Source organism: Punica granatum, chromosome 1, assembly GCF_007655135.1.
Source record: "Punica granatum isolate Tunisia-2019 chromosome 1, ASM765513v2, whole genome shotgun sequence".
Taxonomy (NCBI): Eukaryota; Viridiplantae; Streptophyta; class Magnoliopsida; order Myrtales; family Lythraceae; genus Punica; species Punica granatum.
In genome coordinates this window covers 44484913-44557001 of record NC_045127.1, presented here as the reverse complement: position 1 = coordinate 44557001, position 72089 = coordinate 44484913, and the positions used below count along the sequence as shown (strand labels likewise).

At 44.1% G+C, this 72089-nt stretch overlaps 1 protein-coding gene and 1 pseudogene across 1 annotated transcript in view; both read left to right on the top strand.

The window, feature by feature from the left end:
• LOC116191540 ((+)-neomenthol dehydrogenase-like) overlaps nucleotides 1–33521 on the top strand; it is a 33583-nt gene extending 62 nt beyond the window's left edge. Inside the window, exons 1-8 of the mRNA XM_031520267.1 lie at nucleotides 1–274; nucleotides 503–758; nucleotides 1015–1092; nucleotides 1246–1422; nucleotides 2216–2437; nucleotides 32074–32361; nucleotides 32457–32633; nucleotides 33129–33521. The exon at nucleotides 1–274 is cut by the window's left edge and continues 62 nt beyond it. Of these exons, the coding sequence (XP_031376127.1) occupies nucleotides 240–274; nucleotides 503–758; nucleotides 1015–1092; nucleotides 1246–1422; nucleotides 2216–2437; nucleotides 32074–32361; nucleotides 32457–32633; nucleotides 33129–33506 (1611 nt within the window). The 5' untranslated portion in view covers nucleotides 1–239 and the 3' untranslated portion in view covers nucleotides 33507–33521. The remainder of the gene's footprint in view (nucleotides 275–502; nucleotides 759–1014; nucleotides 1093–1245; nucleotides 1423–2215; nucleotides 2438–32073; nucleotides 32362–32456; nucleotides 32634–33128) is intronic.
• A 6324-nt stretch (nucleotides 33522–39845) lies between these two features.
• LOC116191588 lies at nucleotides 39846–42619 on the top strand (annotated as a pseudogene).
• Nucleotides 42620–72089: the final 29470 nt, after the last annotated feature.

Here is a 72089-nt window from a genome sequence, read left to right as displayed (position 1 = left end):
CTCTTGTCACTGATTCCCATCATGCGTTTCATGTTCTTTCCGTGATACATGTGAATCCAACAAGAATAGCAAAGCGTATCCGAATGACTATATAGATAAAGAATAAACCTATAAACTTCTCTTCACATTTATGTACAACTTGTTCTCATCAAACTTCCACTAAATATTTAGACAGAAAAAAAGAGTTCAAGGGCATACCCACACAGTTCAGTGCTCTTGTCATTTGGAACCCCTTTTCCATGGCAGAAGCATCCACATTTCTCGATACCAGGAGGTATCTTCATCTTCCAGCTTTTCCCTTAGCAATAATTGGCAATGGGTTCTGGCATGTCTTGAAACCTCGTACTTGGTGATCCTAGTTTCATAGCATAGATAAATAACCAACGTGGGAGTTACAGAGATGCGACCATCCATGTTGTCATGCTAGAAACTGCCGGCAGGTAGATTCTTTCATTAGTCTTTGACATATATATCTAAGAGGGATTTCTTGCTCTTCTCAAAGGCATGCTGTGGTAACGGGAGCAAACAAAGGAATCGGGTTAGAGATTTGCAGGCAGTTGGCCTCAAAAGGGGTGACGGTGGTCTTAACTTCAAGCGACGAGAAGAGGGGTCTCGAGGCTGTTTGCAAACTGAAAGAAGAAGGCTCTGCCGCTCCCTCCGGTGAAGTAGTTTTTCATCAGCTTGATGTTACCGACTCCGCAAGCATAGATTCACTGGTTGAGTTTGTCAGTACCCGGTTCGGAAAGCTGGACATTCTGGTACAGAAGGGGGTTCCAATTTCCCATGAATTACGTACTTCATATTCTTTCTTGTGTTTTTCAAGATCCCTCTCGTCAACTGGAAATTGTAACTTCTCTGTATCACCACCAACTGACCCCAAATAACAAGCATAAACAAGTGATTAAACTCCGGGGTCGTTCCATTCTTTCATCCAAATGTGGCGTGATCCCTTATCTGAGCTCCTTTTTTGATGCCTCTCTTCTGTGACTAATAGAAGATGGAAAACTATTGCAGGTGAACAATGCCGGGATAAATGGAATCATTTTAGATTTTCAAGCCTTTACAAGTGCTGTTGAGCGTGTTGGTGGTTGGGTAAGTCTTCATCCTATCTGGGACGGCTTTTGGCTTTTGGCTTGGGTAAATCAAGTTTGTATGATACTGAACCACTTATGACTTGAGAATCGGATGATACCTCAAAGTCCTATTCTTGATAGAGCCGGAAATCTGTTTGTCCTTTTGATATAGCCAACTGATGAAGAGGAGTGGAAAATGATGGCAACCCAAAATTACAAATTGGCCATAGAATGTCTCGAAACAAACTACTTTGGCGCGAAAAGAGTGACTGAAGCTCTCCTTCCCCTGCTTCAACAGTCGAGTTCTGCAAGGATCGTCAATGTCTCTTCAGACTTGGGATTTTTGCAGGTAACTGTAGTAATATTCTGGACTTTCCAATTATTTCCAGAAGTAAAACATGCTTGAGCTTTGGCTTTCCTATTTTGCGTACTCATGATTCGACTTATCTTTTGGATTTTGGACATTGAACTGCTTTTCCTCGTATCTGGAAATCGAGAGAACTCAATGAACTGTTCCTAGACTGTCATTTTCCTAAACCTTTCTTAATCAGAAGCACGTCATGAAATGGCTACTCAAAATCTCTCATTTTTACCATCATGGGTTGGTTCAAGTGATTTGGTACTTGTTCCCCTTAAGCAGGGTCTCGCGTCTGAGTTGTATGAACGGAGAAAATCCATATTGAGGAAGGTTTACCCCTTAGTAGACCGAACCGGCTCGAACTGGATTAGTTGAGGCTCGATGGGCTTTCGGATACCAGAGTACACACCAGAAAAAAAAAATCTCATCTTTAGGAAGTTTCAGTAGTTTTCTCTGTTGTTGCATTCTCAAAAAAATTAACATCTGGAAACTGGAAAGATAATTAGACAATGTAATCCAATAACGTTATAGGAACTTACTTCTGCTTCATTGAGAAAAATGAAAAAAAAAAAAAGGATTTGAAGCAGGTTTTACAACATGGAAACGTGAACCTGGAACACTATTCCTCAATCAGAGCTGTGTATCACTACATTTCCCCGGACTTTTTCCTAAAATTTCGGCTATCAACCCTGTCAATTTTCAGAATATTCCCGGAGAATCAATCAAGGATGCCCTGGGAGACATCGAGAACCTCACAGGAAATCAGATAGAGGAGATCCTGAAGAAATTCCTGGAAGATTTCCAGCGGGGTCAATTAGCAGCCAAAGGCTGGCCCGAGACTATCTCCGCATACAAGCTGTCCAAAGCAGCTATGAATGCTTACACGAGGCTCCTAGCAAAAGAGTTCCCAACCTTCCTTGTGAACAGTGTTTGCCCGGGCTTTGTCAAGACCGATATGACCGGCAACAATGGACTTTTAAGTGCACCTCAAGGAGCAGAGGGCCCGGTTCACCTGGCTCTTCTCCCAGAAATGGGGCCCTCTGGCCTCTGCTTCTTCAGGAAAGAAGTCTGTTCTTTCTGAGAAACAAAGCTTGTCTGATTGAATATCTGGCAATAAGACCAAATATCATGAGCCAAAAGAGGAATGGATCAATACAACAATCCGTTGATATTGATGTAATATACATGCAACCTGTTCTGTGCACTTTCACAAACTTTCAGTAAGATCTTTGTCAGGCTTCTCAGTATCATCAGATTCACATGATTTTCGATAATCATTGATACCTCCCTAAAACCATGAAGTTATAACTAGATGTTAAATCGATGATGAATGTATATTGGCCTGGGAGAGGGGAGACTGATCGAAAAGAATGGGGATATGAAAATTCATAAATGTGTTATCTGGATGCGTTCAAGTCATGGTTCGGGGATGTGAAAAGAACGAGGTTTGGGTAGCTTAACACCCGGTCAAGGAAAGTTTAAGGGACGGACTCTCCTCTCACCTGCTGCTTGTAGCTTTTCCCGACATCCAAGGTTGTCCACTTATTTTGCAAATCACAGTATCGTTCTCCTCAAGACAATTAACAGACGAAAACGACAAAAGAACCCTAATATATCTCAAGCCATTTGAGGGAAAATATCTTGAATAGAAAGGTAACCATTTGCTTGACCAAAATGCATCCATTTGGAAAAGTCTGATGTATCCTACAGAACTTTCAAATTAGTCAACTCACTGGAATCATCTGGTATTCAAGCACGAATTTTGACAACGTCGCCTTTTGCTACATTATTGGAAAAACAATTAAGCATGCCAGCATGTTGGAAGCCTCAAAATGTAAAATCCAAAAGATGTATGCTGATTCATTAACAAGAAGGATTAAGCGGCTTCACAACCGTGTGAACAAGGGCTCCGACATCACACCAGAAAATGGCCTGCAAATGTGCTGGGCGATCTCAGACTCTCCAATGTTTTGCTGCATTGAACCACACGTAATGCTTTGTAACTGATCAGTTTAGGAGCCAGTACTAAAGCTTTGGTGTCCGCTAGGCACTCGCGCCAGGCATATCAATATGAGAAGCTAAAAAATGATTATAACTTTCAATAAGCTTGCCCGGATCAGCTCAGCCTATTAGGGATAAAGGGAGGTAGAAATAGAACTTTCTATTGGGAATTGGTGTATGCCCTAGATGAATATTTTGTTATTGTGTGGGTTGCGCTAAATATTAATTTTACACAATAATGTCCCTGAAATGGTATGTATAGGTATCAAGTGTGACTTAATTGTGAGATCCTATCAATGATGAACACTATTCCTAAATGTCCATAGTCAAAGTATTATCGTTAATTATGATAACGATAATGCGGTTAGACTAGTTCAGGTGTTGATTGATCATCAAGTCTTATAGGTCATGGATATGGAGATATCGAGTCATACCACAGGTATACATTAGGAGTAATGTGTACTGGAATGACCTGCTATGAGACTGCTACATAGGTCAATATGTGACTATCATTAGCAGGTTTCATAGTGACTATGGTGCTATGGTCCTTTGACTTGAGGTCATCATGGTTTCCTACATGTAATGTCGTATACTTTGATATTGTTAAAAACCACCGTAACAGGCTGGTTATAAAAACAGTTATTGGGTATACAACAGAGCATGGAGAGGAAGGTGAGTGACCAAGATAGAATTTGTTCCTCCTACGTGATGGGAGTGATATCTTACGGCCACTTGGTGGGTAGAGTCTAAAAGTGTATGCATACCCAAATGAGTTGATATAGAGATATCGAGCTCATTTGTTCCGATAGATTTACCTGATAAACCAAAAAAGAGAGATTGAGCCATACAAGGATAACAACGATCATGCCTTGGGCTCAGTAGAGATATAGAGAACAAAGGGATTATACTGCACGGTAACATAGGTCACAAGGTTCATTGAGAACTCGACTTTCCGAGTACTTGAGTAACAGTGATGCATTGTTAGATGCCGCTCACTGTTTATAATATTGAAATAGAGATTTTGATATTACTGTCAACGTAATCGAGAACCTACAGGGTCACACACTACGACCTAATTGATGGGATGATTTTGAAACACTGAAACTATCTAATGAAGATTAAACGAGTTAAGGTGTAACCGATTAATCGGATATTTAATGAGATTAAATTTACCGATTAATTAGACCCGATTTATTAGATTAAATGGACCTCATTCAATACACAAATCGACAAGAAAATGGGGCCCAAAATATGCACCATTTGGCCTTCCCATACATAGCCTCCTATTGCCCAATACATGGTGACCAGTGGGCTCCATGTAGCCTTGCACATGGCATGTGGGAAGCCTATTTGAGGCTTGTCCCACATCGGCCATGGATGGGAAATTGGTTTCCCATAATACATATAAATAAGGCCCAGAGGGATGGGTACGTTGCCATGAGTATATTTGCATACATATATATACATCTGTGTGTGTGCATCTATATGTGAGATTTCGGTTTGGAAAGTCCAAATTTGAAAAGGTCCATTACTGTAATAATTTTAAGTGTCGAACTGGTGTTTCCTTCAAGAGTTGGCCGCTAGCACCGCTGATTTAGAAGATTCGTCGATGAAATCGGTATGAATATTGGTAGAGGTGTCACGCGTCAACGAAATCGGTGAATATCGATAGAGGTGTCACGCGTCAACGAAATCGGTGTGGATATCAGTAGAGGTGTCATGCATGGGGCGCTCAGTCGACGATTTAAAAGATTCCAGGTACACTTTATCTACTCCTATTCTTCTAGTAGGTCTTGCGATCTAGTTTCACGGTAGAAAATTTTGACTTTTCTACTTTTTTGTAGACCCCGTGAAATTAACAATTAGTATCAGAGCTTAGCTAGTTAGAATTTGAGTAGATAGAAGCATGAAATAGGATTTTGTACTTGTTGAATGCATGCCTGTTAGACCTAGACCAGGCGACAGTTGTGTTAGTATAATAGTTATACGTGCATGACTGATATTGATGTGTTGGTATAATAGTTATACATTGGGACTGTTATGTACTAGTTACATAATAGTATATGGTGAGACCGATTTCAATATTGATAAAATCCCTCAACAATATTAAGTCCACAGCCTTCCACCATGTAACGCTATCAAGACCAAGATCGATGAGTATGTAGACCTTGCTCTCGTAGGATGCCTTCATCTATCCTGGTAAAGCGTGGTGTTTATCGGTGAGTCTGACTTAACTGAGCAAACTTAATAGGATTTGGAGTTCAAGGAGTTGGGCATCGATTTACAAAGTAGATTGGAATAAGGAGTTATTCACCCAATTAACCAAGAGTTGCATATGATGCAATTGGAAATAAGGGTTTATACCTAAATAGCCAATTCTGGGCGAATCAGCCATCGCTGACTTAGAACTTGGTGAAATATAGATCTTGGACCATTATGAGAATGAGATTCTCCAAATCAGTGGTAAGGGTCATTGATTTGATAAAAATAGCGGGAACAATATATAATAAAATCCTCATTAAATATTGTTATGTCATAATAATTATTATATATATTTCTGTGGTAGTTTCCATGGCAGTAAATACTACTAGTGCCTTCTGTTTGCGATCAATCCTTGAGAAGGAAAAACTGTCAGGAAATAATTTCCTGGATTGGTACCGCAATTTGAGAATTATTCTCACTCAGGAGAAAAAGTTATATGTCTTGGAACGATCTCTTCTTGTGCCACCGACTTACAATGCCACCCCGAGCTGAGAGAGATGCTTATAGGAAGAATCAAGATGATGCCCTGAACGTCGGATGTCTCATGCTGGCCACCATAGATCCCGAGCTTCAAAAGCAGCACAAGAACATGGCGGCTTACGATATGATCGTACATCTCAAGCAGCTCTATCAAGAGTAGCCCCGACATGAGCGGCTCGACGTATCAAAGGCTCTTTTTCAAGCAAGGTTGATTGAGGGTAGCCCTTTAGGTCCTCATGTACTTAAGATAATTAGGTACAAGGAGACTCTGGAAAGACCGAGATTTCCTCTAGGTCAAGAGTTGGCCATAGACTTAATCCTGCAGTCGCTGCGTGGCAGTTCAATCAATTTGTTGTGAACTATAATATGAGCGAGTTCAACAAACCATTGCCTAAACTACTTAGCATGTTGAGAATAGCTGGGCGGGACATCAGCAAGGGAACGCCTGTTTAGATGGTCCAAGGGACCAAAAATAGAGGCAAAGGCAAGAAGAAATGCAAGAAGCCTAAGGGTGCATCCAAATGTGACTCAGGGGCATTGAAGCCCAAGGCCAAGGTGGAAAAGGATGATTACTGCTTCCACTGTGGCAACAGTGGCCACTGGAAGTGGAATTATAAGGTATACTTGGAGGAGTTGAAGAAGAAGAAGGGAAGTGTGACTTCCACTTTAAGTATCTATGTTATAGATATCAATGTATCTACTGCTTCTATATATTGGGTATTAGATACCGAGTGGACCTACGAATTGGAAGTGGGGCAAGGGTTGTTGCATTAGCTGTAGGGACTTATCAAATGTCTTTGCCACTAAGTTTGTACTAGATCTTGACGACTGTTATTATATGTCTGCTATTAGTAGAAACATAATAGCTGTTTCTTGTTTGGACAAGAAGAGATTTTGTTTCACTATGAAAAACAAGTGTTGTTCTATGTACATGGATGATGTATTTTTACGGTAGTGCACATTTAAGTAATGGTCTGTATGCTCCTGATCTAGATACGCCCATTTATAACGTGAAAACCAAGCGGCTCAAGTCTAATGATTCAAACCCAACTTACCTCTAGCATTGTCGTTTAGGTCATATTAGTGAGAGTTGCATCTCCAGACTCTATAAGGGTGAATTACTGGACTCGTTTGATTTCGATTTGATCGAGGCATGTGAACCTTGCTTAATTGAGAAAATGACTAAGGCCTCATTTACAGGAAAGGGTGAGCGAGCTAATGGTTTTATGGCTCTCATACATACCAATATATGTGGACTAGTGAACAAGCTTTCTAGAGGTGAGTATCTCTACTTCGTTGCCTTTACTAATGATTTAAGTAGATTGGATATGTGTATTTGACAAAACACAAATCCAAATCCTTTGAAAAGTTCAAAGAATTTAAGAATGAAGTGGAGAATCAGTTGGGTAAGAGCATTAAAGTTATTCAATCAGATTGAGGAGGTGAATATTTGAGTTATGAGTTTGCTTCCTATCTTAGACAGTGTGGGATTCTATCCAACTTGACACCACCCAGAACACCACAATAGAATGGTGTAGTTGAGATGAGGAATGTAACTTTATTAGATATGGTTCGATCTTTGATGAGTCATGTGGACTTACCGGACTCCTTCTTGGGATATGCTCTACAGACAGCTGCTTTAATATTGAACCATGCTCTATCAAAATCAGTTGAAAAGACACCATATGAGATGTAGTATGGGAGACATCCCAATATGTCTTTTTTAAAAATATGGGGTTGCGAAGCTTATGTGAAGAGATTGTCTTTGGATAAGTTTGGCCCTAAATCGGATAAATGTTACTTTGTGGGGTATCCTAAGGAAACTCGAGGATATCATTTCTATAATCTCACCGAGGGCAAAGTGTTTGTTGCTTGAACTGTCATATTCCTTGAGAAAGAGTTTCTCTTCAAAGGAACTAGTGGGAAGAAATTAGAACTTGGGGAAGTTCTACCACAAAATGACTTTGACCAGTCGACGGGTGAGGTTGCAGAACAAGTACCGCAAGGTGTTGTGGCACAATCTTCTGCACTGGTGATATAAAAGCCTCGTAGGTCTTGTAGAATACGTCATGAACTCGAGAGATATGGATTTCTCGTTGTGCGCACCCGAATTTCGTCTCGTCGGGGCACGCATGCGCTTGCCTATGCAACGCGGCTTGGGAGTGTCCACCTTCCCGGGGACGCGCGACGGACGCACGTGAGAAGGAGTCGCCACTTGCCATTTTACGACCCGAAGGTCGAGGGCCGGCAAGTTACCCAGGTCTAGGGGTACGGGGTACACCTAAAATGTTAAGGCAATGGTCTGTACGGAACCGAAAATTCCGAATTCGGGGGTTCTATTACGTGTGGGTCTATATCCCACACGCCCTTTCAGTACTCTAGCTTGTCTAAACTTGCCATTTTAATTTAATTACCGCTTAATTAAGTTCCGCTCATCTTATGCGTTTTGACATCGTAAATTCGAAGAAACACTCTGACCGTTCACTCTCCGACCGGGATTTTACATGAATATATGTATAATATAAAACCTTACATTGTTCTCTCAAATAAATAAAAGACAAGCTACAATGACTAAATCACGGTCAGTTCGCATTCGGCCATGATTTCACTCATGCTCACCGTATAGTTTTGGCAAAGACCGAAAATTAAATTAAATGCACACTCGGTGTATGGGGGTATTGGATCCCGTGATCGACGGTTATGGGCGTTGGACCCAGTGTGAATCGAGTCCTAAGGGATCAGGCTCGATCCGCATAACAATCAAGTGCAAAAGATGTAACAAGCAAGCTCAAATAAACAATCAATGGGGTTTTGTTATCGCCGAATTTACGTGAGTTAACATATTATTAACCGAGGTATCTTGACATACAAATCCTATCTTAAAACAAACAAAAGGGTGATGGATAGGGTATGTAGCATTCGGCATTATTTTAATGGACCCGACAGACGTGATGTCCATAGTCAAGTCTCGAATGTGTGGGTTGTTTTTAGATTTTTCTGTATCGTGACAATACGGCTTTTACAGATTAAGAGTATTTTCACCTAAAACCCAAAACTTAACCCTCTATTTGACTATTGCCCATGTTTGATTCAAGCCGAGTTTGAGATTAATCTGCTTTTCCATGTTTTAACCCGTTCTAAACACAAACCTATACTAGAGTGACGGCGGGACAAGAACCGATAGTCATCCCCCTTGAATCGAAAAATATGTGTGTGTATGAAAAATCAAGATTACGTAGCACGTATCTCGATACTTTTGAAATTGTGAATTTAAAAAAAGGGAGTGACTAACAGTTCTTGAACTGTCGACGCGATTACAAATTATTAATCGGTTCGTACAATTCATTTAAAAGAGTAAAGTGATTTAATTTAGTCAAATTTAACGTTTCGATTATCCCGTATGTAGAATCTTAGGTTAATTAGAAATTTGCCGAATGCTTTAGTCTACAGATTTCGAGTCGTCGAGATAGCCATTAGTTGACCACCGATAAACTCTAATTTCTGACATTATTACATTGTATACATATAATTACAAAAATAAAATATTTAAATGGGGCACATACAATGTTGGTGGGTGATCCAAGTAGGAAAGGGTCGAATATTTTTAGAAAATGTCCAGGGGACTGAATTGAACGATTTCAAAAGAGCAAGGACTGATTTGAAAATTCTAAAAAATTAGGGACTGATTTGAAAATTCTAAAAAAAAATTGGGGACTGATTTGAAAATTCTAAAAAAATAGGGCCTGTGTAAAAAATTACTGAAACTGCCCTAGGACTTATTTGAAATGACTTTGAAAATCTGGACTAATCTGAAAAACAAAAAATGGCCCCAGGACTAAACTGAAACAACTTGGAAAGTTCTTTGGGATTCTTGAAAAATTTTGGGAATTCCAGAACTGATTGGAAAATAGTAAAATGATTGGAATTTGATTGAAAAGAATTTTTGAAGTTCGGGGCAGATCTGAAAAGGGTGAAAATGGTCCCGGGACTAAACTGAAATAATTTGAAAAGTTCTTTGGGATTCTTGGAAAAATTCTGAAAAATCCAAGGACTGATTGGAAAATAATAAAATGACCAGGACTTGATTGAAAATAATTTTGAAATTCGGGGCAGATCTTAAAAAAAATAAAATGCGTCCTCTGGAAAGCAGTAAATGAGGACACGAAGTCCAAAAAGCAGTAAATGAGGACACGAAGTCCAAAAAGCAGTAGATGCGGATACGAAGTCCGGAATGCAGTGAATGCGAACACGAAGTCTGGAAAGCAGTAAATGAGGACACGAAGTTCGAAGAACAGTGAATGCAGACACGAAGTCTGAAATGCAGTAGATGCGGACACGAAGTCCGGAATGCATTGAATGCAGACACGAAGTCTGGAAAGCAGTAAATGAGGACACGAAGTCCGAAGAACAGTGAATGCGGACACGAAGTTCGAAAAGCAGTAGATGCGGACACGAAGTCCGGAATGCAGTGAATGCGGACACGAAGTCCGGAAAGCAGTAAATGAGGACACGAAGTCCGAAAAGCAGTAGATGCGGACACGAAGTCCGGAATGCAGTGAATGCGGACACGAAGTCCGGAAAGGAGTAAATGAGAACATGAAGTCCGAAAAGCAGTAGATGCGGACACGAAGTCCGGAGTGCAGTGAATGCGGATACGAAGTCCGGAAAGCAGTAAATGAGGACACGAAGTCCGAAGAACAGTAAATGCGGACACGAAGTCCGAAATGTAGTAGATGCAAACACGAAGTCCGGAATGCAATGAATGCAGACACGAAGTTTGGAAAGCAGTAAATGCAAGAGTAAGAATCACTGTTATGGGATAGTGTAGGGCTATCTGTTCGGTGTTAAGTCGGTATTGTACTGAAATAATGCAGTGATAACCGCGCCCTGTCGTTGGTCGTGCGCCTATGGGTTTGCTTGGCGAAGTTGACGTGTGCTCCTTTTCGGGCCCTTCACCCGGATAGGGACTGCGACTTGTCGAACGAGAGAGACATACGCCCGCTCGGGGGGACGCCTTCCCGGGACCTGTACACTCAGACCTGTATGCAGGAAAACGATAACCAACGGTCGTTGTCAGTCATGCAAAACTTGCTGAAATTGTGATATGTAAAGAAATCTATGTAATGATATTCCGAGAATTTAAATTCAGTGGCCGTTTGAGGGGTGGCTGCGTCCCCGAGTATGACATGTATTTGACTTAAAGGAATGGCCTTTGCAAGGCGGGCATGACCCGCAGAGTTTTTGTATGAAGGTAAAAGGAAGGATCTTTGGGGATCCTCTAAATCAAGGATACGACGATTCGAACTCATTTCGAGGCATGTCTTGAGCCCGAAGAGTCGAAGAGAGTTTGCTTGCGTTGAAAACCGCTAAACCACTACTTGCCATAGCTCCACACGAGGTGTCGCAGCTCTTGCGTGGTTGAACCGACAATTTCCCCTAATTTTTGCCAAGGCCACAAGACGCGTGACGACCTAGCGGGGTATTTTATTTTCATTTTTCCCTCGTAAATGCTCACCTTTTGCTGCAACCGCCTAGGATAGGGTTCGATCGCACCTCTCGGTTCCTTTAACTTTTGCCTAGACCGTCCTTTATGGGTTTTCAGCATAGCAAGGATATAATTCATGATCTCCTTTTGCCGCGCCTCCCCTTTGCGGGATTTTAAGCCGTGCCCCTCGTTCCCTAACTTTTGCCTAGGTCGCCTCGAGGAGGTTTTCGACCTAGCGGGAAAATTATTCCTTTTCTCTCAGAGGTGCCCTTATATGGAAGGATTTGATGGAGACGGCATAAATACTGATAACAAAAAATGCGCTGAAGTGAAACGGGCGCGGAGCCTGAAGAATACAGAAGAGGACAAGTGTTGGAAGTGTGAGTTGTAGCTTGCAGGCACATGCAAAGGCTGTAGAATGACGAAACATCCAATCAGGGATAGTACTTCTTAAGGGCATCGGCGTTGACTGGGAGGGCATTTTCGGTCTCGTCCATGTCGCTTAAGATAATTGCCCCTCCAGAGAAGACTTCCTTGACGACAAAGGGGCCGTCGTACTTGCATGCAAACTTGCCCCGAGAATCAGGTGTAATATGTAGGACTTTCCGGAGGACGAGGTCACCGGGTTTGAACTTGCAGTGGCGGACTCTCGCATTGAACGCTCAGGCCATTCTCTGTTGGTAGCGTTGGCCGTGACAAAGTGTTGTTAGCCGTTTCTCGTCGATGAGATTGAGCTGTTCACAACGTTGCTTCGCCCATTCTGCTTCTTCAAGTTCGGTCTCGGCGAGGACCCTCATGGAAGGAATCTCCACTTCGATCTGGAGAACGGCCTCCATGCCGTAGACCAAAGAATACGGAGTTGCCCCGGTTGAAGAGCGGATAGATGTTCGGTATGCCAAGAGCGCGAAAGGGAGCATCTCGTGCCAATCTTTGTAAGTCACCGTCATTTTCTCGATGATCTTCTTGATATTTTTGTTTGCAGCCTCCACTATACCGTTCATTTGGGGACCGTATGGAGTGGAGTTGCGATGATGCACTTTGAATCGCTCACAGAACTCGTCGATGATCCTGTTATTCAAGTTCTTGGCATTGTCGGTGATGATCGTCTCGGGGACTCCGTATCGGGCGATGATGTCACGCTTGAGAAATGTGCCACGGCATTTGCGGTGACTGAAGCAAGTGTTACAGCCTCGATCCACTTAGTGAAGTAGTCGATTGCCACCAAAATGAACAGATGTCCGTTGGACGCTTTGGGATTGATAGGACCGATCACATTGATACCCCACATTCAAAAGGGCCATGGGGCTGCCATCGGGCGCAACTCGTTAGGCGGTGCTTTGATCTGGTCGGCGTATACCTGGCACAAGTGGCAATGCTTAACGTGTTTGATGCAATCAGCTTCCATCGTGGACCAAAAGTAACCCAAACGCATGAGTTTCTTGGCCAGCATAAGCCCGCTCATGTAGGGTCCGCAGCTCCCCTCGTGTATCTCTCCCATGAGACGTTGTGCCTCGACTTCATCAACACACCGGAGTAGTGTGGCATCGAAAAACGGCGATAGAGAGTTTCTCCACTCAGGAAATAATGTGCTGCGAGTCGCCGAAGTGTTTTTCGATCACGACGGTTAGCCATTGTAGGGTATTGACCAGTTTGCAAGAAATGCTTAATGTCTTCGTATCATGGCTGCTCATCGCTCGCAGTGAGCAGGGCCTTTGGCGATCTCGATCTTGAGTGGTTCAATGAGGTTTTCTTTCGTGATGCTCACCATGGATGCGAGCGTCGCCAGTGCATCTGCAAATTGGTTCTTGATGTGAGGTGTGTATGTGAATGAGATTTTCTCGAAGTTCTCCGCTAACTCCTCAAGATACTCGTGATATGGCACTAGCTTTTCGTCATTCGTCTTCCATTGCCCCAGAGTCTGGAAGATTGTAAGCATAGAATCTCCGAACACTTCCAGTTCCTTCACCTTGAAGTCGATCGCCGCTTGCAGGCCAATGATGCATGCCTCATATTCGGCCACGTTATTAGTGCAAGGGAAATCAACCTTTGCTACAATCGGATAGTAGCGTCCGTCGAGGGATATCAGTACTGCACCAATGCCGGACCCAGTGAAATTTACTGCGCCGTCGAAATACATCTTCCATGCGAATTTGTTCTCCTCACTATCCACTTGGAGGATCCCTTCGTCCAGAAAATTAGAGTTGATCGGCGTATCGTCTTCGATTAGGAACTCTGCCAAGTGATCCGCAATTGCTTGCCCCTTAACTGATGTGCGGGGCACATATTCAATGTCGTACTCCGTCAGCTGGCATCGCCACTTTGAAATGTTCTTCATGGAAGATGGACTATCGAGCAAGTACTTCAGGGGATCCGCTTTTGACAATAAGCGGATAGTGTGGTAGAGCGTGTATTGTCGAAGTCTCTGCATAACCCATACTAGCGCGCAACATATCTTCCCAATATCCGGGTAGTTAGACTCCCATTCGGTAAACTTCTTACTCAAATAATAAATGGCGTGTTCTGCGCGCGTGGACTCGCCTTCCTGCCCTAACATGCATCCCAGGGATTGCCGGCGCACTGTCAAGTAAAGGATCAGCGGACAATTTGGTGTCGGCGTAACTAGCACTGGTAGCTGAGCCAAATATGCCTTGATAGTATTGAAGGCCTTCTGACATTCCTCGTCCCACTCAATTGCCGCATTTTTAAGGAGCAGACGAAAGAGTGGTTGACATTTGTCTGTCAGGTTTGCGATAAATCTTGCAATGTAGTTCAGTCGTCCCAAGAAACCTCGTACTTCGCGGGTCGTCGATGGCGAACGTAGCTCCCTGATTGCCTTCACCTTGTCCGGATCAACCTCAATGCCTCGCTCACTGACCATAAATCCTAACAGTTTCCCTGACTTAGCGCCGAATGTGCACTTCGTTTGGTTGAGTCTGAGCTTATACTTCTTGAGGCGGTCAAAAAGGCGCCTTAAATTAACCAGGTGGTCCTCTCCTTCTTTGGATTTGGCAATCATGTCGTCAATGTAGACCTCGATCTCTTTGTGCATCATGTCGTGGAATAGCGTGACCATCGCCCTCTGATATGTTGCCCCAGCATTTTTTTTAGGTCGAAGGGCATGACTCGGTAACAGAAAGTGCCCCACATTGTGATGAACGTCGTCTTGATCTTGTCCTCTTCGGCCATCCGAATCTGTTTGTATCCGGAGAAGCCATCCATGATGGAGAACAATGTGTGGCATGCTGTGTTGTCGACTAAGACGTCAATGTGAGGCAGGGGGAAGTTATCTTTGGGGCTGACTTTGTTGAGGTCTCGGTAGTTGACGCAGACTCTAACTCTTCCATCCTTCGTCTCCACAGGCACGATATTCGCTACCCATTCAGAATAATTGCAAACCTCCAGGAACTCTGCGTTGATTTGTTTAATAAGCTCCTCTTTGATGCGGAGGAGAAGGCCGGCACGTTGCCGCCGTAAGTGTTGTCGCTTGGGTGGAAACCTCTCTGTATCAAGCGGTAGGAAATGCTTGACTATCGAAGGATCTAAGCCCGGCATGTCGGCGTAGGACCAAGCAAAGACCTCTTGGTAGTCCGTTAGAAATTCGATCATCCTGGCTCATTGTGTAGGGGCGATACCCGTCCTGATCTTTAGGATGCAAGGTTCTTCTTCGGTACCCACGTTGATCTTTTCTGTCGGCTCCACGGAAGTGAGTTAGCGGTTCTCAAGGCGGCGCAAACTCTCTTTTATTTCGGGCACTCGACCATCCTCGTCGAGTCCTTCCCCGAAGTATATGGGTCGGGACTCTTCAAGGAGTTCCTCGGATGGGTTCGAATCGACGCGTCGAAGACTCAGATTCGAGTGGAGCCTGGCGATTTAAATAAATTGTCTTAGAAAATTTAAAGTGCTGCGAATAAGTGAGAGAGATAAAGAAAGTAGACGCGAGAATTCTGAAAATGCATGTAGGGATTTTATTAATGATGAGGGCGCAATGCCATAACAAGAATCCCTCTTCCGTCGTGTGGCTTATGGCTATGCCGACATGCAAGAAATATCAAAACATAGATGGCCTTACACATCGGCGATTACAGCCGAGTAACGCGGGACTGAGGTCCAGTTGTTGAGTTTCTCATTTTCCTGCGCGAGGCGGATGTAAGCCCCTGGAGTAGTCTCCTCGGTGATGGCACATATTGTGGGCAGGTCAACAGGCTCGCTATCTGAATCCGAGGAGAGACCGTCAAGAGTACCTCCGACGATGTGTGGAGGCCCAGGAAAAAAGTAGGAGAGCGGATGAACCGGGATGCCCCTGTTGATCTTCCCATAACGTGCAGCGAGACGGTGAAGGTGCTTGCCCCTGCGAGCCTCAATAATCTCGTGACAGGAATGGCGAAAACCGAGTCCCCTCCTGTTCTTGTACTCTTCGACCTCGATGGGGCGGTTGATCCCTTGCCCATGTGCTCCAAGTCCGGTGCCGGGGATGTAATTGTGGCACAGCAAAATCTTCCCCACCATGCGGTCAGCGCGGGTTGGATCGATCTCTCCGTAGTCCCGAATGACGGAGATGGTTTCAAATGAATGGAAGGGGAGGTTTTGATCGTCCCCGATACTGATGTAGGAGACAGCCGTCTCCTTGTAAATGGCGTAGTCTTCCTCACCCTTGACTATGATAAGTCGATCTTCTGCGATGAATTTGATCCTTTAGTGTAGGGACGAAGGAACGGCGCCAGCCGCATGGATCCACGGTCTCCCGAGCAACAAGCTGAAAGCATTCGAAATGTCTAGGACTTGGATCGTAACAGCGAATGAGCAGGGACCCACCTCGATCACCAGGTTGATCTCTCCATTTACTTCCTTCCGCGAGCCGTCGAAGGCTCGAACCGCAGTCTTGCTCGGACGGATGCGGTTAAAGTCCACGTTCATCTGCTTCAGCGTGGAAACCGGGCAAACATTGAGTGCCGAGCCATTGTCGATCATGACCCGACCGATGATAAAGTTATTGCACTTGCAGACGATGTGTAGTGCCCGCGAGTGTGCCCACCCTTTGGAGGGAAGTTCGTCATCCGAGAATGAAATGTTGTTGGAGAAGATTGAGGCAACGGTCTCTGCAATGAGATCAGGAGCCGTCTCCTTAAGGACTTGTGCCGCTGTCAGGACCTTCAGAAGTGCTTCTCGACGTGGCTCTAAACCCAAGAGGAGGGCGAGTAGTGAAATGTGGGCTGGTGATTTGCCCATTTGTTCAACGACCTTGTACTCGCTTGCCTTGATAATCTTCATGAATGCCTCGGCCTCCTCTTCAGTCACCTTCTTCTGGGGAATAGACGAGCCTTCCGGGGCGACTCCGGGCACTGCCGGGGCTTTCCCTTTGTTTGCGGCCTTCGGATTTTCGTAGACTCGACCCGAGCGCGTCACGTCTATGACGCTAAATTGACGCTCGAGGTTCCCAACACTTCCTTCGTAGGTCCACGGGACCTGGCTATCTTGATATGGCTCTTGGCGGGGACTTCTATCACGAATGGGGCGGGCGTGGTATCGAACCCTGCATACCCTACACCGGTTTCCGTAGGAACATATTCGATTATGAACGGGGCCGGTGCCTCCTGTCCGGTCTCGTACTCCCCTATAGCGCAAACACCGATCATGTTAATGCTGGGTCCTGAGCTCGACCCATGATCGAGAAGAAGATTTGATTGCACGTTCGGGGGTTTGACGGCGTTGAACGTGAGTTGCTTGTCTTCAATCATCTGTTGGATCCTCTCCCGTAGCTTCCAACAATTGTCGGTGGTGTGACCGGGTGCGCCCTGATGGTACTCGCAGCGCCGACTCTAATCTTGGATGGTTGGGTCGAAATCAGGGTTAGGTGCTATCGATCGGATCTTGTTACCTGCGAGGAGTTGCCGGTATATGTGGGAGAGCGGAGCCGGCAGAGGTGTGAACTGTTTACGCCGCGTTTGTGTTGCGATGCCCTGTTGGTCCGCGGGGCAGAAGCCCGTTGCACCGGCTGAGGAGTTCTCGAAACCGGGGGCCTACTTTGTTGAATCGGAGGAGGAGCAGGGGCATAATTATGGGCATATTGCTGCGGGACCGGCGACGGAAAGGAAGCCGGCGGGGCGGAATAGTAAACTTGCTGCGCTGGGAGTTGTTGTTGATAATGCATCGAAGGTGGGGCATACGCTTGAGTGGCCGGTGGTGCTGGCGTGTAGCTTACGAAATATTGCTGGGGGGCCTGGCGCCCTGAGTTGACAGCATTGACGGACGTGTCTTTCCCTCTCCTACTTCCCGTTGTCCCAGTGGCGGCCCTTTTCGAGGACTCTCCTTCTTTTTTCTCCGTCGGACCTTCTATCTTGCCGAGCTTAATGCCGATGTCGAGCTTCTTTCCGGCGTCGATAAGGTTGGAGAATGAAGACGTGTGGGCTAACAAGTGCAAGTAGTAGGCCCCCTTAAGAGTGGAGTGGAATAATTGGATCTGCTGTGTCTCACTGATCGGAGGGACATGCTTCGCCGCTCTAGCCCTCCACTTCACTGCATAGGCCTCGAAGCCCTGGTCCTCGGTCATCTCCATCGTGCTGAGCTCCAGCAGAGTCGAGGGCGTCTCCGCACAGTACCTGTACTGGTCGATGAATTTGCTTGAGAGGTCCGCCCACGTGGGGATATCCGCAGCTTTCAGTGACATGTACCAATCAAGAGCCGCTCCTGCTAAACTATCCTGGAACGTATGGATGACGAACTCTTCGTAGTCCCAGTACTGCAGCATTTTTCCCCGGTAGTGACGGAGATGGTGACGAGGGTCGGTCGTGCCGTAGTACCTCTGGAATTCAGGCACCTTAATCTTTGGGGGTAGCTGCATACCTGGGAAAAGACTCCAATCGCCGTCGCCGGCATCGAGGCGGGGGTCGCCTGATTGTAGGGCTCGGATATTCTCTTTCAACTTCTTCAATCTCTGTTCCTGTTCAGTCCCCGTTTCCGGGAGAAAATTTGTGGGTGGAGCTCTAGGGGCCGCGTGGCTCGGCGTGCCCGGTTCAGAGTAAGCGATATTTATGGGAGGTGGAGCTTGGTAAGAAAAGCCGATATGGGGTTGTGGAGCTTGGTACGGGGGAGGTTCAACAGTGTAAGCAAGAGCCTGGGCAATTGTAGGCAGGAATATGATCGGCGGTGGGATAGCGGAAGTCGGAGCTGGGATCGACGCAGAGACCGAAACTGGGACTGGCGTGGAGATCGGTGGGGGTACGAGCTTAGGCGGTTCCAACATTGTCGCTGAAGGGATAGGAGTGACCGTCGGGAGATTAGCCGGGTGCGAGAAAGAAGGTGATGCTGGAAGATTGTTAACCGGATGGGCCGCCGGCGCGTTCACTATCGTTGGGGCAGACGTATCTCCGTTATCAGGAATCAAGGTCGGCTGGGCCCATGGGCTAGGATCGACCGTTGGCCCATACCCAAGAGGTGGGGTGAAGCTCGAAGAAGCGCGATTTGGGCCTTTGAGTAGGGCCATGAGCTCGGCCATATTGGTAGCCATGGTGGCAGCCAGTTGATTGACCGTGCTCTCGAGTACTGCAATACGTGCACGATTATCAGCTGTAGAAGATGGCTGCCCTCCTGAATATGCCGGGTGTAGGCCCGAAGATGCAGGTGGCGGAAGATGAGTCGGGGAAGCTCCCCGATGTGCTGGTGACACGCCTGCAGGGGACATATGTGGTGGTGGCGCATGCATAGTCGGTGCTTAAGAATGAATTGAAGTGGGCGGCGTATCCTCCTCAAAGACAGCTAGTTGATTTTCCTCTGCCATTCTTTGCTGGAAACGAGTGAGATATCGGTGAGGTGCCGCCAGTTGTTAACACCTGGATTCCATAAGTGCGTGAGTAAAGATTCTCTTTAAAATGGATAAAGCATTGAATAAAAGAGGGAATGCATGAAATGCATGAATTTTGAAAACTAATGCTGTCATTTGCATTGACTCTGAACGATCCAAAATATAATGCAAATTTTTAAAAAAATAGTCCTAAATCGATCTTCCATCGCGCCCAGGGAACAAGCAACCATCGCCATGGAAAGCCCTAGTTCGAGGGTCTGGCCGGGGTGTCTATCCTAGGGTGTATATGGACCCCCGCGGGCCCTTTTCCTGGACCTCTCCAAAGCGGCGTTTACTCGTGTCAATTCTTGATCGCACCTCTGTAGCTCGGCACGGGTCTGGGTGAGCTCTCTTTGTAGTTGGCGCTGATCAACAAGCTGCTCGTCGTTCTCTACGACTTCTCGACGAAGATGATCTCTTTCGGCTCTGATATGAGTGAGCTCGGCTTGGATGGCCATATTTGAAGTGGGAGTTGCGCCGGGTGACCCGCCATCTTCGACTCGTGGAGAGTTGACGAGATCCTAGTATGCTGCTAGACCCCATCGGTAGAAGCGAATGATGTATTCTTCTGTAGCTTGGAAATCCCGCTCATCAAGGGTCAGATGCTCGGGGAAGTATGAACGCTCGGTAATCACAGTTCGCCACGCATCCAGGACCTGTTTGACGTTACTTTGGAGATCTGCGGGTGTCTGATCCTCCCGCCAAGTATGTTCAAATCTAGTTCGCGCCATATCCTCGGGGACCGTCTGTAAGCCACCGAGCTACCTCACTACTCGCGCCGGAAAATAAGTGGTGGACCCCGCATGACTCATGAGTGGGACTCCATAAAAATTAGGACACCTAAGGGCCATGGGTCAGGGTGGCATCCACGCGGCACGCCACTTGAAGCCCCTAGGTGCTATTTCACGAAAAGTTTTGATCAACTCAGAGACCTTGCGTTCTTCCACACACAGGAGGGGTAACAATCGAGAAATAATTGACTCCGGACCATTAAAATACATAATCGAGCGCACCAGATGCAGAGGGTTTACGTGACTTTAGAGCCAAATTTGTAAAAACATAGGGGATCCTCTTATCCTTCGATCGCATGTTCTCAAGACGCGGTCGAGGGACCGGATGGTCTCAGCCACGAGGGCTACCTCATAACCACGCCCTCCGACCACTTGGAAGACAACGCTGGCCAAGGCTGCATCGATGAGACTATGCGAGCGAGGGAATAAGAGGGTCCCAAAGATTAGCAATAGAACAGCATGACATAAATCCTTTCGAAGAAAATCCCCCTGGACTCTGTGCGCTCGGGACTCAATAAAAAAGAGGAGTTTCTCGATTGCAATCTCCGTGCTGCCGGAGTATGCGAGTTCAGCATTCAAACGAGTCGTAGGAACCCCGAGTAGGCGTGAGACTAGGGTTGGTCGGGCGGTGTGGAAATTGGGTTCTACAATGCCGTGGATAACTGCGGCTCGACCAATGAGTGTTCGGTACTCCTCGATGGTTGGCGTGAGCTCGGTACCCTGTATGTCGAAGACGGCGCGACTTGGATTCCAGAATGCGATGGCGGCTTCGAGGAAATTCCAATCAACGTGCCGAGTAGCCAGCAAAGGGATATCCCTACGAACGCAGAGATGTAACGGCAGTCGACTGGGCGTAATGCTCTCCATATACAAGTAATCTCCTCGAGCGGTGGTGTGACTCTGTCGAGGCGCGGGCAGGAGACCAGACGTGACATCCCTTACCAAGATGAAAGGAAAATCGACTTAAGACTAGTCAATACAAATGACACCCTAATGTTGAAATTGGATGATGCATGCATGTAGAAAATAAAATGCCCAAGGCTTAATGAATAGTATACATCGCACATCTCTCTCAAGAAAAGATTCAAATTGGCGCGCAGGCCGACTCAAAGACTGTTGTTGGAGTCCGGTTGAAGGATGGCGTGGAGCTCCTACAGAATGCATGGTTTTAGTACTACAGGGATCGTGCTACGTAAGGATGGGAGCTCCCGACTCAAGAGTGTCAATTCCTTGAAATCGGACGGGGATCTTTGGGGGCCTAATCGACGGTCCAACCGTGCGACGTACCCTTACTCGGAACCCCTATCTAACCTGTGTTTCCTAAAATCGGTCGTGGGACGCGACCCGTAGGTACCTGAATCTAGTATGATATGCAATGTGCGTGCGAGAAATAAAAGTGCGTAAAGTAGATAAGCGGGAAATTACGGAAAGCGGTAAACAAACAAGCAAGCAAAGCAAGCGAGAACGAGCCTGAACCCTCTAAGTGTCCCCAATGGAGTCGCCAAACTGTGCGCACCCGAATTTCGTCTCGTCGGGGCACGCATGCGCGCGCCTATGCAACGCGGCTTGGGAGTGTCCACCTTCCCCGGGATGCGCAACGGACGCACGTGAGGAGTCGCTACTTGCCATTTTACGACCCGAAGGTCGAGGGCCGGCAAGTTACCCAGGTCTAGGGGTACAGGGTACACCTAAAATGTTAAGGCAATGGTCTGTACGGAGCCGAAAATTTCAAATTCGGAGGTTCTATTACGTGTGGGCCTATATCCCACACACCCTTTCGGTATTCTGGCTTGTCTAAGCTTGCCATTTTAATTTAATTACTGCTTAATTAAGTTCCGCTCATCTTATGCATTTTGACATCGTAAATTCGAAGAAACACTCTGACCGTCCACTCTCCGATCGGGATTTTACATGAATATATGTATAATATAAAACCTTACATTGTTCTCTCAAATAAATAAAAAACAAGCTACTATGACTAAATCCCGATCAGTTTGCATTCGGCCATGATTTCACTCATGCTCACCGTATAGTTTTGGAAAAGATCGAAAATTAAATTAAACGTGCACTAGGTGTATATTGGATCCCGTGATCGACGGTTATGGGCGTTGGACCAAAGTGTGAATCGAGTCCTAAGGGATCAGGCTCGATCCGCATAACAATCAAGTGCAAAAGATATAACAAGCAAGCTCAAATAAACAATCAATGGGGTTTTGTTATCGCCGAATTTACGTGAATTAACTGATTATTAACCGAGGTATCTTGACATACAAATCCTACCTTAAAACAAACAAAAGGGTGATGGATAGGGTATGTAGCATTCGGCATTATTTTAACGGACCCGACAGTCGTGATGTTCATAGTTAAGTCTCGAATGTGTGGGTTGTTTTTAGATTATTCTGTATCGTAACAATACGGTTTTTACAGATTAAGAGTATTTTCACCTAAAACACAAAACTTAACCCTCTATTAGACTTTTGCCCATGTTTGATTTAAGCCGACTTTGAGATTAATCTGTTTTTCCATGTTTTAACCCGTTCTAAACACAAACCTATACTAGAGTGACGGCAGGACAAGAACCGATAGTCATCCCCCTTGAATCGAAAAATATGTGTGTGTATGAAAAATAAAGATTACGTAGTACGTATCTCGATACTTTTGAAATTGTGAATTTAAAAAAAGGGAGTGACTAATAGTTCTTGAACTGTCGATGCGATTACAGATTATAAATCGGTTCGTACAATTCATTTAAAAGAGTCAAGTGATTTAATTTAGCCAAATTTAACGTCCCGATTATCCCGTATGTAGAATATTAGGTTAATTAGAAATTTTCCGAATGCTTTAGTCTACGGATTTCGAGTCGTCGAGATAGCCATTAGTTGACTACCAATAAAATATAATTTCCGAGATTATCACATTATATACATATAATTACAAAAATAAAATATTTAAATGGGGCACATACATTGTCGGTGGGCGATCCAAGTAGGAAAGGGTCGGATATTTTTAGAAAATGTCCAGGGGACTGAATTGAACGATTTCAAAAGAGCAGGGACTGATTTGAAAATTCTAAAAAATTAGGGACTAATTTGAAAATTCTAAAAAAATTGGGGACTGATTTGAAAATTCTAAAAAAATGAGGACTGTGTAAAAAATTACTGAAACTGCCCTAGGACTTATTTGAAATGAATTTGAAAATCTGGACTAATCTGAAAAACAAAAAATGGCCCCAGGACTAAACTGAAACAACTTGGAAAGTTCTTTGGGATTCTTGAAAAATTCTGGGAATTTCAGGACTGATTGGAAAATAGTAAAATGACTGGGATTTGATTGAAAAGAATTTTTGAAGTTCGGGGCAGATTTGAAAAGGGTGAAAATGGTCCCGGGACTAAACTGAAACAATTTGAAAAGTTCTTTGGGATTCTTGGAAAAATTTTGAAAAATGAAAGGACTGATTGGAAAATAATAAAATGACTAGGACTTGATTGAAAATAATTTTGAAATTCGAGGCAGATCTTAAAAAAAAAATGCGTCCTCTGGACTGAAATGTGACAAAATAGAAAGTTCGTAAAATCGAATTCGGGACAAATCTGATCGCCCACGCGACCCAAGAACACTCATTTCACATTATATTCATCGAGCAAGCAATAATATTCAGGAAAGGAGCCCTAATCATGCCACTAGGTCGAGAATTTACCTAATCCGGAAAGTTGAGGGGCTTCTCTGTAAAAATAAAAAAAAAATCGCCGGATGGATCAGGTCGGATCGGATCGGATCGGATCGCCCGCCCGAAGGAGAAACCGCCCGGAAGAGCTGCTGGACCGGACTGAAGCGTTGGGCCGAACTTCTGGGCTGGACCTGCGAGACAAGGAAATGGGCCGAGGCCCATTAGCGAGGAGCGGTCCGAATCAAGGGAGCGGCGGCGGCGAGGCTGTGGGCGGCGGTTCTCGCCCCTGGACGCCGCGACGACGGCACGAGAGGGCTCGGGAAATGGCCCTGGGCATCGCTTGGACTACGCGGTGTCCGATTTGGACTTTACCAGTGTCGAAACGGCCGGAATCGAGGGGAAAGGTCGCGTTTTCCGGCGAGGGTTTTCGAAATCTCCGATCTTAAAATCGGCCAAATCGAGAGCCAATTTTCCCTTTTTGCTTGCTGGGTTTTGTTCCTTCCGATCCCAATTGCTTTTATGTCTATTTAATTGCAATTTCGTCCCCTTTTCCGTTAAGATTTCGGTCGATTTTGGAGAAAATCGCAGAAACCGCGATTTTGGGGGTTCTGGGCCGGCGGGGATCGCGGGCAGCCGGCGAGCGTTGCCTGGCCCTGCCCGGCCTGGCCGAACCCTTTTTTTTTTTTTTTTTTTTAAATTTGGGCCTGCGGGTCACGGGCAGCCGATCAACACTGCTCTGCCTTGCCCGACCCTGCCCGAAATTTTTCTTTTCTTTTTTTTCTTCTTATTTATTTATTTATTTATTATTATTATTATTATTAAATTGTTTTTTAAAAAGTGATAAATTGGAATATGACAATTTTGCCCCCCTGGAGCCGATGGACCGGAATTGGGTGCTAACACTCGTGACTTAAGATAATGACATATTACTTGTAGATAATGATGAGCCTACAATCTATGAGGAAGTCGTGATAGGCCCAGACTCCGAGAAATGGCTGAAGGCCATGAGATCTAAGATGAAATCCATGTGTAACAACCAGGTATGGGCCTTGGTTGATCCACTTGAAGGAGTAAAGCCCATTGGGTGTAAGTGGGTTTATAAGAAGAAGACTGACATGGACGGTAAGGCGATTACCTTTAAGGGTCAACTAGTGGCCATAGGTTTCAAACAAGTTTATGGTGTTGACTATGACGAAATCTTTTTCCTGGTGGCTATGCTTAAATCCATAAGGATCTCGCTTGCTATTGCAGTTTATTATGATTATAAGATATGGTAGATGGACGTCAAAACTGCTTTCCTGAACGGGAAGCTCCTAGAGGATGTGTACATGACACAACCCGAGGGTTTTGTCGATCCACAAAGTGCCAGAAAGGTTTGTAAGCTGCAACGGTCTATTTATGGACTAAAGGAAGCTTCTAGGAGTTGAAATCTTCGTTTTGATGATGCAGTCAAAGAGTTTGGCTTCATTAAGAATGAAGATGAACAATGTATTTCTAAGAAGGTTAGCGGGAGCGCAATGATCTTCTTGGTGTTGTATGTAGATGGCATACTTCCGATCGGGTATGACATTCCTTCTTTACAGTCTGTGAAGACCTGGTTGAGAAGGTGTTCTCCATGAAGGACTTAGGCGAAGCTACTTACGTGTTAGGTATCGGAGTCTATAGAAATAGATCCAAGAGATTGCTTGGCCTAAGTCCGAGTATATAAGTAGATAAAGTGCTTCAGTGCTTTAGCATGTAGGATTGTAAGAAAGAATCGTTACCTATGTTACATGGTGTGCGGACCCGAATTTGCATCTCGTCAGGGCCCGCATGCGCACGCCTATGCAACACGGCTTGGGAGTGTCTACCTTCCAGGGGACGCGCGACGGACACGCGTGAGAAGGAGTCACCACTTACTGTTTACAACCCGAAGGTCGACGGCCGTTAAGTCGCCAGGGTCTAGGGCTACAAGATATACATAAATGCTAAGGCAATGGTCATGCGGAACCATAAATTTCGAATTCGGGGATTCTGTTACGTGCGGGCCTACATCCCGCACGCCCTTTCAGTACTCTAGCTTGTTAGGCTTGCCATTTTTATTTACTTACCGCGTGATTTTAGGGTTGCACTCTTCTTACCCGTTTTGACACCGTAAAGTCGATGAATTGATCAATTCAAGTCAAGAATCCGAGAGAAAAGTAAATTCACACATCGAGGAAATGACTTGCTATCCTCGCTACGGTTCGTCGGACCATGGTAGTCGATTCCCCGCGCAAACCGAAGCTATGAAGCATTAAATCTACTCGTCTTTCGAATAAGTGAATCAATTCAATCGATTCTACACTCGGACCTCTCGCTCACCGATCAGGAATCCATATAAATGAAATTTCTTACAATGTACTCTCAAAGAATTACCGAATACAACCGAATAAATTAAATGGATCCTCAATCAGTTTGCATTGGGCCAATATTCCGCTTCGGCTCACCGTAAAGTTTCAAACGACCGAAAGCGAAATTAAAATGCGCGTTGGATCCCGTGCAATGCGTAACCTACGAGTTCAAGCTCAAACCGCAACGAATCAGTAAGTAATAGCAGAAAACATAAGAAAACTGATAGAAACAGATGAAAATAGACAAAAATTGATAAATAGAGACAATTTGTATATTGGGCCGAATTTAAGTGATTTAATCAGTTATTAACGAGGGTTAATTGGCAAAAAATTTGTCTAACCTAGGCAAGCAGATGAAGGTGCTAGGATGCAGTTGTAGGCCGATTATGAGTGTGTGAGTTGATTTTAAGACTTTGTTCTGTAAATGACACTGCGTTTTCACTGAATACGCCAAATTCGTGTTTTGACTCTAGATTTGGAACCTAGCGTTCCACCCAACCATTACGTAATGTTTGATTAAGTCAAGTGCATGATTAGTTTGATTTTATGTGTTTTGTGACAGAGGTAATGACGCTAACCACCGAATCTATAGTAAGATGATAGAAACACTGAAAGTGAATGAAGTGGGTCGTGGAAATAAAACTCACGCCCGAACGGACTGCCCTTTCTTGCCCATAGATCAAGGTGTTTCGGTCTCCTTAACGCCTAGAATGTCGGGAATCACGAAACGACAGTTATACTCTTGGTTTGCAAAATGTGTAAAGTGCTCGTTTGAAATCGAAATCCCGTAATATGGAAGGGTCTAAAGGAGATTTACGTGCTTTGACTTGAGCCACCTCATATCGAGCCCGGACTCGAGTCAAGGTGCGCGAGTCCACCCTAGACACCACCCTTATTTGTGTTATGCGTATCGATGTTTTAAAATTGTGAATTTCAAAAGGGCATCCCCAACAGTTCGTGATCCGTCGACGTGATTACAAATTAATTAGCGGTTGGTCCAATTTATTTAAAGCCAAATGGTTTGCTTAGCCAAGTGATATGTCACCTTTCTCGTATGTGGAATTATTAGTGGTTATGGCCTTGAGCCTTGAATGTTAAGGGTTAACGGAGCGGTTGTTCGAAATTTACGCACTAACATGCAAACTAACGTGTAACTAACGACTAAACGAAAAATGTAATTACAATCAATTCCAAGAACCGGTTTTAAAGCGATGGAAGAGGCCATCATCGACCTAAGAAAGGTCAAGGGACATTCGGCCACTCTCTAAGGAGGAGGGCCGAGAGTTCCCTTGACTCGGCTCGGGTCGTAGGTGGTCTCCGATATCGATTCTAACCATTTCTTGCATGCATAAGACTTTAAACGTGATAATTACATACATTTTATAAGCCTATGCCGCCATGATCTTGGAAACGCAAACAAACATGCAATACAAATGCAAACACGATGTTTTAAAGAATCGATAAAACGGCATCGGCTCATACAATAGCAAAATGTGAAAACACGGGAACCAACCTATTTCGAGATGGGAGAGGCCCCCTTGGACCCGTGTGGCCCAAGGAAACTCTCGGCCACCTCCCATGAGGGATGATTGTCAATTTCCATGGCTCACATGGGCCAATCCAGTTTCTCCTACCTCGATCTTAGTCCTTTCCCGTCATACTATCATGCTACAATGACGATGAGCATAAATGCACGAGAAACAGCAGGTTTCAAAGACCGTCATTATAACCTGCTGTTTCTTGGCTATAAATGCACGAGTGTGACCCGAGAGGACCAAGGAGGCTCACGGTCTTCTCTTATAGAGTGTGACCGAGAGTCCCTAAGACCGTCTTGGGTCGATAACAGTCTCTCTTACTTAGATTTTGACCCTTTCTCGTCATGTTAACCTAATATACAGCAAGACATGCATAATATGGTATAAGAACACACGGAAACATAAAAATGTAAACTTGCATGTAAATCGGTCCAAAAATAGCCTTATCACCCCACAAGCCTAAAGAACTAAGAGACCTACTTCTCTAAGTCGTAAGGGAGTTATACCTAGCCTCGAGATGCGAGAAAAGAGTCGAGGAAGGGGAAAGAGAGTCGCAAGACTCGGTTGGACAGAGAGCACCTAAGTTGATCAGAGTAGACTGTTTTGGCACCCGGGAAAGACGTAGCTGAACAAGGTGGCTCGGAGTGGCTTCTCCAAAACGGCACAGACGCTTTCTACTCTTAAGGGGATGCTGAACAAGCTTGTGAAGTTTCGTGGAAAGTGCATGGGTAGTTTATCACGAAATTAAAAAAGGAATCGGGTCAGTATAAGAGAAACAGACTCGACTAGGCGGTTTGACACCCGGGAAGGAAATGGCTTTCGCGGATGGCTCGAGCGACTTCCCCAAGTTGGCACGGGCACCTTGGCTCCCCAAGGGACTACTGAACACGGGTATGGTGGTCTCACACAAAACGCATGATTGGATTTTCCCTGAAAAACCAAAGGAGACTGGTGAAAACTACAAGGAACCGAAAAGAAAAGGAAGAGAGAGACGGCAATCGTGCACGGTTGAAAGGTTTTCGGACCGTGACCACCTCGTCACGGGGGAGAGGGAGGGTCGTAAGAAACCCTTGGAATGTGATGGCACGACTTGCCGTGGTTGTGGGAAGGATGGAAAGTCGAATGAACCCGACCAGGACCCGTGAGGTTCCAAGGGACCCATTTCTATGCAAGTCTGGAACCTGAGTCTAAAGGCTTCAAACGCGAAAACTAAGCTCGAAAATGGGCTTAGAAGGTTGAAAACGTGGGGGACATGAAGTTTGGTTGAAGTTGGCTTGGGTTAAGGGGCGGTTGCCGGAAAACGGTTGAGTTTTCGGGTGAAATGGCCTTGCAACCAGGATGAGATGAGGCTGTGCGATTTTATGGAAATGCTAAGGTTTGAGAGGGCTGGAGAGGATTCTCTAGATTGAGAGAGCTTGAGAAAGAATGAGAATTGAGTTGTGATTAGCTTAATGATGCAAGATAGCTTTATAGGAGGCTCTAATGGTGCAATTAAGCAAAGTTAGGTGTGCTTAAGGAGGGATCAACATGGTTGCCGAAATCTGAAGAGGGATTAAGGTGGGGAAATGTCAAGGTAGAGTGTGGGGGAAGTTAGCGCAAGTGGATGGAAGGTGATGGATGAGAGATATGTGTAAGAAGATATTTGAATTGTGGTGGGGAATTGGTTGGCTCAATCGGCCATGGGGGATTTAGCCGTGGCTTGAGGCTGGCTCGGCTGGCTTGGTTTGAGTCGTGGGTCCCACTTGGCTAGGGAGAAAGTCGGGAGAAGCTCGGGGCTCGATCGGTCGCGCATTTGATCTTCGTGGTTCGCTTGAACGACGGATTGTCAATGTACGCGCGAATGCGATTTTAATGAACCCAATATTGCCATGTTTCATATAAGGAAATGCTCGAGTGGTCCGGGGACTCGAAAGCTGGTTTTGTTCCGTCTGGATGGTTTGAGTGAAGTTAATTGTTTCTGTTGCCTATTTGCATGTCTGCGTGCTGTACTGCTCGCATCGGTGTGCTTTTCGCATTGGGCGGAACAGTTGACCCGCCGACCTCAGTTGAAGATCGATAATCGGAGACGTCCTAGGAATCCGCAAATGGGGCATTCTTTGTGCTTCCCGAGTGTTCTGATTTGTTCGGTGACCACTGCGATCTTCGTTTGTTGAAAACGAGTCCCGGAAGGTTTGTCGGGGGGCGTTTGTGACTATTAAAACGTCACTCGAGAGACCAGTTTGATTTGCTTCGTCCGAGGCGAAATGATTTCCCTAGTTCTAGGGGTTGTAGGGAGTGGATGATGTGGAACTCGGACGTTAATTTTTCGCTGAATAAGCACCAAGTACGAGATTCCGTCTGGAAAGGGCCCTTTTGCTATCGGAATGGTACTCGAGAAACCTAAACGAGTTGTACAGTGCAATTAGGGTTTATTTCCCCGGGCCCTGAGGTCCTTGGGATTGGTTGGTCTGGATTTCGTACATTGACAATTAGTAAAAAAGGTCTCCGACTATGTTTCTGTGGGGAAAAGGTCCCTTTTTTCCGAGTTGAGATCCACTTGAGAGATCAAGATGAATTCCGAAGAACAGTCTGAAACCTGTTCCCTGGTCCCGGTGACCCTTACGTGTGTGCAGGCCTGTTTTCTGTGCCGTTTATTTGTCCATGGAGCGGGTGTCCCGGGAGCCCCGTCAAGAAGTCGTCTACAAACATTCGGGGGTGCTCCGGCTTAAGCAAAAAGTTTCTAAAATGCGTTCGGAGGTGCCATTAGTCATTTTGGTATCAAGAGAGATTTTTAGAGTCCTATATTGGGTACCTTCTGATGCTCCGGCGATCTGGTGGTGAATAGTGCCATAGTGTCGACTTCTGCTGTTTCGAGGCTTAATGTCTGTCTGATTCTTCTAATTTCCCTTTGTGCCTTCCTAGAGGCCCCTGCATCTCTTTTGTAGTTCATGCTCCCATACTTGCGTGTTTGCCTCTGTTGGCTAAACTGTGAATAGTGACCCCAGCTTCTGTTGGGCGTTCTCCTGTCGCGCTTATGAGGCCGTGGTCAGAATTGCTGTTGGCATTCTCTGTTGGAGCCGGTGGACCAAAATGGGGTGCTGACACATGGCATAAGCCTTTCAAAGGCTCAGAGTCCGTCTACTCAAGAGAGAGAGACCGCATGAGTAGGATTCCATATGCATCGGCTATTGGATCCATCATGTGTGCTATGTTATCCACTCGACCTGATATCTCGTATGCTTTAAGCATGACGAGTCGGTACCAATCAAATTTAGGTAAGAGACACTGGATCGCAGTAAAGAACCTCCTGAAGTACTTACAAAAGACTAAGGAGATGTTCTTGGTATATGGAGGCGAAGAAGAGCTCGTTATAAGAGGTTATACTGATGCTAGCTTCGAGTTCGATAAGGATGGTAGTAAATCGCAGTCAAGGTATGTGTTCTGCTTGAATGGAGGTGTTATGAGTTGGAAGAGTTCCAAACAGGAGACGGTAGCCGACTCTACCACAGAGGCCGAGTATATCGCTGCCTCAAATGCTGCAAAAGAGGCCGTTTGGATCAAGAAGTTCGTAACAGAACTTGTTGTGGTTCTTAGCATCGCAGACCTAGTGGAACTCTATTATGACAACAATGGAGCCATTGCGCAGGTTAAGGAGCCCAAGTCTCACCAACGATCCAAACATATACTCAGGCACTTCCATCTCATTCACGACATTATCGATAGATGAGATGTGAAGATATGCAGAATACTAATGGATGAGAATATCTCAGATCCACTTACGAAACCTCTTGTACAACACAAGCACGAGAAAAAAAAAGAAGAAAAGCAGAGCGTATCCGAATGACTATATAAATAAAGAATAAACCTATATACTTCTCTTCACATTTAAGTAAAACTTGTTCTCATCAAACTTCCACTAAGTATTTAGACAAAAAAAGAAAAAGAATTCAAAGGCATACACACACAGTTCAGTACTCTTGTCATCTAGAACCCTTTTCCACGGCAGAAGTATCCACATTTCTCGATACGAGGAGGTATCTTCATCTTCAAGCTTTTCCCTTAGCAAGAATTGGCAATGTGTTCTGGCATGTCTTGAAACCTCGTACTTGGTGATCCTAGTTTCATAACATAGACAAAGAACCAACGCGGAAGTTACAAAGATGCGACCATCCATGGTGTCATGCTAGAAACGTAGATTCTTTCTTTAGTCTTTGACATATATATCTAAGAGAGATTTCTTGCTCTTCTCAAAGGCATGCTGTGGTAACAGGAGCAAACAAAGGAATCAGGTTAGAGATTTGCAGGCAGTTGGCCTCAAAAGGGGTGATGATGGTCTTAACTTCAAGAGAAGAGAAGAAAGGTCTCGAGGCTATTTGCAAACTGAAAGAAGGAGGCTCTGCCGCTCCCTCTGGTGAAGTAGTTTTTCATCAGCTTGATGTTATCGACTCCGCAAGCATAGATTCATTGGTTGAGTTTGTCAGTACCCGGTTTGGAAAGCTGGACATTCCTGTACATAAGGGGGTTCCAGAATGTCCAGCTTATGGCTTGAGAATCGGATGATACCTCAAAGTCCTATTCTTGATAGAACTGGAAATCTGTTTGTCCTTTTGATATAGCCAACTGATGAAGAGGAGTTGAAAATGATTGCAACCCAAAATTACAAATTGGCCATAGAATTCCTGGAAACAAACTACTATTGTGCAAAAAGAGTGACCGAAGCTCTCATTCCCCTGCTTCAACAGTCGGATTCTGCGAGGATCGTCAATATCTCTTCATTTTTAGGACTCTTGCAGGTATATCCAGTCGTGGCAGTTATGTTTTGATGTAAAGCATTTTTCAACTTTGGTTTTCCAATTTTTCTCACACAATACTTGATTTCTCTTTTGGGATTTGGACCTTGACCTGCTTCTCGTCGTAGTTGGGAATAGAAAACTCAATGAACTGTTGCTAGAAAATCTAATTTTCCTACACCTTTCCTAAACAGGAATATTTGAAACGGCTACCTAAAGTCTGCCATCTTTCAGGAAGCTCCTTTTAGTTATGAGCTTTTGCGTTCTCAAGAAAATGAATAGCAGGACGGAAGGTAGATTAGACTACGTTTAATTAGATAACATTTTTATAGAAGCCTTTTATTTTTATGTGAAAAAAATAGAATTAAGAAGTTCCAAACAGGTTTTACGACATGGAAAGGGGAACTCGGAATAATCTTCCTCAACCCGAGCTGTGGATTACCTTTTCCTCCCTGACCTTTTGCTAAAACTTATCTCATTATCTTTGTCAATTCTCAGCAAATTCCTGCGAAATCAATCACAGATGACCTGGGAGACATCAAGAGCCTGACAAAAGATCGAATAGACGATATCCTGAAGGATTTCCTGGAAGATTTCCGACAGGGAAAATTAAAAGCCAAAGGCTGGCCCGCGAATGTCTCTGCATACAAGATGTCAAAAGCAGCCCTGAATGCTTACACAAGGCTCCTAGCAAAGGAGTTCCCGTCGTTCCTTGTGAACACCATTTGCCCGGGCTTTGTCAGGACTGATATGACCGGCAACAATGGAGTTCTTACAGCTCATGAAGGAGCGGAGAGCCCCGTGCACCTGGCTCTTCTGCTGAAAACAGGGCCCTCGGGCCTCTTCTTCTCCAGGAAAGAAGTCCCTAATTTCTGAGAAACAAAGCTTGATATTGATAGATATTAGGTGCTGGAAGGATACAGTAACCCATCCATTGATAATGATAGTTATGATATCTATCAGCAATAAGGCTAAATATCAGCAAGCCCTTCTCAATTTCATAAACTTCAGGCCCTGTCAGACTTCCCATTATCATCGACTTATATGATTTTAATGGTATCCAAGAGTTCCGGTTTCCCAAGACCCTGAATTGATGCCGGTTATCATATGAAATTGAGCAAACAGTCAATTTTTTACACTGAAGTTCTATCTATGATCACAAAGTAAAGAAAAAGAAAATTAGAAAGAGAAGACTCCCTTATTGAGTAATAAATAATAAAATCTCACCGTATCTAACAAGGTTAACCTTTTAGGTAAAACGGCTGTGGTTATCTCAACATCTCACGGGATATCAAAAGCTGCAGGTTTGATGTGCAGTGCATGCGTTTGTCCCCCATTTAATTAGTTCTATGCTATGTACTAAAACTAATCAAGTGTTGTAGTTACCTCAAAATGTCACACATCCCCAGCCTCTAATGTATTCTTATGATTTACCCATGGTCCAAGATTAACGTCGCCAAGTGGGATGACTAACCGCGTGACATTATTGCCAGCCATCTTCTTGCATGACAGATGAGGAAGGAGACTAAGAGCGCGAGGACTCACAACCCAAGCTGGCAGTAGGTGGTGGTAGTAGGCGCTACAGTGGTAGTTGATACATAGTTAGTCTATTCCTGTAAAGGAAAAAAAAAACCTGAGAGTAGAGTAAAGGAAATAAAAGAAAAAGGAAATAAATAATATGGTGTCCTTCTCTATTAGCTTAAAACTCATCATCTCTTTCTCTTCTTTATTATTATTATTATTATTATTATTATTATTATTATTATTTGTATTTTTCCTATGCATACTTTTGTATTCAAGGAATCCCATAAAAAAATTCTTCGGTATTTTCGAAAATAAATCAATATCAATTTTGAAAAAGCCGTGGGAGAATTATTTGAAATTCATCAGTATTTTTGAAAGGAATAACTCATGTAACATCCATCAGTAATTCATCAAAAAAATTTCATCTTTAAAATAATTTTCAAAATTTTAATGTAAACTTAGAAAACCATTGATATTTTTCTAAAATCATACCTAAATACTAGTGAAATTTCATGGAAAATTTTCTCAAGAGGTTCCATAGAAATTATCAATAAATGAACGTTGATACTTTGAAATAAAATTTCTGTCGACATATATCTACTATAGTATTATCTGCAATACTTGTACAAGATATAAATCAGAGAAAGTTCATAGTACTGGCCATGAGAAAGAGTGAGAGAGGCGCGAGATTTTGGATGGGATGATGGTGCAATGAAAGGTTCATTTGCTTAAGCATTGACTTCAGATAATATTAAAAAAAGGATGACAAAGCATAAGGTTAGAGTAAGAAAATCATTGACTGAAAATATAAAAGGAACATAACAGAAGAAGGCGAATGTGGGAAAAAGTTTTGTCTGAGATTAGTAGGGAAAAAAAAGAAGAAGAATATTTAAAGGGAGTAGTCATTGGAATGCAAGAGAAAATAGAAGAGATGCAATTTGGAGAGAGAGGAACCGTGAGCGTTGAATGGAGAAGTTACTTCATATTTAATGTGTTCGACTGAGTGAAATAATTATCACAAAGAATGTGGCAGGTAGTTTTGATAGTGGAAGAGTATGAAATGGCATCTTGAAACGGAAAGGGTTATGGCAAAGAGTAGGTATACAACGGTTTTTTCTATTGAAAACGGGTGAGGAATGTGCCATGATACTGAAAAGATGTGATGTTTAATAGGTATTCACATTGTTTGAGTAAAGGGCAAAATAGTAATATTGTCAACATCAGAAGAGTAAAAAAGTAAAGAAAGTTGAAGAACCATTTTGAAAATGGTTCGTAACTTTATATATTGTATACAATTTTAAAAAAAATTAAGTCCAGAATACGGGAATCATGGTCGTGAATGGATCTTCCTGGTGATTTTCATTGCATTAGACAGCTCAAAGCCGGTCCCTCCTTTGTCAATTATGGCTTCCCGTTTTCAAGAAATCACTAGTCGTGTGTGGTAGCTATAAGTTTCTACTCTCTCATTTGTCATCTTACAGCAGAAGAGTGATGGACCCATTATTTTGAATACGTGATGCGGTAGAAGAGGCGGCAAGTCGGTACCTGAAGAAAAATAGGTTGTGACTATCCTATGTCAAGGGAAACGGCCTCCAGAGCAATGAATAGCGGGACGGAAGATGGATTAGACTACATTTAATTAGATAACATTTTTATAGAAGCCTTTTATTTTTATGGGAAAAAAGCGAATTAAGAAGTTCCAATCAGGTTTTACGACATGGAAAGGGGAACTGGGAATAATCTTCCTCAACCCGAGCTGTGGATTACCCTTTCCTCCCCGACCTTTTGCTGAAACTTATCTCATTATCTTTGTCAATTCTCAGCAAATTCCTGGGAAATCAATCACAGATGACCTGGGAGACATCAAGAACCTGACAAAAGATCGAATAGACGATATCCTGAAGGATTTCCTGGAAGATTTCCGACAGGGAAAATTAAAAGCCAAAGGCTGGCCCGAGAATATCTCTGCATACAAGATGTCAAAAGCAGCCCTGAATGCTTACACAAGGCTCCTAGCAAAGGAGTTCCCGTCGTTCCTTGTGAACAGCGTTTGCCCGGGCTTTGTCAGGACTGATATGACCGGCAACAATGGAGTTCTTCCTGCTCATGAAGGAGCGGAGAGCCCCGTGCACCTGGCTCTTCTGCTGAAAACTGGGCCCTCCTGCCTCTTCTTCTCCAGGAAAGAAGTCCTAATTTGTGGGAAACAAAGCTTGATATTGATAGATATTAGGTGCTGGAAGGATACAATAGTTATAATAACCCATCCATTGATATTGATAATTATGATATCTATCAGCAATAAGGCTAAAGATCAGCAAGCCCTACTCAATTTCATAAACTTCAGGCCCTGTCAGACTTCCCATTATCATCCGGTTACATGATTTTAATGGTATCCAAGAGTTCTGGTTTCCAAAGACCCGAATTTATGCCGGTTATCATATGAAATTGAGCAAATAGTCGATTTTTTACACTGATGTTCTATCTATGATCACAAAGTAAAGAAAAAAGAAAAGAAAAGAAAAGAAAAGAGAAGACCCCCTATTGAGTAATAAATAATAAAGTCACACCATATCTAACAGGGTTAACCTTTTAGATTAAATGGCTGTAATTATCTCAACATCTCACAGGATATCAAAACGCTGCAGATTGGATGTGCAACGCACGCGTTTGTCCCCCATTTAATTAGTTCTATGCAATGTACTAAAACTAATCAAGTGTTGTGGTTACCTCAAAACGTCACACATCCCTAGCCTCTAATTTATTCTTATGATTTACCCACTGGCCAAGATTAACGCCGCCAAGTGGGATGACTAACCACGTGACATTATTGCCAGCCTTCTTCTTGCATGATAGATGAGGAAGGAGACTAAGAGCGCGAGGACTCACAACCCATGCAAAGCTGGCAGTAGGTGGTGATAGTAGGCGCTACAGTAGTAGTGGATACATAGTTAATTGATTCCTGTAAAAAAAAAAACTTGAGAGTAGAGTAAAGGAAATAAATAATATGGTGTCCTTCTTTATTTGTTTAAAACTCTTCATCTCTTTCTCTTTTTTTTTTTTGTATTTTTCTTATGCATACTTTTGTATCCAAGGAATCTTGTAAAAAATTTCTTCGGTATTTTCGAAATAAATCAATATCCATTTTGAAAAATTCATGGGAGAATTGTTTGAAATTCATCGGTATTTTTGAAAGGAATTACTCATGAAACATCCATCAGTAATTCATCAAAAAATTTCCATCTTTAAAATAATTTTCAAATTTTTAGTGTAAATTTAGAAAACCCATTGATATTTTTCTTAAATCATACCTAAATACTAGTGAAATTTCATTGAAATTTTTTTCAAGATGTTCCAAAGAAATTATCAATAAATGACCGTTGATACTTCGAAAGAAAATTTCTGTCGACATATATCTACTATAGTGTTATCTGCAATACTTGTACAAGATATAAATCAGAGAAAGTTCATAGTACTGGCCATGAGAAAGAGTGATAGAAGCGCGAGATTTTGGATGGGATGATGGTGCAATGAAAGGTTAAGTTGCTCAAGCATTGACTTCAGATAATATCAGGAAAACGGACAACAAAGCATAAGGTTACAGTAAGAAAATCATTGACTGAAAATATAAAAGGAACATAACGGAAGAAAGCGATTGTGGGAAAAAGTTTTTTTTTTCCTGAGATTAGTAGAAGAAAAAAAAAGAATATTTAAATGGAAGAAAATAGAAGAGATGCAATTTGGAGAGAGAGAAACCGTGAGCGATGAATGGAGAAGTTACTTCATATTTCATGCGTTCGACAGAGTGAAATAATTATCACAAAGAATGTGGTGGGTAGTTTTGATAGTGGAAGAGTATGAAATGGCGCCTTGAAACGGAAAGGGTTATGGCAAAGAGCAGGTACACAATGGTTTTTTTCTATTGAAAACGGATGATGAATGTGCCATGATACTGACAAGACGTGATGTTTAATAGGTACTCATATTGTTTGAGTAAATGGAAAGTAGTAATATTGTTAACATCATAAGGGTAAAAAAGTAAAGAAAGTTGGAGAAACATTTTGAAAATGATTGTAACTTTATATTGTATACAATTTTATAAAAAATTAAGTCCATAATTGATGCGGTAGAAGACGTGGCAATTTTATGTTATTTGGGTCTTTTTTCAATTTTTAGGGAATAGTTTATTTTAGATAATATTTTATTTCCTTCGTTATAATTTTTAGGAAATAGTTTATTTTATAGAATATTTTTATTTCATTCGTTATAATTTCGTTTAAGCCTATTTAAGCGTTATAAGCCCTAGGGCTAAACACAATAGTTTTTAGATGAATAAAATTTTAAGAGAACATTTTCTCTATTTTTCCAAATTCGACATTGATTGAATCAACGAATTTGATGCATATTCCCTGGTATTCGTAGAATCAACATGTTATAGAAGATTATTTTCTGGCATTCATGCGTGAATCAATAGATTACAATTGTTCTTTAGTACCGCTGCGTCAGTTGGTATCAGAGACAGGTTAGGAATCCTATTCGCCAGTGCATTGATTTACACTTCAAGTCAACCGACGGAATCAACATATACTAATGAGAAGTTTCAGTTGCATGCCAACATATCACGTCGAAGACATATCATATGATGAAGCCAATCCAGTTTTCGATATATATGCAGATGAAGATCAAGAAGAAATTACAGAATTTGTATTTGATGACCAAGGAAAACGAACATTCGTTGTCAACAAATCCGTATTAAAGGATATTGGAGGCGATAAACTTTTTCATTATTGTGCTCAGATTGAGGATATTCTAGATGAAGAAATTTTCAATGCAAAGAAAGATGCATTGATGCTTACGGTGCCGATTTCAGAGGTTATTCAGTTGCCAAAGTTAGTCGAAGTGCATGTGAATCGATCAAGAAAGCAAAGATTCAGTGAAAGTGTTTATTGGCTAAGAGGTGCACGGAATTTTATGTATGAAGAATTAAGAGAAAGAGTTTGCAAAGAGAAGAAGGCATTCAAGTGGCAAGTGAGAAAGCAGCATAAGCATTTTAATCTCTCTATTCGTGAAGATCAAGGTGATAGATCGGACGATGACAATTCAAGGGTGAATTCTCTCCATCCAAGGGAGAATGATGTGGCAGAAGACGTGGTAATTTTATGTTATTTGAGCGTTTTTGCAATTTTTAGAGAATAGTTTATTTTAGAGAATATTTTATTTCCTTCGTTATAATTTCCTTTTGTAATTTTTAGATATTTTATTTTCTATTTTCCCAAATTCGACATTGATTGAATCAACGAATTTGATGCATATTCCCTGGTATTCATAGAATCAACGGGTTATAGAAGATTATTTTCTGGCATTCGTGCGTGAATCAACAAATTACAATTATTCTTTAGTGTTCGCTACGTCAAGCGTACAGGAATCATGGTCGTGAATGGATCTTCCTGGGGATTTTCATTGCATTAGACAGCTCAAAGCCGGTCCCTCCTTCGTCAATTATGGCTTCCCGTTTTCAAGAAATCACTAGTCGTGTGTGGTGTTGATTTGTTCACTGATATTGGATATGTCCAAAATGATAGCTATAAGTTTCTACTCTCTCATTTGTCATCTTATGGCAGAAGAGTGAAGATGACATCTAACTGATTGACAATATAATGATGGACCCATTATTTTGAATGCATCTTATGGCAGAAGAAACAGATTCTGGAGATAAGGTTTCCTCGTCCTTGGGAGGGTCACCCCCCCTTGGGATAGTTGTGATCTGTTTTGTGCGGCAGACAAGATTTCACGCTAATAGTCCGGTTGTCGCTGATTCCTATCATGCGTTTCATGTTCTTTAGGTGATACATGTGAATCCAAAAAGAATAGCAAACCTATAAACTTCTCTTCACATTTATGTACAACTTGTTCTCATCAAGCTTCCACTAAATATTTAGACAGAAAAAAAAGAGTTGAAAGGCATTCCCGCACAGTTAAGTACTCTTGTCATCTGGAACCCCTTTTCCATGGCAGAAGCATCCACATTTCTCGATACCAGGAGGTATCTTCATCTTCAAGCTTTTCCCTTAGGCAATGGGTTCTGACATGTCTTGAAACCTCGTACTTGGTGGTCCTAGTTTCATAGCATAGATAAAGAACCAATGTGGAAGTTACGGAGATGCGACCATCCATGTTATCATGCTAGAAACTGCCGGCAGGTAGATTCTTTCATTAGTCTTTGACATATATATCTAAGAGAGATTTCTTGCTCTTCTCAAAGGCATGCTGTGGTAACGGGAGCAAACAAAGGAATTGGGTTAGAGATTTGCAGGCAGTTGGCCTCAAAAGGGGTGACAGTGGTCCTAACTTCAAGAGACGAGAAGAGGGGCCTCGAGGCTGTTTGCAAACTGACAGAAGAAGGCTCTGCTGCTCCCACCGGTGAAGTAGTTTTTCATCAGCTTGATGTTACTGACTCCGCAAGCATAGATTCACTGGTTGAGTTTGTCAGTACCCGTTCGGAAAGCTGGACATTCTGGTACATAAGGGGGTTCCAATTTCCCATTAATTACGTACTTCATATCCTTTCTTGTGTTTTTCAAGATCGGTCTCGTCAACAGGAAATTGTAACTTCTTTGTGTCACCACCAGCTGACCCCAAATAACAAGCATAAACAAGGGATTAAACTCCGGGTCTTTCCATTCTTTCCTCCGAATGTGGTGTGATCCCTTATCTGAGCTCCTTTTTTGATGCCTCTCTTATGTGACTAATAGAAGATGGAAAACTATTGCAGGTGAACAACGCTGGGATGAGTGGAATCATTTTAGATTTTCAAGCCGTTACAAGTGCTATTGAGCGTGTTGGTGGTTGGGTAAGTCTTCATCCTATCTGGGACAGCTTTTTACTTGGCAAGAAAGGCCAATGAAAAGAAGAGAAAAATAAAGTTTGTATGATACCGAACCACTTATGGCTTGAGAATCGGATGATACCTCAAAGTCCTATTCTTGATAGAGCTGGAAATCTGTTTGTCCTTTTGATATAGCCAACTGATGAAGAGGAGGTGAAAACGATGGCAACCCAAAATTACAAATTGGCTGTAGAATGCCTGGAAACAAACTACTATGGTGCAAAAAGAGTGACCGAAGCTCTCATTCCCCTGCTTGAACAGTCGGATTCTGCAAGGATCGTCAATATCTCTTCAATTTTTGGACTCTTGCAGGTATACATAATCCAGACGCTGCAGTTATGTTTTTGATGTAAAACATTTCTTGAACTTTGGTTTTCCAATTTTCCGTAAACAACACTTGATTTATCTTTTGGATTTTAGACCTTGAACTGCTTCTCGTCGTTGTTGGGAATAGAAAATCTAATTTTCCCACTCCTTTCCTAAACAGGAATATTTGAAACGGCTACCTAAAGTCTGCCATCTTTCAGGAAGCTCCTTTTAGTTATGAGCTTTTGCGTTCTCAAGAAAATGAATAGCAGGACGGAAGATGGATTAGACTACGTTTAATTAGATAACATTTTATAGAAGCCTTTTATTTTTATGGGAAAAAAGAGAATTAAGAAGTTCGAAACAGGTTTTACGACATGGAAATGGGAACTGGGAATAATCTTCCTCAACCCGAGCTGTGGATTCCCTTTTCCTCCCTGACCTTTTGCTAAAACTTATCTCATTATCTTTGTCAATTCTCAGCAAATTCCTGGGAAATCAATCACAGGTGACCTGGGAGACGTCAAGAGCCTGACAAAAGATCGAATAGATGATATCCTGAAGGATTTCCTGGAAGATTTCCGACAGGGAAAATTAAAAGCCAAAGGCTGGCCCGAGAATATCTCTGCATACAAGATGTCAAAAGCAGCCCTGAATGCTTACACAAGGCTCCTAGCAAAGGAGTTCCCGTCGTTCCTTGTGAACAGCGTTTGCCCGGGCTTTGTCAGGACTGATATGACCGGCAACAATGGAGTTCTTGCTGCTCATGAAGGTGCGGAGAGCCCCGTGCACCTGGCTCTTCTGCTGAAAACTGGGCCCTCCGGCCTCTTCTTCTCCAGAAAAGAAGTCTCTAATTTCTGAGAAACAAAGCTTGATAATGATAGATATTAGGTGCTGGAAGGATACAATAGTTATAATAACCCATCCATTGATATTGATAGTGTGCTCATCCGAATTTCATCTCGTCGGGGCACGCGTGTGCGCACCTAATGCAACGCGGCTTGGGAGTGTCCACCTTCCAGGGGACGCGTGACGGACGCACGTGAGAAGGAGTCGCCACTTGCCATTTTACGACCCGAAAGTCGAGGGCTGGCAAGTTACCCGGGTCGAGGGGTACGGGGTACACCTAATTACTAAGGCATATGGTCTGCGAAACCCGAAACTCCGAATTCGGGGGTTCTGTTACATGCGAGCCTATATCTTGCATGCCTTATGGGTACTCTAACTTTTCTAGGCTTGCCATTTTAATTTAATTACCGCTTAATTAATTTCCGCTCATCTTACGCGTTTTGATACCGTAAATTCAAAGAAAACACTCCGACCGGGATTCTTACATGAATAAATGTACAACATAAATCCTTAGATTGTCCTCTCGAATAAAAATGTAAATTACAACAACTAAATCCCGGTCGGTTTGCGTTCGGTTATTATTCCACCCATGCTCATCGTGTGGTTTGAAAAGACTGGAATTGAAATTAAGACGCGTGCTCAGTGTTAGGGGGATTGGACCCCGTGATCTACGATTGGGTGTTGTACCCCCTATGAATCGTGTCCTAAAGGATCGGGCTTGATCCGCATAACAAACAAGTGCAAGAATGTAACAAGCGAGCACAAATAAACAAACAATGGGGTTTTGTTATCGTCGAATTTACGTGAATTAACCGATTATTAACCGGGGTATCTTGGCATGCAAATCCTACTCTAAAGCAGACAAAGTGGGTGCAAGATTTGAATCGATCAGGGATCGCCTCGGGAAGGTATTTCGCATTTGGCATTATTTTCCGAGAACCTGACATACGTGACGTCTGTTGTTAAGTCTTATGTTTGTGGGTGGCTTTTAGGATTGTTCTATGTTGTGACACTACGGTTGTTACAAATTATTGCCAAACATGTATTCCGCCCGTGAATCCAAGAACATAGTGCCTATCCCGCTATTGCCCATTTTTGTCTTAACCAAGTACATAATTAGTCCGGTATTTGTATTTTGAGCCAATCCACCCGGACTAACTACCCGAGACTATGCTAGAATAATAAAAATTCATCGGTCGGATAGAGCGGGCTATGCAGATGAAGTTGCGCCTAGACAAGTAGCCCATCCCTACCCTGGTACCGTAGTGTTTCTGTTATTCTAACCCTAGGGGTATCGCTAAGTTGCAAATAGACGATTTTGCCCTTGAGGTAAAAGTTATTTTTGGAAAAGAGAGACTACACGGTGCGGGCCACCTCGGCCTGTAACCGGCGCTAACCGATCCCTTAGACCTTCCGGGGTTGTGAAGAACCCTGAAAAGCCAAAAGATCGGTTAATCTATCCGGAAGTGATCTAAGAAGAACTTCCACGTCCCGACTTGAGTTTCCTGAAATCAGGTGAGGCCTCGAGTCAAGACGCGCAAGTCCTCCCTAGACATCCATGTCACATCGAACCACGTGTCTCGGGTTTTATAAAATTTGCAAGTTTTGAAAAGGGCACAAACGCATGTTTGCAACCTATCGACGCGTGTTACCGGTTTATTACCAATTCGTGCAAAATTATTAGGGCCAAGTGAGTTAATTAATCGCATGAACATCCCAATTACCCCGTTAGTGAAATTATTGATTAAATTAATTAATATTTTGCCAAATGCTCTAAATATGCGGGTTTCAGACCGTCGAGTCGATCATTGATGGACCGTCCGATGCGAGTCCTAATTCTCGACCACCTTGGGATTTAAAAAATAATTTTAGGTCGAATTTGCATTATTAAACCGATTCATGTGAGGTTTCGATTAAAACGAGAAAATAAAGCGTTTAAACACGGATCAATAGCACATTATCACGTCAAGCACGACAATCATATAAAGTTACACAGTCGGTGCCGCCATGATCATGATAAACACATACGAACGTACACAAACATAATATTAACGGAATCGATAAAACGACACCGACTCATGGAAACGACAAATCACGCAAAGAGCATGTATTATCATGTTGCATACATATAATTACAGAAGAAAAATATTTAAACGGGGCACACATGTTGTCAGTCGAGGATCCAAGTAGGAAAGGATTGGGTATCTTTAGAAAATATCCAGGGACTGATTTGAACAATTTTAAAAGAACATGGACTGATTTGAAAATTCGGATAAAGTTTCAGAAGACTGATTTGAAAATTCTGGAAAATTGGGGACCGTGTAAGAATTATTGAAAATATCCCAAGACTTGTTTGAAATGAATTTAAAAAACTGGGCTGTTCTGAAAAGTGAAAAATGCTCCAAGGACCAAACTGAAACAACTTTAAAAGTTTCCGAAAATGATTTAAAGATCCTGAAAAATTCAGGGACTGATTGGAACATGCTGAAAATGGTCGGGAATTGACTGAAACGAATTTTAAAATTCGGGGCAGATCTGAAAAGGGTGGAAAATAGCCCCGTGACTAAACTGAAACAACATGAAAAGTTCCTTAGGTTGCTTGAAAAATTTTGAAAAATTCAAGGACTGGATGGGAAATGGTAAAAATGACGGGGACTTGACTGAAAAGAATTTTAAAATTTGAGGCATATCTGAAAAAATAAAAATGCGTCCTCTGGACTGAAATGAGACAAAATGGAAAGTTCGTAAAATCGAGTTCGGGACAAATCCGATCACCCACGCAACCCAATAACGCTTGTTTCACATCATATTCATCCAAGCGAACATAAACATTCAGAAATGGAGTCCTGAACATGCCACTAAATCGAGGATTTATCTAGTTCGGGAAGTTGAGGGGTGATTCTGTAAATAAAAAAAATTAAAGAAATTAAAAATCCCCGCCGGACGAATTGGACCGGGCCGTGACAGGTGGACTGGGCCGAGTGGGCTGACGCGAGTTGGCTGTTGGACTGGGCCGAGCTGGGCCGACGCTAACAGGATGCCGCTGTTGGACTGGGCCGGGCCACTGCTGAACTGGGCCGGGTTGCTGGACTGGACCGCAAGCTGGGTTGCTGGGCGGCGCACCTATTCAACCCGAAAAACAAAGAAATCGACCCGGTTAGAACGAAAGGGAGAAACCGAGGAGAAAGGACGCGGTTCAAGGGCGATGGCGACCGGTCGCGGCGATTCCCGACTCCGGAGGGTTTCCGGCAGTCTGCTGGGGAGGCTCTCGTGACTGGGGGTTCGAGTCCGCCCTCGTGGAGGAGAAACCGAGGAGAGGAATCGGGTCCGGGATTCGATCTCCGAGCTGGGGGTACCGAGGGAGCTGGGGGGTGAGAAAAATCGTGTGGGAGAGAGAGCGTGGGGGGGGGGGGGGGGGGTTCGGCTAGGGAGTTGGGCCTTGTCTGTGTGTACGAGCCGAGAGACCATGAGCTGTGGAGTTTTCCGGGAGTTCGAGCTTCCGGTTCTTCTCTGTTTTTTTTTTTGAACGAGCTTCGGGCGAGAGAATACGAGCTGAGGTTTTTTCGAGAGAATCTGTGAGCTGTGGGAGAGTCCGATCCCGAGAGAGTGTGAGCTCCGGGGTTTTGTGGACGAGCCCCGGGCGAGGAACCCGACCTGCCAATTTCCAGCCGAGAGCGAGAGCGAGAGAGAGAGAGAGAGAGAGAGAGAGGGAGGGAGTTGCGTGTCGGAAATCGTTGGCGTGTGCAGAGAAGTCGCGTGCACAGAAGAGTTGGCGTGTGCAGAGGAGGCGGCAGGCTCGGGTCCGAATCGCAGCAGGCTCGGCGGTGAGGGCGGCAAGGGAGCAGGAGAAGGGAAAAGAAAAAAGAAAAAAGAAAAGAAAAAGAAAGAAATGGGGAGGAAGAAGAAAAGGAACGTGGAGGAAAGGGTGAACGGTCAGAAGTCGTCAGACTTCTGATCCCCCCTTCCCCTTTTTTTTTCTCGAATTCGACGCGCGTACAAATTGAAAATTCTGACTTCTTGATCGGACGTCGGAAAAATAATTCGAGACCTCCATCATGCTCAGAAAAATTCATTGATCGATATTATGCGATAAAATTATTTTCAATCTCGAATTTTGTCCCGAATTTTGAAAATTGACGTCGATGTACTCGAAATTCGAAAATGTCCCAAATAGTATTATTTTTTGAAAAATCATAAAATTGGTGTTGAATTAGTAAAATTTGCTATTTCCAAAAAGTCGCGAATTCTCGAGTTATTAATCGGAAATATTTATCTTACAGGTGGCAAAATGACTATTTTGCCCCTCTAGAGCCGGTGGACTAAAATTGGGTGCTGACAGCTTACCCCTCTTTGGTTGCTTGCTCGGATAGAGGGCGCGACCAAAGATCATGGAAAGCACCCGTTTGGCCTTGACAACCATATGGACATTGTCCCAAATGTAACGGACCTGTTTGTGGGAAAAAAAAGGAGTCATGGCAAGAAAACGATACGGCGTGAATTTGTAACTCAAAACAGCAAATGCAGGGATAAAGTTCGTAAAGCAATAAATGTGGACACGAAGTCCAAAAAGTGGTAAACATGGACGCGAAGTCTGGCAAGTAGTAAAGGCGAACGCGAAGTCCTGAAAGCGGTAAATGCGGACGCCGAGTCCGGAAAGCAGTAAAAATGGACACGGAGTCCGAAAAGCTGTAAAGATTGACACAGAGTCCGAAAAGCAGTAAAGATGGACATGAAGTCCTGGACACGGAGTCCAAAAAGTAGTAAAGATGGACAGGGAGTCCTGGACACGAAGTTCAAAAAGCAGTAAAGATGGATACAGAGTCCGAAAAGCAGTAAACATGGACACGGAGTCCTGGACACGGAGTCCAAAAAGCAGTAAAGATGGACACGAAGTCCGAAAAGCAGTAAAGATGGACACGGAGTCCGAAAAACTGTAAAGATGGACACGGAGTCCGAAAAGCTGTAGAGATGGACACGGAGTCCGAAAAGCTGTAGAGATGGACACGGAGTCCGAAAAGCTGTAGAGATGGACACGGAGTCCGAAAAGCTGTAGAGATGGACACGGAGTCCGAAAAGCTGTAGAGATGGACACGGAGTCCGAAAAGCAGTAGAGATGGACACGGAGTCCGAAAAGCAGTAGAGATGGACACGGAGTCCGAAAAGCTGTAAAGATGGACAAGAAATCGAAAAGCAATAAATATTGGCATGGTGCAAAAGTGCATGGAATGTAGAAGCAACGACTAATGTTGGGGGACGGCGCAGGTTGCCGGAAAGATAAGACTATGATCCTTTGGATTTGAGTTCATATTGTGCTTATGACGGTGCAATGGCAAGCGTTGTTCGCTGCTCGTCGCATGATTGGGCGTTATGTGTCTCCTTGAGGGCCACCCGCTCGGATTGGGATTGTGTCCTGTCGCATGAGGCAAACATGAGTCCGTCAGGAAGAGACAACCTTTCAGGATCCGCATGCTCACACCTGCACAGAAGGAACAGCGGCTAATGGTCGTTGTCAGTTACGTGATACCGCTGGAATTACGATGTGCAAAAGAAATCTATGTAGCAATGCTTCGGGGACTTGGACACAGTGACCATTTGAGGGGCGGCCATGTCCCCGATTGTGACACGCACTTAACTAAATGAAAGGCTTTTCACAAGATGGGGCATAACTTGTAGAGTTTTGAGCAAAGGTAAAGGGAGGGATCTTTAGGATCCTCCAATTCAAGGATACGAAGATTCGACCCCGTTTCGAGGCGTGTCTCGAGCCTGGAGAGTCGAAGAGAGTTTGCTTGCACTGAGGACTGTCGAACCACTACTAGCTGTAGCTTCACGCGAAGTGCCGCTGTTCTATCATGGTCAAGCCGACAATTGCTCCTAATTTTTGCCTAGGCCGCAAGATGCGTGACGACCTAGCAGGGTATTTTTATTTGACTTTTCTCACATGAGTGCTCATCTTTTGCTACGACTGCCCTTGTTCGGGTCCGATCGCACCTCTCGATTCCTCTAATTTTTTCCTAGACCGCCCTTTGCGAGTTTTCAACCTATCGAGGAATTGATTTGTGCTCTCCTTTTGCCACGACTCCCCTTTGCGGGATTTTAAGCCATGCTCCTCGTTCCCTAACTTTTGCCTAGGCCGCCTCAAGGAGGTTTTCGACCTAGCGGGAAGATTATTCTGTTTCTCTCTGAAGTATTCTTAGATGAGAAGAATTGAATGGACAGGGCACATGCATGAAAAATAGAAAATGTGATGAGGTGAAACGGCACAGAGCCCGAAGGAAAATAGAGGAAGATGAAGGTCTGGAGGGTGGTCTGAAGCTTGCAGGGGATACAAAGAGACCGCCAGATGACAAAGAGGACCGTCAAGGGTAGTACTTCTGGAGGGCGTCGGCGTTGACTAGGAGCGCGTTTTCGGTCTTGTCCATGTCGCTTAGGATAATTGCCCATCCGGAGAAGACTTCCCTGACGACGAAAGGTCCATCATACTTATATGCGAACTTGCCCCGAGAGTCAGGTGCAATGTGCAGGACCTTTCGCAGGACGAGATCGCCGGGGCAGAACTCGCGGTAGCGAACCCTTGCATTGAACTCTCGGGCCATTTTTTGTTGGTAGCATTGACCGTGGCAGAGCGCTGTTAGCCGTCTCTCGTCAATGAGATTGAGCTGCTCGTAGCGCTGCTTCGCCCATTCTGCTTCTTCGAGCTTGGATTCGGCGAGGACCCTTATGGAGGGAATCTCCACTTCAATTGGGAGGATTGCCTCCATGCCGTAAACCAGGGAGTACGGAGTTGCCCCGGTGGAGGTGCGGATAGATGTTTGATATGCTAAGAGCACAAAAGGGAGCATCTCGTGCCAATCCTTGTAGGTCACCGTCATTCGCTCGATGATCCTTTTGATGTTTTTGTTCGCAGCCTCCATCGCACCATTCATTTGGGGACGGTACGGCGTGGAGTTGCGATGGTGTATTTTGAAATGCTCACAGAGCTCGTCGATGATCCTGTTGTTCAGGTTCTTGCCATTGTCAGTGATGATTATCTCGGGGACTCCGTATCGGGCAATGATGTCACGCTTAAGGAAACATGCCACGGCTTTTGCGGTGACCGAAACGAGTGTTGTAGCCTCAATCCACTTGGTGAAGTAATCGATTGCCACCAAAATGAACATGTGTCCATTGGATGCTTTCGGATTGATAGGCCGATCACATCGATGCCCCACATTGAAAAGGGTCACGGAGCTGCCATTGGGTGTAGCTCATTGGGGGGTGCTTTGATCTGATCGGCGTAGACCAGGCACATGTGGCAGTGTCTGACGTGTTTGGCGCAGTCGGCTTCCATGTGGACCAGAAGTAACCCAGGCGCATGAATTTCTTGGTGAGCATGAGACTGCTCATGTGGGGTCCACAACTCCCTTCATGTATCTCTCCCATGAGGCGTTGTGCCTCATTTTTGTTGACACACTGGAATAGTGTGGCATCGAAGGAACGGCGGTAGAGAGTCTCTCCGTTTAGAAAGTAATGCGCTACGAGTCGCCAAAGTGTTTTCCGGTCCCCGATGGTTGGCAAATGTCGGGTATTGGCCGGTCTGCAGAAAATGTTTGATGTCTTCGTACCATGGCTGTTCATCGGTCGCCTCGATTGTGTCGCAGTACGCCGGGCCTTTGGCAATCTCGATCTCAAAGGGCTCGATGAGGTTTTCTTTTGTAATGCTCACCATTGATGCCAGTGTCGCAAATGCGTCTGCAAACTGATTCTTGATACGTGGCGTGTACGTGAACGAGATTTTCTCGAAGTTCTCCGTTAACTCCTCGAGATACTCGTGGTATGGTACTAGCTTCACGTCTTTCGTCTTCCATTGCCCTAGTGTCTGGAAGATTGTGAGCATTGAATCTCCGAACACTTCTAGCTCATTCACCTTGAAATCGATCACCGTCTGCAAGCCAAGGATGCATGCCTCGTATTCGGCCATGTTGTTGGTGCAGGGAAAATCAACTTTTGCTGCAATTGGATAATAACATCCGTCCGGGGATATCAGCACTGCGCCGATGCCAAAACCGGTGGAATTCACTGCGCCGTCGAAATACATCTTTCACGCGGTCCCATCTTCCTCCTCGTCCACTTGGAGGATCTCTTCATTTGGAAAATCGAAATTGATTGGTGTGTCATCCTCAATCGAAAATTCCGCCAAATGGTCGGCAATTGCTTGCCCCTTGACTGATGTGCGGGGCACGTACTCGATGTCGTATTCCGACAGCTGACAGCGCCACTTTGCAATGTTCCTCATGGAGGATGGGTTACCAAGTAGATATTTCAGGGGATCCGCTTTTGACAGCAAGCGGATAGTGTGATAGAGAGTGTACTATCGAAGTCTCTGCATGACCCACACTAGTGCGCATCACATCTTCTCGTTCTCCGGGTAATTGGATTCCCCCTCGGTAAACTTCTTACTCAGGTAGTAAATCGCATGTTCCGCGCGCGTGGGCTCATCCTCTTGCCCCAACATACACCCCAAGGATTGTCGGCACACTGTCAGGTAATGAATGAGAGGTCGACCAGGTGTGGGTGGGACCAACACCGGCGGCTGAACTAAGTATGTCTTGATATCGTCAAAGGCCTTCTAACAATCATCGTCCCATTCAATTGCTGCATTTTTATGAAGCAGTCGGAAGAGGGGTTAACACTTGTCTGATAGGTTCGCGATGAAACGCGCGATGTAGTTCAGTCGTCCTAAGAAGCTCCGTACCTTGCGCACCGTCGATGGCGGAGGATGCTCCCTGATTGCTTTCACCTTGTCGGGATCGATCTCGATGCCTCATTCGCTGACCACAAATCCTAGCAGTTTTCTGGATTTTGCGTCGAATGTGCACTTGGCCGGGTTGAGCCTAAGCTTGTACTTCTTGAGAAGTTCGAAAAGACGCCTCAGATTGACGAGGTGATCCTTTCCCTCCTTGCACTTAGCGATCATGTCGTCGACGTAGACCTCGATCTCCTTATGCATCATGTCGTGGAAGAGTGTGACCATTGCCCGTTGGTAGGTTGCCCAGGCATTTTTGAGATTGAAGGGCATGACCTTGTAGCAAAATGTGCCCCACATCGTGATGAAAGTCGTTTTGATCTTGTCCTCCTTGGCCATCCGGATTTGGTTATATCCCGAAAAACCATCCATGAAGGAGAACTGATTGTGGCGCGCAGTGTTGTCGACCAAGACGTTGATGTGAGGCAGAGGGAAGTTGTCTTTAGGACTAGCCTTGTTGAGGCCCCGATAGTCAACGCAAACCTTGACCCTTCCGTCCTTCTTCTCCATGGGCACGATGTTTGCCACCCATTCAGAGTAATTGTAGACTTCTAAGAATCCCGCATTTATTTGCTTGACGACCTCTTCCTTGATGCGGAGGAAGAGGCCGGCTCGCTGCCGCCGTAGGTGCTGCCGTTTGGGCAGGAAGTTTTTTGTATTGAGCGAGAAAAAGTGCTTGACTATCGATGGATCTAAGCCCGGCATGTCAGCGTAGGACCAGCGAAGACCTCTTGGTACTCCTTTAGGAAATCGATCATCCGAGCTCGTTGTGTTGGATCGAGACTCGTCCCGATCTTTAGCGTGCGGGGTTCCTCTTCAGTACCCACGTTGATTTCTTTTGTCGGCTCGACTGAGGTGACTTGACGGTTCTCGAGGCGGTGCAAACTCTCATCTATCTCAAGCACTCGAGCGTCCTCGTCGAGCCCTTCCTCGAAGTATATGGGTTGGGGCTCTTCGAGGAGTTCTTCGGATGGGTTCGAATCGACGCGTCGAAAATTTGGATTCGAGTGGAGCCTGGAAATTTAAACGAGTCGTCTTAGAAACATTTAAAGTGCTGCGAATGAGTAAGAGAGAAGAGAACGAAGGAGACGCGGGAATTCAAAAATACATGTAGGGATTTCATTGAAAATGGGAACATTGATGCCATAACAAAAACCCCTCTTCTGTCGTGTGGCTTATGACTTTGTCGACACGCGGGAAACATCGTCTACAAAGATAGCCTTACAAATCGGCGATTACAGCCGAGTAGTGCGGGACTGAGGTTCCAATTGTTGAGCTCCTCATTCTCCTGCGCGAGGCGGATGTAGACCCCTGAAGGAGTCTCCTCGGTAACGGTGCATATGCCTGGCAGATCGACAAGCGCGTCGTCTGAATTCGGGGAGGGGCCGTCAAGAGTACCTCCGACAATGTGTTGTGGTCCTGAAAAGAAGCGGGAGAGTGGGGGAACTGGGATGCTCCTGTTGATCTTCCCATAGTACGTTACGAGACGGTGGAGGTGCTTGCCTCTATGGGCTTCGATAATCTCGTGGCAGGAAGGGCGAAAATCGAGTCCCGTCCTGTTCTTGTACTCTTCGATCTCGATGGGGCGGTTGATCCCTTACCCATGTGCTCCCAGCCCCGAGCCCAGAACCCGGAATGTAGTTATGGCGCAGCAAGATCTTCCCCACCAAGCGGTCGGCGCGGGACGAACTGACCTTTTTGTAGTCTCGGATGACGGAGATGGTGTTAAACGAGTGGAAGGGTAGGTTCTGATCGTCCCCAATACTGATGTAGGGGACAACCATCTCCTTATAAATCGCATAGTCTTCCTCACCTTTGACCGTGATGAGTCGCTCTTCCACGATGAACTTAAGCTTCTGGTGCAACGTGGAGGGGACTGCGCCCGCTGAATGGATCCACGGCCTTCCGAGCAACAACCTGAAGGCATTCGGGATGTCGAGGACCTGGAAGGTGACGCTGAATGAGCATGGGCCTACCTCGATCAGAAGGTCGATCTCTCCATTCACTTCCCTCCGCGAGCCATTGAAGGCTCGAACCGCTATCTTGCTCGGACGAATACGATTCAAATCCACATTCATCTGCTTCAGGGTGGAAATAGGGCATACATTGAGAGCCGAACTGTTGTCGATCATGACCCGACCTACCACAAAGTTATTGCACTTACAGACGATGTGCAACGCCCGCAAGTGTGCGTACCCTTCGGAGGGAAGTTCGTCATCCGAGAATGAAATGTTGTTGGAGAACGTTGAACCAACGGTCTCCTCAATGAGATCTGGAGCCGTCTCCTTGGGGACCTGTACCGCTGTCAGGACCTTCAGGAGCGCTTCACGATGTGGTTCTGAAATCAAGAGGAGGGTGAGGAGTGAAATGTGGGCTGGAGACATGCCCATTTGTTCAACGACCTTGTACTCGCTCGCCTTGATAATCTTCATGAAAGCTTCGGCTTCCTCTTCGGTCACCTTCTTTTGAGGAATCAGCGTAGCTTTCGGGGCGATTCCCAATGTCGCAGCAGGCGCCTTCCTTTTGTTTGCTGCCTCTGGGTTTTTGTACACCCATCCCGAGCGCGTCACGCCCATGACGCTGAATTGATGCTCGAGGTTCCCGATACTTCCTTCGTAGGTCCACGGGACCTCGCTATCTTGATATGGCTCTCGTGCGGGGACTTTTATCACGAATGGGGTGGGCGTGGCATCGAACCCTGCGTACCCTACACCGGCTTCCGTAGGAACATATTCGATTACGAACGGGGTGGATGCCTCCTGCCCGGTCTCGTACTCCCCTATGGCGCAAATACTGATCATGTTAATGCTGGGCCCCGAGCTTGACCCATGATCGGGGAGAGAATTGGCTTGCACGTTCGGGGGCTTGACAGCGTCGAACGTGAGTTGCTTGTCATCAATCATCTGTTGGATCCTCTCCCGCAGCTTCCGACAATTGTCGGTGGTATGGTCGGGTGCGCCCTGATGGTACTTACAGCGCCAACTCTGATTCTGAATGGTGGGGTCGAAATCATAGTCGCTATTGATCAAATCCTGTTGCCTGCAAGGAGTTGCCGGTATATGTGGGAGAGCAGGGCCGGCAGGGGTGTGAATTGTTTATGCCGCGGCGCGGTGCCCTGTTGGTTCTGCGGGGCCAGAGCCATTTGCATTGGCTGAGAGAACAGCCAGGGGCCTACCCTGTTGAATCGGAGGAGGAGCGGGGGCATAATTGTGGGCGTATTGCTGCGGGGCAGAGGACGGAAAGGAAGCCGGCGGGGTAGAATAGTAAACTTGCTGCGCCGGGAGTTTTTGCTGATAATACGTCGGAGGTGGAGCATACGCCTGAGTGGCCGGTAGTGCAGGCGTGTAATTAATGGAATACTATTGGGGGGCCTGGCGCCCTGAGTTGACAGCATTGACGGACGTGTCTCTTCTTCTCCTGTTTCCCACGGAGGATGTCCTAGTAGCAGCCTTATTCGCGGACTTTCCTTCTTTCTTCTCGGCCGGTCCTTCTATCTTGCCGAGTTTAACGCCTATGTCGAGCTTTTTCCCGGCGTCGATAAGGTTGGAGAATAAAGACGTGTGGGCCAACAGGTGAAAGTAGTAGGCCCCTTTGAGAGTGGAGTGGAATAATTGGATCAGCTGCGCCTCACTAATGGGGGGGACATGCTTCGCCGCTCTAGCCCGCCACTTCACTGCATAGGCCTCAAAACCCTAGTCCTCGGTTATCTCCATCGGACTAAGCTCCAACAGGGTCGGGGGTGTCTCTACACAATACTTGTACTGGTCGATGAATTTGCTCAAGAGATCCACCGACGTAGGGATGTCCGCGGCTTTCAATGACATATACCAGTCAAGAGCCGCTCCTGCCAAACTATCCTGGAACGTGTGGATGACGAACTCTTCGTAGTCCCAGTATTGCAGCATCTTTCCTCTATAGTGGCAGAGATGGTGACGAGGGTTGGTCCTGCCATGGTACCTTTGGAATTCAAGCACCTTAATCTTCGGGGGTAGCCGCATACCTGGGAAAAGACTCCAATCGCCATCGCCAGCATCGGGGCGGGAGCCACTTGATTGTAGTGCTCTGATGTTCTCTTCCATATTCTTCAATCTTTGCCCCTGCTCAGTCCCCGTTTCCGGGAGAAAGTTTTTCGGTGGAGCTATGGGGATAGCTTGGGTTGGCGTGCCTGGTTCAAGGATGGGAATATTTATAGGAGGTAGAGCTGGGTAAGAAAATCTGATATGGGGTTGTGGAGCTTGGAATGGGAGAGGCTCGGATGTGTGAGCAGGAGCGTGGGGGCTTGGTGCCAAGAAGACCATCGACGGAGGAGCTGCGTAAACAAGAGCCGGAACCGGTATGGACATCGGTGGCGGTACAAGCGTGGTTGGGTTCGACAGTGGAAGAGGAATGGCCGCCGAAAGAGTCACTGATGGCGGAAGGACGTTGGCCGGGTGGCCCGCCGGTGCGTGCATTGCCGGCGCTTCAATACCTTTTGGAGCATGGGTCGGCGGGACCCAAGGATTTAGGTCAACCGTTGGCCCGTACCCTGGAGGCTGAGTAGAGTTCAAGGAGGTGCGGTTTGGGGCTCTGAGCAGGGCCATGAGCTCGCCCACATCGGCGGCCATCTGATTGACCGTGCCCTTCAGTGCGGTATTGTCGCCTTCCAGTGTGATGATGCGGGCCGCGCCCTCAATAGAGGTGGACGGCGCTTGGGCCTCCGGCGTTGGGACTAGTGGCGGAATTTCTCCCGAGTGTGCCGAGGGTGCGCCTGCAGGGGCTAGTGGTGGCAGTGCATGAGTCATGGGCGGTTGATAATAAACCGACGTCGGTGCAGTGTTTTCCTTGGAACTAGCGGGCTCATTGTTTTGTGTCATCCTCAATTGCATACGAGTGAGATAACGGTAAGGCGCCAGTTATTGTTACCTGTATTCAACAAGTGTGTAAATTGCGGCGCAAACAAGTTACATTTAAAACGGAAACATGTGAAATAATAAATATGGGGGTGACGTACATAAGATGCATGGATTTAAAAACTAATGCCGTCATTTGCATTGATTCGAAATGGTTCCAAAATACAATGCAATTTCTAAAAACAAGCCCTAAGTCGTTCTTCCACCGCACTCAAGGTGCGAGTGACTGTGGTTGTGGAGAGCACCGATTCAAGTGAGGACCTGGTGGAGGCGTCTAACCTAAGGGGAGCGTGGACCTCCATGGGCCCTCTTCCTGAACCTCTCCAAGGCGACATTCGCTCGTGCCAACTCCTGCTCGTGCCTCTGTATCTCGGCGCGGGCTTGGGCGAGCTCTCTCTGTAATTGCCGCTGATCTACAAGTTGCTCGTCTTTCTCTGCGACTTCCCGACGAAGACGATCTCTTTCAGCCCTGAGGTTAGCAAGCTCTACTTGAATGGCCGCGTTCGGGGTGAGAGCTGCTCCCGTTGGTCCGCTATCTTCAGCTCGTGGAGAGTCGGCGAAATCTTCGTGTGCTGTCGGACCCCACCGGTAGAAGCGGAGGACATATTCCTCGGTAGCTCGGAAATCCTGTTCCTCAAGGGTTGGATGCTTGGGGAAGTAGGGACGCTCAATGACCACGGTTCGCCACACGTCCAAAACCCGTTCGATGTCTCTTTGGCGATCCACGGATGTCTGATCCACCCACCAAATATGTTCGAATCTAGTATGTGTCGTGTCCTCGGGGACTGTCTGCAAGCTGCTAAACTCATCACTCGCGCCGGGAAATATGTGGTGGACCCCGCATGGCTTACGAGTGGGACTCCGTTAAAATAATGACACTTAAGGGCCGCGGGTCCGGGTGGCATCCACGCGGCTCGCCACTTAAAGCTCCTAGGTGGTATTTCGCGAAAAATTTTGATCCACTCAGAAACCTTGCGTTCCACACGTATCAGAGATATAACTGCGAAATGATCGACCCCGAGCAACTAAAAAACAGGACTGGCCTCAGGAGGCCGAAGGGGTTTGCAGGACTTTGAAGCCAAATTTGTAAGAGGATTGGGGACCCCCTCAACCTACGATCAGTTGTTCGTGTGACGCGGTCGAGGGACAGAATAGTCTCAGCCACTGGGCCTACCTCATACTCGCGGCCTCCGACCACTTGGAGGACGACGCTAGCTAAAGCTGCGTCTATACGATCAGCTGCGCAAAGGAATAAAAGAGTCCCAAAAATCAAAAGTAAAACTGCATGACACAAATTCTTTTGAAAACGATCCCCTTGGACCACGCGTGCTTGTGAATCGATAAAACGGAGTAGTTTCGCAGTTATTCTCTCGATACCGCCGGAATATGCGAGCTCGGCGTGCAGCGAAGACCTTTGCACCCCGAGTAGGCGCTAAACTAAGGCCGGTCGAGTAGTTTGGAGATTGGGCTCTATAATATCATGGGTGACTGCGGTCCGACCTATGAGGGTCCTATATTCCTCAATAATGGGTGTGAGCTCGGTGCCTTGGATGTTGAAGATGGCGTGGATTGGATCCCAAAACGTCACGGCTGCTCTGAGGAAATACCAGTCTACCCGTCGAGTGGACAATAGAGGCACATCTCCGATGAAGGTAGTGATGTAGTCCCAATCAATTTGGCGCAGACTTATCCATATGCGGTTGATTTCGTCCAGTGGTGGTGTGACCCTGTCGAGGCACGGGAAGGAGGCCGAGCGTGACATCCCTTACCAAGATGAAAAGAAGATCAACTTATGACATATCAATGCGAGTGACACCTTAATTTTGAAAATTACATGATGTATGCATGCGGAAATGTAAATGCCCACGGCTTAATTTAATTACAAGGTGTATGTACATGTATCTCGAAATGGGAAAAGACTCAAATGGCGCGCAAGCCGACTCAATGGACTGTTGTTGAAGTCAAGTTGGAGGCTAACATGGAGGTTTAGCACGATGCATGGTTTCGATAATATAAGGACCGTGCTATCTAGGGATGGGGTCCCCAATTCAAGGGTGTCAATTCCTTGAAATCGAGCGGGATTCTTTTCAAGGCCTAAGCGGCAGTCGAGCAGCGCGCTGTACCCCTACTTCGAACCCCTATCTAACCTATGCTCCTATTACCAATCGTGGGACGTGACCCATAGGTACCTAGAAGCTAGTATGATATGCAATGCGTGTTCAGGAAATAAAAGTGGGTAAAGTAGATAAGCGAAAAATTACGGAAAGCGCTAAATAAACAAACAAGCAAAGCAAGTGAGAATGAGCCCGAACCCTCTAAGTGTCCCGGTGGAGTCACCAAGTTGTGCGCACCCGAATTTCATCTAGTCGGGGCACGCGTGCGCGCGCCTAATGCAACGCGGCTTGGGAGTGTCCACCTTCCCGGGGATGCGTGACGGACGCACGTGAGAAGGAGTCACCACTTGTCATTTTACGACCCGAAGTTCGAGGGCCGGTAGTTACCCGGGTCTAGGGGTACGGGGTACACCTAATTACTAAGGCATATGGTCTGCGAAACCCGAGGCTCCGAATTCGGGGGTTCTGTTACATGCCAGCCTATATCTCGCATGCCCTATCGGTACTCTAGCTTGTCTAGGCTTGCCATTTTAATTTAATTACCGCTTAATTAAGTTCCGCTCATCTTACGCATTTTGACACCGTAAATTCGAAGAAAACACTCCAATCGTCCACTCTCCGACCGGGATTTTACAGGATTAAATGTACAACATAAATCCTTACATTGTACTCTCGAATAAAAATGCAAATTACAACAACTGAATCCCGGTCGGTTCACGCTCGGTTATTATTCCACTCATGCTCACCGTGTGGTTTAAAAAGACTGGAATTGAAATTAAGACGCGCGCTCAGTGTTAGGGGGATTGGACCCCGTGATCTACGATTGGGCATTGGACCCCCTATGAATCGTGTCCTAAAGGATCGTGCTTGATCCGCATAATAAACAAGTGCAAGAATGTAATAAGCGGGCACAAATAAACAAACAATGATGTTTTGTTATTGCTGAATTTATGTGAATTAACCGATTATTAACCGGGGTATCTTGGCATGCAAATCCTACCCTAAAGCAGACAAAGTGGGTGCAAGATTTGAATCGATCAGGGATCACCTCGGGAAGGTATTTCGCATTTGGCATTATTTTCCGAGGACCTGACGTACGTGACGTCTGTTGTCAAGTCTTGTGTTTGTGGGTGGCTTTTAGGATTGTTCTATGTTGTGACACTACGGTTGTTATAGATTATTGTCAAACATGTATTCCGCCCGTGAATTTAAGAACCTAGTGCCTATCCCGCTATTGCCCGTTTTTGTCTTAACCAAGTACATAATTAGTCCGGTATTTGTATTTTGAGCCAATCCACCCGAACTAACTACCCGAGACTATGCTAGAATAATAAAAACTCATCGGTCGGATAGGGCGGGCTATGCAGATGAAGTTGCGCCTAGACAAGTAGCCCATCTCTACCCTGATACCGTAGTGTTTCTGTTTTTCTAACCTTAGGGTTATCGCTAAGTTGCAAATAGACGATATTGCCCTTGAGGTAAAAATTATTTTCGGAAAATAGAGACTACGCGGTGCGGGCCACCTCGGCCTGTAACCGGCGCTAACCGATCCCCTAGACCTTCCGGGGTTGTGAAGAACCCTAAAAAGCCAAAAGATCGGTTAATCTATCCGGAAGTGATCTAAAAAGAACTTCCACGTCCCGACCTGAGTTTCCTGAAATCAGGTGAGGTCTCGAGTCAAGACGCGCAAGTCCTCCCTAGACATCCATGTCACATCGAACCACGTGTCTCAAGTTTTATAAAATTTGCAAGTTTTGAAAAGGGCACGAACTCATGTTTGCAACCTATCTACCGGTTTATTACCAATTCGTGCAAAATTATTAGGGCCAAGTGAGTTAATTAATCGCATGAACGTCCCAATTACCCCGTTAGTTGAATTATTGATTAAATTAATTAATATTTTGCCAAATGCTCTAAATATGAGGGTTTCAGACCGTCGAGCCGATCATTGATGGACCGTTCGATGCGAATCCTAATTCCCGACCACCTTGGGATTTAAAAAATAATTTTAAGTCTAGTTTGCATGATTAAACCGATTCATGTGAGGTTTCGATTAAAACGAGAAAATAAAACGTTTAAACACGGATTAATAGCACATTATCACGTCAAGCAGGACAATCATACAAATTTACACAGTCGGTGCCGCCATGATCATGATAAACACATACGAACGTACACAAACATAATATTAACGGAATCGATAAAACGGCACCGACTCATGGAAACGGCAAATCACGCAAAGAGCACGTATTATCATGTTGCATACATATAATTACAGAAGAAAAATATTTAAACGGGGCACACATGATGTCGGTCGGGGATCTAAGTAGGAAAGGATTGGGTATCTTTAGAAAATATCAAGGGACTGATTTGAACAATTTTAAAAGAACATGGACTGATTTGAAAATTCGGATAAAGTTTCAGGGGACCGATTTGAAAATTCTGCAAAATTGGGGACTGTGTAAGAATGTCTGAAAATATCCCAGGACTTGTTTGAAACGAATTTAAAAATTTGGGCTGATCTGAAAAGTGAAAAATGCTCCAAGAGCCAAACTGAAACAACTTTAAAAGTTTCGAAAAAGATCCTGAAAAATTCAGGGACTGATTGGAACGTGCTGAAAATGGCCGGGACTCGACTGAAACAAATTTTAAAATTCGGGGCATATCTGAAAAGGGTGGAAAATAGCCCCGGGACTCAACTGAAACAACTTGAAAAGTTCCTAGAGGTGTTTAGAAATTTATGAAAATTCAAGAACTAATTGGGAAATATTAAAAATGGCCTGGAATTAACTGAAAATAATTTTAAAATTCGGAGCAGATCTGAAAAGGGTGAAAATGGCCCAGGGACTAAACTGAAACAACTTAAAAAGTTCCTTAGGATGCTCGAACAATTTTGGAAAATTCAAGGACTGGATGGGAAATGGTAAAAATGACGGGGAATTGACTGAAAAGAATTTTAAAATTTGGGGCAGATCTGAAATAATAAAAATGCGTTCTCTGGACTGAAATGAGACAAAACGGAAAGTTCATAAAATCGAGTTCGGGACAAATCCGATCACCCACGCAACCCAATAACGCTCATTTCACATCATATTCATCCAAGCAAACATAAACATTCAGAAATGGAGCCCTAAACATGCCACTAAGTCGAGGATTTACCTAGTTCGGGAAGTTGAGGGGTGATTTTGTAAATAAGAAAAAATTAAAGAAATTAAAATCCCCGCCGGACGAATTGGACCGGGCCGTGACAGGTGGACTGGGCCGAGTGGGCCGACGCGAGTTGGCTGTTAGATTGGGCCGAGCTAGGCCGACGCTAACGGGCTGCCGCGGCTGGATTGGGCCTCAAGCTGGGCTGCTGGGCGACACGCCTATTCAACCCGAAAAACAAAGAAATCGACCCGGTTAAAACGAGAAGGAGAAACCTAGGAGAAAGGACGCGGTTCGGGGGCGGCAGCGACCGGTCGCGGAGATTCCCGACTTCGGGGGGTTTTCGGCGGTCTGCTGGGAAGGCTCTCGTGACTGGGGGTTCAGGTCCGCCTGCGTGGAGGAGAAGCCGAGGTGAGGAATCGGGTCCAGGATTCGGTCTCTGAGCTGGGGGTACCGCGGGAGCAGGGGGGTGAGAAAAATCGTGTGGGAGAGAGAGTGGGGGGGGGGGGGGGGGGGGTCGAGCCGTGGGAGGAGTTACGGGTTCGGCTGGGGAGTTGGGCCGTGTCTATGTGTACGAGCCGAGAGACCGTGAGCTATAGGGTTTTCCCGGAGTTTGAGCTTCCGGTTCTTCTCTTTGTTTTTTTTTGAACGCCTTACGGGCGAGAGAATTCGAGCTGAGGTTTTTTCCGAGAGAATCAGTGAACCGTGGGAGAGTCCGGTCTCGAAAGAGTATGAGCTCCGGGGTTTTGTGGACGAGCCCCGGGCGAGGAACCCGAGCTGCCAGTTTCCAGCCGAGAGCGAGAGAGAGAGAGAGAGAGAGAGGGGGGGGGGGGGGGGAGGGAGTTGCGTGTCGGAAACCGTTGGCGTGTGCAGAGAAGTCGCGTGCGCAAAGGAGTTGGCGTGTGCAGAGGAGGCGGCAGGCTCGGGTCCGGATCGCAGCAGGCTCGGCGGTGAAGGCGGCAGGGGAGCAGGAGAAGAGAAAAGAAAAAAGAAAAAAGAAAAGAAAAAGAAAGAAAAGGGGAGGAAGAAGAACAGGAACGTGGGGGAAAGGGTGAACGGTCATAAGTCGTCAGACTTCTGACCGTTTGACCCCCTTTTTTTTCGAATTCGACGCGCGTACAAATTGAAAATTCTGTCTTTTTGATCGGACGTCGAAAAAATAATTCGAGACCGCCATCGTGCTCAGAAAAATTCGTTGTTCGATATTATGCGATAAAATTATTTTCAATCTCGAATTTTGTCCCGATTTTGAAAATTGACATCGATGTACGCGAAATTCGAAAACGTCCCAAATAGTATTATTTTTTAAAAATCATAAAATTGGTGTTAAATTAGGAAAATTTTCTATTTCCAAAAAGTCACGAATACTCGAGTAATTAATTGGAAATATTTCCCTTACGAGTGGCAAAATGACGATTTTTCCCCTCTGGAGCCGGTGAACCAAAATTGGGTGCTGACAGATAGTTATGATATCTATCAGCAATAAGGCTAAATATCAGCAAGCCCTTCTCAATTTCATAAACTTCAGGCCCTGTCAGACTTCCCATTATCATCGGATTACATGATTTTAATGGTTTCCAAGAGTTCTGGTTTCCCAAGACCCCAAATTTATGCCGGTTATCATATGAAATTGAGCAAATAGTCGATTTTTCACATTGATGTTCTACCTATGATCACAAAGTAAAGAAAAAAAATTAGAAAGAGAAGACTCCCCTATTGAGTAATAAATAATAAAATCACACCGTATCTAATAAGGTTAATCTTTTAGGTTAGACGACTGTGGTTATCTCAACATCTCATTGGATATAAAAACACCATAGGTTCGATGCACATAGCATGCGTTTGTCCCCCATTTAATTAGTTCTATGTAATGTACTAAAACTAATCAAGTGTTGTGGTTATCTCAAAATATGACACATCCCCAGCCTCTAATATATTGTTTTGATTTACCCATTGGCCAAGATTAATGCCGTCAAGTGGGATGGATTTTGCGTACCATTTGCAAATGTTCGTTGTTCCATTAACTATCGAAATCTTAATGGAAACTTTCATTTTGACAAGCGTGTGCAGACTTCCATTATTCTGTAAATCCTCCAATATTCCTCCCTAGCATTTTCATTCAGTTGGAATTTTCATGCTCCAGACTAAGCACATGCACTTTTCTCCCCTGTGCCTTCATACTTATGGAGGAATTATGAACTATATTAGTTTCTATCTCAATCTAGGATCTCTTTGTGATTGAGACTTTGCTTTCTGGACTCAATGTTGGGAACCATGTAATTGTAATGTAACCTGCAAGAAATTTTACAGGAATTAATTTTATGTGCCAAGACTGTTTTTCCTAGTTCCTGCAGTATAGGAAAGTTTAGGAAACGGTAACTAATATAATTTTTATCTTATCAAAGAGGGTGTAGCACAGTAGCTCATGCATCGCCTGGTTATCAAGAGGTTCTAGAATCGATACTCAAGTGGGACTACCCGTGCCCATTTATTAAATTTTAATATTCTTATTTCATTGTATTAGGCACATGGGCCTTTCTTGTAACCGAAAAAATATAATTTTTTATCTTTACTTTCTATCGTTTGTCCAAATGTGTTTTTCGTCCATCACTCAAGGCTTCACCTTTCTTTACCAGTAGACACCAATGATCCCTTGGATTTCATCCTTCCGTCTATCGGCAGCCAATAATACATTTCATCAATCTAAGGCACAATCCTACTTTGTAAGCCCACCTGCCATACTCTCTTCCGCTGGAAAAATCTATGAACGGTACTGTTTTCGATTAATTTGGCTGACACCTTCCTGACTTACATCTGAGTGCACTTCTACTGATGCTTTCTTGCGTGCGCTTCTGAAAATGTTGATCTTAGTAGAGCTCCTAATCATGGATGCTTTTCTAAAGAAGTTTTTCATTTTCTTGTCGTGAAGCAGCAAGGCTTGGATCATATATATTTTAAGATAAGTTTCGCAGTTTGTCCATCTATCTCTTGACAGGCATTTGCAAATTAGGTCATGTAAATAAAGCAAATAATATGCATCTGTAATCTGTTCCTTGGGTGGGTGTTTAAATATGAAAATTATTTCCTTAATGAATCTTAACATATCTCGAGTATTTGCTGAGAAGTTGTTCTTTTCAAACAGAATTGGGCCTGGAGCTCTCCTCTCCGATGCTCGCTTTATAACAGATGGAATGTGGCAGGCAGCTGCTGAGTGGTATGCATCTCTACTTGCTCTAACTTCTTGTCATTCTAATCACACTTACAGCACCAGTCAGATTATTTTGTATCCTCGAATTGACTCTGGTGGAAATTGGTTGGATATTTTTAATACGCCTCAAGCAACCGTTACATTAACCGTTTTTCCCTGTCATTGGGTTGAGTTGGTGGTTTACATTATACAATAATTTGAGAAAAAGGATATTCATGGCTGAATGTCCCCAAAAAGGTAGCGCATCTCTCATCAAAATGACTAACCGCGACATTATTGCCAGCCTTCTTCTTGCATGACAGATGAGGAAGGAGACTAAGAGCGCGAGGACTCTCAACCCATGCAAAACTGGCAGTAGGTGGTGGTAGTAGGCGCTACAGTGGCAGTGGATACAACGTTAGTCGATTCCTGTAAAGAAAAAAAAAACCCGAGAGTAGAGTAAAGGAAATAAGTACTATGGTGTCCTTCTCTTTTTGTTTAAAACTCTTCATCTCTTTCTTTTCTTTCTTTTTTTGTATTTTTCCTATGCATACTTTTGTATCCAAGAAATCCCCTAATAAATTTCGTCGGTATTTTCAAAAGAAATTATTGAGGGTAGAATATTTCGGTCCATAGAATAATTTTTAAAATAAAACAATATCAATTTTATAAAATCCGTTGGAGAATTGTTTGAAATTCATCGGTATTTTTTAAAGGAATTACTCATGGAACATCCATCAGTAATTCATCAAAAAATTTCCATCTTTAAAATAATTTTCAAAATTTTAATGTAAATTTTAGAAAACTCATTGATATTTTTCTTAAAGCATACCTAAATACTAGTGAAATTTCATTGAAAATTTTGTCAAGATGCTCCATAGAAATTATCAATACATGAAAGTTGATACTTCGAAAGAAAATTTATGTCGATATATATCTACTATAGTTTTATCTGCAATACTTGTACCAGGTATAAATCAGAGAAAATTCATAGTCCTCCTGGCCATGAGAGAAAGAGGCGCGAGATTTTGGATGGGATGATGGTGCAATGGAACGTGAAGTTGCTCAAGCATTGAATTCAGATAATATTAGAAAAACGAACAACAAAGCATAAGGTTAGGGTATGGCATAAAAAAAAATCCCCACTTGAAGAAAATCATTGACTGAAAATATAAAAGGAAAATAGTAGAAGAAAGCGAATGTGGGAAAAAGTTTTGTCCGAGATTAGTAGAAGAAAAAAAAGTAAGAGTATTTAAAGGGAGTAGTCATTGGAGCAAAAGAGAAAAATGCAATTAGGAGAGAAAAACCGTGAGAGTTGAATGAAAAAGTTACTTCATATTTGATGCGTTCAACTGAGCGAAATAATTATCACAAAGAATGTGGTAGATAGTTTTGATAGTGGAAGAGTATGTAATGGTGTCTTGAAACGGAAAGGGTTATGACAAAGAGTAGGTATACAATGGTTTTTTCTATTGAAAACGGGAGAGGAATGTGCCATAGTACTGAAAAGATGTGATGTGTAATAGGTACTCATATTGTTTGAGTAAAGGGTAAAACACTAATATTGTTAATATTATAAGGGTAAAAACACTCAGATAGTTATGATATCTATCAGCAATAAGTCTAAATATCAGCAAGCCCTTCTCAATTTCATAAACTTCAGGACTTGTCAGACTTCACATAATCATCGGATTACATTATTTTAATGGTATCCAACAGTTCTGGTTTCCCGAGATCCCGAATTTATGCCGGTTATCATATGAAATTGAGCAAATAGTCGATTTTTTACACTGACGTTCTATCTATGATCACAAAGTAAAGAAAAAAATTAGAAAGAGAAGACTCCCCTATTGAGTAATAAATAATAATAACATCACACCGTATCTAAGAAAGTTAACCTTTTAGGTTAGACGACTGCGGTTATCTCAACATCTCACAGGATATCAAAACGCTACAGGTTCGATGTGCTGTGCACACGTTTGTCCCCCATTTAATTAGTTCTATGCGATGAACTAAAACTAATCAAGTGTTGTGGTTACCTTAAAATCTCACACATCCCCAGCCTCTAATTTATTCTTATTATTTACCCATTGGCCAAGATTAACGCCGCCGAGTGAGATGACTAGCCGCATGACATTATTGCCAGTCTTCTTCTTGCATGACAGATGAGGATGGAGACTGAGAGCGCGAGGACTCTCAACCCATGCAAAAGTGGCAGTAGGTGGTGGTAGTAGACGCTACAGTGGCAGTGGATACAAAGTTAGTCGATTCCTGTAAAAAAAAAATAGAAATAAAAACGCTGAGAGTACAGTAAAGGAAATAAAAGAAAATCGGAAATAAATAATGTGGTGTCCTTCTCTTTTTGTTTAAAACTCTTCATCTCTTTCTATTTTTTTTTCCCTGTATTTTTCCTTTGCATACTTTTGTATCCAAGGAATCCTGTAAAAAATTCCTTCTGTATTGTCAAAAGAAATGATTGAGGATAGAATATTCCGGTCCATAGAATAATTTTTAAAATAAATCAATGTCATTGTTGAAAAATCCGTGGGAGAATTGTTTGAAATTCATTGGTATTTTTGAAAGGAATTACCCATGGAACTGTAAGAAAACCGAGCACGTACGCAGCGGAAAGTTTAATTACGGTAAAAATCAAATTTTTATCGCGTGCTCGTTTAATCAAAAACTTCAAGATCACATCTTGACATAAGAATCGCCTTCTAAACGAATAGATAACATCACACAATGAATCCATAAGAAAAGTTACGAACTTTTCACTAACCTTATTGATTCGAGTCGATCAAATTAGCCGTCCAAGTGTCCGGCCTCTAGCTCGTCCACACGAGCACGTCTCCACCGAGATTAGACTCCTCTCGACCCGTACACTCCGATCTAGGTCACCGATCTCTAACAGAATCGTCACGGAATGAAAAGATCTCTTCAAGGACGCCAAGGACAACACCGAAATGCCGAATCGGATCCGAGAAGAACTCCGATCAGCCCTCGGAGTTCACGGCAACAATTTCAGCCATCTCTCCTCTTCCTCTCTTTCTAATATTAGGGTTTTCAATCAATTAACCTCTTGGGTTAACCGTAAGAACATATCTATATATATTCTTACCCTAGGGACTAAAATGCAATTATTAATTAATCCGAATTAATTAATAAATCACAAATTAGTCCTCATAATTTAAGTCATCCAATGACTTACCCTTATAGTTAGAAAGAAAGATTAAATAAGTCCTCGACACGAGTTTCCATAAATAGACGATCTATTTACAGAAACTCTCCAAATAAGGAAACTATCGTATTTCCTTAATTAGATTTATCCTTGATATTGAACTCGGCTTCAGGATGTGCTAGCACCCTCACAACCACATTGCAAGCCTCGTTCGATAATTAATTTCTAATTAACTTCCTTAATTAGAATTAATTCTTTTCTCGGTTTAGACACGCTCAATGTGTGTGACTAACTAGGTTCATCATCAAATGGCAATGGGATTATAGTATCAACTCATTTGATACTACTAGAAACTCTTTCTGTAACCGAAAGCATAATTCCCAAAATGCCCTTGGTTCCCAAAGTTCACGAGTGACGCCTAGCAGCATATCGTGACAATCCAAAAGATGACGAATGTATAATTGGAACATTCTGATGAACCTCTGATCGTATATACCATGCACTGAATCCTTTCACTACAAGATCCCGATCTAGCTAGAGGTACGGTAAATGCCAAACTCTATAGCCGATCATATGGACTCTTTAATTTCATTATTAGATCTGTAACACTTGAACAGAAACTCCTTTCTATTCAAGTCCATCTACCCCGGCCGAGGATTTCTTGATCCAGAATAAAACTCATATCCATAGGACATTTTCCCTGTTTACTCAGGTTAGTGAATTCCGTCTTGATCAGACACCTAACTCCAAGTATAACTAACTAGGACCACTATCTGCCGAATACTCACGCTAAGCACAAATACATTAGCAGTAGCAAATCCTAATTACCTATACTTGAGATAGCGTTCCATCTCAGGTCTAAGGATTATATGCACTAATACGATCCAGATAACATTCATTGACATTAGTAAATTACCGTATGAATGTTATCTGCACGTCACGTTCGACTACTTATCATATAAGTATCCACATATCTGTCATGATAACAGTTATCAAATAGCATGAGACTCACTACTCCATCTTCATTAGTATCTGTATACTAATCATGGAAACAGACAGAGGTAATGATCTATATGGAGAAATAATGTCCAGTTAAGTCTCCTACGATCGTGAACAGTTTAAAGATATTCTTACCGAATTACTTCGTCGCTCATATTCTTAACTCTTAAGAATGAAGCATTCTAAATATCTTAAGGACTTTATTCCAATAAACATAGACAATTTACGAATAATAGAATAAATATTATTGCCATAAAAGGAATTATCCAAATACATAAATCAAGCTCTATGGCATATCACTAACAGGAACATCCATCAGTGATTCATCAAAAAATGTCCATCTTTAAAATAATTTTCAATATTTCAATATAAATTTAGAAAACCCATTGATATTTTTCTTAAAGCATACCTAAATGCTAGTGAAATTTCATTGAAAAATTTGTCAAGATGTTCCATATAAATTACCAATAAATGACCGTCGATACTTCGAAAGAAAATTTCTGTCGATATATATCTGCTATAGTTTTATCTGCAATACTTATACCTAAATGCTAGTGAAATTTCATTGAAAAATTTGTCAAGATGTTCCATATAAATTACCAATAAATGACCCATCTTCTCAAGATGTTTGTCTAGCTGCTGCTGCGTCATGGCCTTCGTGAGTGGATCAGCAACATTATTTGCTGAAGCTACTTTCTGCACAGCTACATCGCCTCTCCCAATAATCTCCCTGATAATATGATATCTCCTCTCAATGTGTTTGGACTTCTGATGTGACCTCGGTTCCTTTGCCTGAGCAATCGCTCCAGTATTATCACAGTACAGCTCTACTGGTGACGATATGGAGTGAACAATACCGAGTTCAGTCACAAACTTCCGAATCCAAACTGCCTCTTTCGCTGCATCAGATGCAGCAATATACTCAGCCTCTGTAGTGGAATCTGCAGTCGTCTCTTGCTTAGAACTCTTCCAGCTAACTGCACCTCCATTACAGGTGAATATATAACCGGAGATAGACTTTCTATCATCCACATCTGATTGAAAATCAGAATCTGTAAACCCGTCTAGTCTCAACTCACCTCCTCCATATACCAGAACCATATCCTTAGTTCTTCTCAAGTACTTAAGGATGTTCTTGACAGCAGTCCAATGATCAAGTCCTGGGTTGGATTGATACCTGCTAGTCATACTAACAGCATACGCAATATCCGGCCTTGTACACAGCATAGCATACATCAGGCTACCTATAGCCGAAGCATAAGGCACCTGTGCCATCTTCTCTCTGTCCTCAGGAGTCTTGGGAGACATCGCTTTAGAGAGATGGATACCGTGTCTCACAGGGAGCAATCCTCTTCTGGAATCTTGCATGTTGAACCTCTTCAACACCTTATCCAGATATAGAGCTTGGGATAGACCTATCAATCTTTTCGGTCTATCTCTATAGATCCGAATACCTAGTATATAGGTTGCTTCGCCCAAATCCTTCATGGAGAAAGTATTAGACAACCAGACCTTTACAGAAGTGAGCATACCAACATCATTACCCATCAGCAGAATGTCATCCACGTATAATACAAGAAAGGCGATCATACTCCCACTAGCCTTCTTATACACACATGGTTCATCTTCGTTCTTGATGAAGCCAAAGGACTTTACAGCCTCATCAAAACGTCGATTTCAACTCCTCGAAGCCTGCTTAAGACCATAAATGGATCTCTTAAGCTTGCACACCTTGGACTTATCCTTGGATTCAAAACCCTTGGGTTGGTCCATGAATATGTCTTCCTCAATGTATCCGTTGAGGAAGGCGGTCTTGACATCCATCTGCCAAACCTCATAATCATAGTGTGCAGCAACGGCTAGCATTATCCTAATGGACTTCAGCATGGCTACAGGCGAGAAAGTCTCCTCATAGTCGACTCCCTGCTTTTGGCGATAACCCTTCGCCACTAGCCTAGCTTTATAGGTCTCTACCTTTCCATCAGCACCAATCTTCCTCTTGAAAATCCATTTGTTCCCTATAGGTACTATACCTTTAGGAGGATCAACAATATCCCAGACTTGGTTCTTGCTCATGGAGTCCATCTCGGACTTCATGGCGTCTAGCCATTTAGAAGAATCTATATCTGATATAGCTTCCTCATAAGTGGTAGGATCATCCCTATGATCATTATCTCCATGAACGAACAACTCTTGTACGTTCTCATGGAGATTAAGGTATCTCGCGGGAGTATGAGTTACCCTACCAGACCTTCGAGGTTCTGTGACATTCTCAATCTGAATAAATGTCTCAACTGGTTTATCAATGTCCATCGAAATGGGCATCTGATCAGTTTGTGGTACTGATGACGCCTCATCAAGTACTATCTGCCTTCCCATGCCACCTTCCTGGACAAACTGTTTCTCCAAAAAGATCGCATCTCTACTAATAACAACCCTTTGCTCAGTAGGGAAATAAAAATAGTATCCAAGGCTGTCACTTGGATAACCAACAAACCTGCCTTTCTCGGACCGGGTTTCCAACTTATCGGTCTTCTGCTTCTTAATGAATGCAGGACAACCCCAAATCTTAACGTGCTTAAGACTAGGTGTCCTACCATTCCATATCTCATATGGAGTGGTAGAGACCGACTTGCTTGGAATTCTGTTAAGCAAGTAACACGCGGTTTGCATCGCATATCCCCACATCGAAATGGGGAGATCTGTATAGCTCATCATCGACCGAACCATGTCTAACAGGGTACGGTTCCTCCTTTCAGAAACTCCATTCAAATTGTGGTGTTCCTGGTGGAGTGAATTGAGAAACAATACCGTGTTCTTTCAGGAAATCACCAAACTCAGTACTCATGTACTCTCCTCCTCGATCTGATCGAAGAGTCTTGATGCTCTTCTCTTTCTGTTTTTCTACTTCAGCTTTGAATTCCTTGAACTTTTCAAAGGATTCGTGTTTATACTTCATAAGATAAACATACCCAAAACGAGAATAATCATCGGTAAAGGTAATAAAGTAGGAATAACCACCCCGAGCCATTTCACTAAATGGACCACACACATCACTATGTATGAGTTCTAAAACTTCCTTAGCCCTCTCCATTTGTCCCACAAATGGAGTCCTAGTCATCTTGCCTTGAAGACAAGACTCGCAAGTTGAATTGGGTTCAGAACCCAATGGAACTATAAGTCCCATCTTTTCCAACTTACATATCCTATCATCTGCAACATGCCCTAGTCTAAGGTGCCAAAGTTGCTTTAAACTTGGAATAGATTCGGATACGGTGTTAATCTCAATCGTGTTCGGAATCGTTTTATTTCTAGCTCTAAGATAATAAAGGCCATCGTGTAAATAACCAACGCCAATAACTTTATTACCATAATAAATGTTGCAAACATCATGTCTGAAATCAAACAAGTATCCACTCCTAGTCAAACTAGAAACAGAAATAATGTTCCGATAGGCGTTTGGTAAAACTAAAACACGATCTAGAAATAAAACATGTCCATCCAGACGTAACGAAGTCGACCCCACAGCTTTGGCCGCAACACTTGCTCCATTGCCGATCTTTAGGCAGACCTCATTTCTTCCGAGGACCCTACTGCTTGC